We start from the raw sequence: 71,596 nt of genomic DNA, 5'->3' as shown, positions 1-71,596 counted from the left end.
CACTTGCAGAGACTGATTGAGGCACACCACTGCCTGGTTTTATAGTCCCTCCCCCTCCCTCCAGCAGGGGCAGCAGAGAGAATGGGGAATTTTGTAAAAAACATTAATATCTCTGCCAATTTCCATTGACGGGAAAAATCCTCGGCACACATGCGGCGGAGGGGGGCTCTGAGCGAGGTGGCCAAAAATGACGGCTGTAGGTGGCGGCGTTCTCTCAGAATTCGCAGCACAGAAAGCCAAAACAGGTCAAGAACAGACTTTTAGTAATATAGATAAGATTTCCCCCTCATCCTTCTAATCCATCCTGCTGAGATACTCCAACACTTTGTCTTTGTAAAGTGCTGGAGTAACCCAGTGGGTCAGGCAGCATCTCTGGAGGAGCATGGATGGGCAACGTTTCCAGTCGAGGCCCCTCCTCCCATCTTTTTGCAGCTGACTTCATTTGACAGCAGATCTGTATTTGGACAGTTCATGCATGAAAGCCACGGGACTGGAAGTAACACAGCTAGAGGTAACAGCTGAAGGTGCTAAGCAGCCAGTGGCTAAATGTGTATTTTAGATTATTCATCACTTTGCACTGCTCTTTAAATCTGGCGATAAAGCCCCTGCTTTCAGGAGAGTCTAGTGGGGAAGGTACTAAATATAGAACTCTATTGCCAGGCAGCACAGTAGCGCGGCTGGTACAGCTGATGCCTCACAGCACCAGAGACCTGGGTTCATAGAACATAGTACAGCACAAGAACAGGCCCTTCGGCCCACCAAGTCTGTGCCGAACATGATGCCCAGCCCAACTCTCAGCTCCCCGCACATAATCGATATCCCTCCATTCCCTGCATATCTATTTTCCTTTCCAAAGTGTCTGAAATGCCACTATCTTAATTCTATCCACATAGAGAGAACTTTACGTCAATTATTCTTCTTTGCTCTGCGCAGCATTTGTTTTTTGCAACATGAACCATTTGCTTTTGTGATGCTCTTGATGCAAGGCCCGAGCATTCACTGACTACATTTGTTAATGTAATATTACGATAATGCTATAGGAATACAGACGGTAGACAAAAATGCTGGAGAAACTCAGCGGTTGCAGCAGCATCTATGGAGCGTAGAAATAGGCAATAGGCATTTCCTATTACATAGAAATTAGGTGCAGGAGTAGGCCATTCGGCCCTTCGAGCCTGCACCGCCATTCAATATGATCATGGCTGATCATCCAAATCAATATCCCATACCTGCCTTCTCTCCATACCCCGTGATCCCTTTAGCCACAAGGGCCACATTTAATTCCCTCTTAAATCCAGCCAATGAACTGTGGCCTCAACTACCTTCTGTGGCAGAGAATTCCAGAGATTCGCCACTCTCTGTGTAAAAAAATGTTTTTCTCATCTCATCTGCCTGTACATGGTCCATATCCCTCCATTCCATGGGCCTATCTTAAAGTCTCATGAACACCACTACAGTAGCTGGCTCCTCCACCACCCCTGTGTGTAACATCTGCAAAAAGATTTCCCCCTTATCCTTAAGTTCTTTAGGAGCCTTGGAGACAACAACGAGGTGAGGTTGAAATGCTGATTTGAGTTTGATTATTTTGTTGAATCTTCTTTTACTCTTTGGTATTTTAAATACGTTCGTTTTACACAGATTCACCACTCTCTGTGTAAAAATATAGGCAAAAGGAACTAGGCAATGTTTCGGCAATAGGAAATAGGCAATGTTTCGGGACGAAACCCAAAGGGTTTCGGCCCGAAACATTGCCTATTTCCTCCGCTCCATAGATGCTGCTGCACCCGCTGAGTTTCTCCATCATTTTTGTCTACCTCCGATTTTCCAGCATCTGCAGTTTCTTCTTAAATGCTATAGGAATATGTGTTATCTGTTGATCGGAAGTTGCTTAGAAAACCAACTATTTTAATGTTACGGGCAATTTACGCAATTATTTGTAGGAATGAAAGGAAAGGCTCAGAATAGCCGCTGATTTTTATTTTTTTATTTATCTGGAGTGTAACGTCATTAAGTCTTTTTTTTAATTTGGTGCTATAAATAGTTTTGGATGACTTTCAGTTTCTTGCAGTTGTTTCTCATGACAGTTGGGACTCTTTTGGGATTGCTAACACCAAGGCAGATGTTACATTGTTAGAAGCCAGACGTTTGAATCATTGCAGATGTTACACACAGGGGTGGTGGTGGAGCCAGCTACAGTAGTGGTGTTCATGAGACTTTAAAGATCGGCCCATGGAATGGAGGGATATGGACCATGTACAGGCAGATGAGACCAGTTTAACTTGCCAACATGTTCTGTGCTGTACTTATTCTACGGATCAAAGAATTGATTTAGTTCTGCGTTAACTGATCTCATCTGCCTGGACCCGATCCATATGCCCCTATTCCATGTGACACACGGTGGCACAGCGGTAGAGCTCCTGCCTTAAGGCGCCAGAGACCTGGGTTTGATCCTGACCACGGGTGCAGTCTGTACGGAGTTTGTACCTTCTCCCCGTGACCTGCATTTCATGGTGGATCAGGATTGAATGGCAGAGTAGACTTGATGAGCCGAATGGCCTAATTCGACACCTATTCCTTATGACCTATGACCTTAACTGTGTGTGTGTGTGTTTGCGTTTTCTCTTGTGTTAGTTATATTGGTCTGTTGTAGAGGGAACTTCTATATTTGTATTCATTATATATTATTATATATATTTATATATATATATATACACACACACACACATATATGGCGGAGTAGACTTGATGGGCTGAATGGCCTTATTCTGCTCCTATGGCTTATCAATAGACAATAGGTGCACGAGTAGGCCATTCCGCCCTTCGAGCCAGCACCGCCATTCAATGTGATCATGGCTGATCATCCCCAATCAGTACGCCGTTCCTGCCTTCTCCCCATATCCCCTGACTCCGCTATCTTTAAGAGCCCTATCGAGCTCTCTCTTGAAAGCATCCAGAGAACCGGCCTCCACCGCCCTCTGAGGCAGAGAATTCCACAGACTCGCCACTCTCTGTGAGAAAACGTGTTTCCTAGTCTCCGTTCTAAATGGCTTACTCCTTATACTTAAATTGTGGCCCCTGGTTCTGGACTCCCCCAACATCGGTAACATGTTTCCTGCTTCTAGCGTGTCCAAACCCTTAACAATCTTATATGTTTCATTGAGATACCCTCTCATCCTTCTAAACTCCAGAGTGTACAAGCCCAGCTGCTCCATTCTCTCAGCATATGACAGTCCTGCCATCCTGGGAATTAACCTTGTAAATCTACGCAGCACTCCCCCAATAGCAAGAATGTCCTTCCTCAAATTAGGGGACTAAAACTGCACACTATATTCCAGGTGTGGTCTCACTAGGGCTCTGTACAACTGCCGAAGGACCTCTTTGCTCCTATATTCGATTCCTTGCGTTGTTATAAAGGCCAACATGCCATTCGCTTTCTTCACTGCCTGCTGTACCTGTATGCTTACTTTCATAGACTGATGTACAAGGACCCCCAGTTTCCGTTGTACTTCCTCTTTTCCCAACTTGACGCCATTTAGATAGTAATCTGCCTTCCTGTTTTTGCTACCAAAGTGGATAACCTCACATTTATCCGCATTAAACTTAATCTGCCATGCATCTCCCCCAACCTGTCCAAGTCACTCTGCATTGTCATAGCATCCTCCTCACAGTTCACACTGCCACCCAGCTTTGTGTCATCTGCGTTATCAACTTATACGACAGTTACACCATTTTTACTCTCATGAAGGACGTTTATTCTCTTGTCGCCAGTTCAGCGATTTTTGCCGGCTTACTAAGTTGTGTTCTTCTCTCCTAGGACAACCCTCCATATGACAAAGGGGCGTTCAGGATCGAAATAAGCTTTCCATCAGAATATCCTTTCAAACCACCTAAAATTACATTCAAGACAAAGATCTATCATCCCAACATTGATGAAAAAGGACAAGTTTGTCTCCCAGTCATTAGTGCTGAAAACTGGAAACCAGCAACCAAAGCTGACCAAGGTGAGTGAGATCAAAGTGAAGAGTGAAATGTTCAAGAAAGAACTGTGAAGTTGCTGGAAAAATTGAAGGTAGACAAAAATGCTGGAGAAACTCAGCGGGTGAGGCAGCGTCTATGGAGCGAAGGAAATAGGTGACGTTTCGGGTCTCGACCCGAAACGTCACCTATTCCTTCGCTCCATAGATGCTGCCTCACCCTTAAGGTGTCTCGACCCGAAACGTCCTTCGCTCCATAGATGCTGCCTCACCCGCTGAGTTTCTCCAGCATTTTTGTGTACCTAAAGCCCCCTGTCCCACTTAGGAGACCTAAACAGCAACCTCTGGTGACCTTGCCCGCCCCCCAAAAAAAAAAATCAAGGTCGAGGTGACCTGCAACCTCCTACCACCTCCCACGCATATGTTGAAAACCTTCTTCGACTATGAAGAAAACCGGCTTCGACTAGACCTGCGACTAAAAAATGATCGATTTTAAAAACGGCAACCTATTTTTAGTCGAGGCCGGTTTTAATCATGATGAAAAAATAGCAGCAACCTAGATGAGGCCTCGACCACTGCGGAAACCAGTTTCGACCATTAGGGAGAGTGACCAAAACCTCCGGTGACCTCGTGGAAACCTTGGGTGGCGGGCAAGGTCACCAGAGGTTGCCGTTTAGGTCTCCTAAGTGGGACAGGGTCTTAAGACTCCTGAAATGGCGTGATAACCTAATCCAGTTAGAGAGAGACCAGATCTATTTAGGTAGAGGGGATGCGGACATTACCCCCAGCTTACGGAAGGGCTGTTCAGAAGCCCTTCCCCTAACAGAGGGGAAGAAGCTGTTCTTGAGCCCCAAGTACCCAAGGCCAGTGAGCACAAGCCAAAGATGGCCGATGGTCGACATTGTTAATGCGAGGAAAAAATTGGGGCATATGGTAAACTGGGATTGGGATTAGTGCTGAGATCCCCAAAAATCTGCGGGATGTCACGGTGGCGCAGCGGTTGAGTCGCTGCCTTACAGCAAAATGCAGCACCAGTGACCCGGGTTCGATCCTGACAACGGGTGCTGTCTGTACGGAGTTTGTACGTTCTCCCCGTGACCTGCGTGGGTTTTCTCCGAGATCTTCGGTTTCCTCCCACACTTCAAAGACGTACAGGTTTGCAGTTTAATTGGCTTGTAAACATTGTAAACATTGTCCAGTATAAAATTGTCCACTGCTGAGTGATGCTCTAGAGTTTGTCAACGTACTACATCCAGATCCAGATCAAAGTGATCTGCCGATAAGAAATTTTAAAAGTATGCCATTGACCATGGATGAATGGACACATGGATAGGATATGGATTTAGATGGATATCAGCCAAACGTGGGCAGGTGGGACTAGTGTAGCTGGGACATGTTGTCTGGTGTGGGCAAGTTGGGCCGAAGGGCCTGTTTCCACGCTGTATCACTCTATGACTCGATGACCGAGGTCAAATCGGTTTGTGGTTGGACTTGGCTTGGCCTCGTTTCCTTGCTGAAACCTTTACAACAAGTACCACGTTTTTAACAACTAAAAGTTACATTTGTGATTTGGAAGTGAAACTCCTGAACCCCCTGCAAGGCAATGACGTGCCATAGATTTGGAGGCTAGATTTGTTAGCTTGGATCTTGATCTCCATAGAATTTTTATCTCAGGATTTCACCGGACAGAATTTGATTAGTGCGGGTGTCAGGGGTTATGGGGAGAGAGAGGTCGAGGCCTCATCTAGGTTGCTGCTATTTTTTCATCATGATTAAAACTGGCCTCGACTAAAAATAGGTTGCCGTTTTAAAAATCGATAATTTTTTAGTGGCAGGTCTAGTGGAAGCCGGTTTTCTTCATAGTCGAGGAAGGTTTTCAACATATGCGTGGGAGGTGGTAGGAGGTTGCAGGAGAGGTAGATCAGTCATGATTGAATGGCGAAGTAGACGATGGGCTGAATGGCCTAATTCTGCTCCTATAACTTATGAACTTAAGACGAATAAAGCCAGATAATACTGTCCTGAAACATCTATTGTCTGCCAACTAGAACATAACTACTTATGGCCATTACAGTTCGTTTTAGTGATGTTATTCTATCTTTGTGCCAGAGCTCAGTTGTATGGACGGAAGTTTAGGGTGAGACAGGGGTGGGGAGCCTGCGGCCTTCTAGGCCATTAAGTGCGGCCTTTCGATTGAATCCAAATTTTGTAGATCAAATCCTTTTATTTTTATTTAAATGTTTTTGTTCCTCTTTTATTATTTTTAGTTTAATCTTAAAATGAACGTATTTAAAATACCAAAGAGTAAAAGAAGATTCATCAAAATACGTGCTTTTCAACCACTTATTGCTGCAAATCTACATTCTCCTACCTAACCCAAAACAAGACGCCCTTAAGGTCACAAATGACGGACACCCATCTAGAGGATCAGCTGAAACTGCGTACCTCCATGTGGCAACCAAATATTCAAATGCTTTCCCACAAAAAGCAGTCACAACAAAGTCATTAAAAGATTAGTTAACTTTAGAATTAACAACATGTTTTCATTTTCTTGAAGTTAGTAGATAGTAGTTAGATTTTGACAAAATAATGTACATTTTGAAGCATATTTAATTGAGGTGCGCAGGCGGCTTGTTAGATTACAGCTAACTTAATGCGGCATGCCAACATGAAAAGCTTCCCCACCCCTGGGGTAAGATATCAGTGGTGGGGTGAGTCCCATAACAGTGGCCATGCTTTGGGGCAAGGTATAAACACAAAACCAACCAGGGACTTGCCTGAGAGATACAATAGTCATGTACAGAGGAACAGTGAAAAGCTTTTTGTCGAGTGCTAACCAGTCAGCAGAAAAACAATACATGTTTAACAATCAATCAATTTACAGTGTATAGTGAATAACGTTTACTGCAAGGCAAAGCCAGCAAAGTCCGGTCAAGGATAGTCCAAGGGTCACCAAAGAGGTAGATAGTAGTTCAGGATTGCTCTCTGGTTGTGGTAGGATAATAATAATAATAATAATAATAACTTTATTTATAAAGCGCTTTTAGACAACATCAGTTACCACAAAGTGCTGTACACAGGAAGTCAACAAAAAGTTATTACAAACTACTAAAACCATTAAGACGACAGGACTATAAAAACAGTAAAAATTAAAAGACATTAAAAGCACTAAAACAGGAACAAAGTCTCAGCCAGTGTCGAAAGCCAGTGAATAAAAGTGAGTTTTTAGGGAGGATTTAAAGATGGACAGTGAAGGGGCCTGTCTGATCTGCAGCGGCAAGGTGTTCCAGAGTGCCGGGGCAGCAACAGAAAACGCTCTATCCCCTCTGAGCTTCCGCTTAGACCTTGGTACCTCAAGGAGCAGCTGATCCGCTGACCTGAGGATGATTCATTTCAGTGTAATGAAAATTATCTACAAGCCTGTACGTCTTTGCAGTGTGACACGACACAGTGGTAGAGATGCTGCCTCATAGCACCAGAGACCTGATCACGGGTGCTGTCTGTACAGAGTTTGCACGTTCTCCCCATGACCCGCGTGGGTTTTCTCCGGGTGCTCTGGTTTCCTCCCAAAGACGTACAGGCTTGTAGATTAATTGGCTTTGTTAAAATCTGTATATAGTCCTTTGTGTGTGTGTGTGTGTAAGATAGTGCTAGTGTACGGGGTGATCGCTGGTCGGCACAGTCTCGTCGGGCCGAAGGGCCTGTTTCCGCGCTGTATCTCTAACGTAAAGTCTAAAAGACAAAATGGCAGATCAGCAGTGGGAATTGAGGAGATATTTCATACATCCCAGCAAAAGTATACTCCAGTTAGAAAGATGCTGTACAAGTGAGACACCAACTGCTCTTAAGTAAGAAGGTAGAATTCAAGAGAGTTTTATTGTCATGTGTCCCAGATGGGACAATGAAATTCTTGCTTGATTAATAAAATAATTCTTAATTATTAATACATGATCCTGATATACGATTGCCATCCACTATTTATTTGTCATTTGACTGTTTTTCACATTGCTGCTCTTTTAACGCTGCCTGCTTTTGTTTTGTTTGCAGTTATCCAGTCACTCATTGCACTTGTGAATGACCCGCAGCCCGAGCACCCTCTAAGAGCCGACCTAGCTGAAGAATACTCTAAGGACCGTAAAAAATTCTTTAAGAACGCTGAAGAATTTACTAAGAAATATGGAGAAAAGCGACCAATGGACTAAGACTTGTGTCACGCGCTGCCTCTCTGACAGCAGATTGTGGGCAGTACATTTCAAACACCATCCAGCAGGACTCTGATGAACACATACAAGCGTCACCCCTTGGTGCTCACTTGTGGCTGTTACTAACTTTCTACAGTTTTCATATAATCAGAAACGGTTTAGATAATGACTGTTCAGATGGGATTAAAACTTTAAATAAGACAGTCTAGTTCTGCTTTCTAGTTTAAAAAAAACACAAAATCACTGCTTAGTAAACAGCTCTTCTCCCTCACAATTCCACACGTTCCTTATAACAGATGGTATTCTATTCTTCAGCTTCAGGTTCGTTTTTTTTTGTTCTTGTTCTTGTTTTGTTCCTCTCAGCTCCACGCCTCCGTTTATCCCCCCCCTCCTGCTATATTCCTCCATTAAATAACTCTTCCCACCCCCCCCCCCCCCGAACCAATATCTTTAGCGGGAACAAAAAAAAAGTGACACACAAAAAAGCCCTGAAGGAGATGAGTGAATGTTAAAAGCAAAACTGTTTACTTCACGTTGCTTTTGTGCGAAACTCAGTTGCAAGTGGACCTGCCCTGCAATGTGCTCAGAACATGGGGCAGGGCGGGATGCTAATGTAGTTCCAGAGAATAAATTCAACTTGTTTCCATATAATTTAACTCGTGTTACAATATGATTCATAAAATAGGATGCCCACGGATTTGCTTGCGATTAAACGTAAAAGCATTTTACGGATTCATTTCTCTCTTTTTTTGTTTTAAAGTGGTTTTCTTATTCCCCTTTCCACGCTTACGCCCTGAGTTAACCGACCAATGGAGGAGGTGCAGGCGTTAAAAACACCTTGAGGGCCACACGTCACCCGGCACATTGGCATCGCTGCACCGTTGCTCACACACTTCCTTGCACACTCGCCATCTGTGCAAAAACACTTTGTGTGTGTCAATGCACCAGCGCATCGTAAACCAGTAGCAAGTTTGTTTGGAGCCGCTCGTGGTCAGTATTAATAACACCAAGAGCTGAAGCCTAGCGATAGGAATGTAAGATCAGTGCAGTGGCTGCACGAGCCAATCGACCCAGCCTCTACCTTCCTTCCCGCCACCTCTTCCCACCTCTGTGCCGTCGAACTCGCCCCCATTTCTGTTTTGTTTTGCTCGGTGAACAAGATTCGACAGCCTCTCTGTACTCCTGTGGATTAGATCCTGCTCAAAACTGCTTCACTAGTTTACGTACAGTGTTGCCTAACCAGAAAAGAAAAAAATAATAATATTAGCATTCGTAGAGATGGTCGAAATCTCTCTCTCTTTTTTTTTTCTCTCTCTCTTTCTCCTTCTTTTAAAAGCCTCGCGATCCAACTTGGCTCAGTTTGGGGGAGAGGCGGGGAGATTTGCGAAAAACTGGGGAATTGTGAGGCCAAATCGCCACCCTCCCTTTTACGCTCAATCCAATCGGCTAAAGAAGATGTTCCGAGTTTAGTTCATTCAGTTGAGGGGTTAAAAAAAAAAAAGTATTTGACATCATAGCATTGTTATACGAGTAAAGATTTGGGATGTCTAATTGCAGGGCCTTGTCACACTTAAAACATGAAGTATTCCAATCATTTAAGAAAGAAGATGAGAATTGTCTATTTCAGTCCAGCCTTAGACAATATACTGACTCCTGGCAAAACTATAGCTGCTCAAGTTAATCCCCGTTACGCCAGTGTTTGGCAAGGCAAGGCAAGCCTTCTGCTCATTCATTATCCTTGTATCTTAAACAAATCTCCATCTTTTACTCTAGGAAGGAATAGAAAATAGAATGGAATTTGAGCGTTACGGTAAAAGGTATTTTGGAAGCATGTTCACGAGGCTGAAATATCGGTTGATGAAGGTTAGCCAAAAATACATCATCTGGGCTTTATTTGAACCATTTGTGGATAACTAGCTCTGAAATTGTATCCTATTTTGACTCGTGTACATTTTAACACTGTTAACCTGCAGGTACTGTCTGTAAAATGGGAACAGCAACCCTTTAAACTTAAGTACCCCAAATCATTTTTTAAGCAGCCAACATTAAAATTAGTCTGGATAAAGCGTAATTGTCTCAACTGGGTTTGTATAGAAAATTGTGAATGAACCTGGATTTGAGAAACTTCTGGGCACTTTGGGATTCAAATAAAACCATGCAGTGCATTACTGGATATCTGAGCTCTCTCTTTCTCTCCAGCCCAATCCCCTGCTCCCCGCCTCTCCCTCTGCCTCACCCACATTCTCCATTTCTTTGTTTCCATCCACTCTCACCTCATTCTCTGTCTCTGTCTGTCTGTCTGTCTGTCTGCCTCTATTTCTCTCTCTATCTATCTCTCTTTCTCTCTCTCCCTCTGTCTCTATCTCTCTCTCTGTCTCTCTCTGTCTCTCTCTCTCTGTCTCTCCCTCTCTGTCTCTCTCTCTCTCTCTCTTTGTCTCTCTCTCTCTCTCTCTCTCTCTCTGTGTCTCTCTGTCTCTCTCTCTCTGTCTCTCTTTGTCTCTCTCTCTCTCTCTCTCTCTCTCTCTCTCTCTCTCTCTGTCTCTCTCTCTCTCTCTCTCTCTCTCTCTCTCTCTCTCTCTCTCTCTCTCTCTCTCTCTGTCTCTCTCTCTCTCTCTCTCTCTCTCTCTCACTGTGTCTGTGTCTCCCTCTGTCTCCGTCCCTCTGTCTGCCTCACTGTGTGTATGTATCTCTGTGTCTGTGTGTACCTGTCTGTCTGTCTCTCCCTCTGTCTGTCTGTCTGTCCCTCTCCCTCTCCCTCTCATTACCTTTTCCCTTCCTCAGTCCTGCAGTTTATTCATCCACCAAACTTGTAAGACATTGGTCCGTCATTTTCTGCGAATGAATTGAAGTCATTGCAGCAATCTCATTTGCATGGGGCATCTAGAACATATTTTCGGTAGCGATGTTGGACTCAAAACAGGAATCCGTCTACTCTGCGAAGTGAGAGACACCGTATTTGGGACTATTTGAAGTGTCAACGTGTGCATCTTAAACTGAAAGGGGCGCAGAGGAGATTTACGAGGATGTTGCCAGGACTTGAGAGCCTGAGCTACAGGGAGAGGCTGAACAGGCTGGGTCTCTATTCCTTGGAGCGCAGGAGGATGAGGGGTGATCTTATAGAGGTGTACAAAATCACCAGAGGAATAGATCGGGTAGATGCACAGAGTCTCTTGCCCAGAGTAGTGGAATCGAGAAGCAAAGGTTTATGGTGAGGGGGGAAAAGATTTAATAAGAACCTGAGGGGCAACTTTTATTTTACACAAAGGGTGGTGGGTGTACGGAATGTGCTGCTGGAGGAGGTAGTTGAGGCAGGTGCTATCTCAATGTTTAAGAAACATTTTGACAGGTACATGGATAAGACCGGAGGGATAAGGGCCAAATGCAGGCAGGTGGGACTAGTGTAGATGGGACATGTTGGTTGATGTGGGCAAATTAGGCCGGATGGTCTGTTTCCAAGCTGTGTGACTAATTATATAATCTGTCCCTGAACCAGTTTAGTTTAGAGATACAGCGCGGAAACAGGCCCTTCGGCCCCACCGGGTCCATATCGATCTGCGATTTCCACACACTAACACTATCCTACACACACACTAGAGACAGTTTACAATTTTATCAAAGCCAATTAACCTACAAATCTGTACGTCTTTGGAGCGTGGGAGGAAACCGGAGCACCCGGAGAAAACCCACGCATGTCACGGGGAGAACGTGCAAACTCCGTACACAGACGGAACCCGTAGTCAGGATCTCTGGCGCTGTGACTCTACCGCTGCGCCAATATGCACTAAACAACTATTCAGCCCCAGTGCGGGAATAATACTTAAATAATCGAGTCTTAAAGTTGTAACAACGCAGGTGAAAGACAAGATAGACGCACAAAGCTGGAGTAACTCAGCGGGACAGGCAGCAGCATCTCTGGAGAGAGGGAATGGGTGATGTTTCGGGGTCGAGACCAGGTGAGAGCCATTTGACCCATCGATTCTGTGAGAATTTCTGAAGAAGGGTCTCGACCTGTTTTTACAAAATGTTAAATGGTCAGCTCGACATAATAATAATAATAATACATTTTATTTGCGGGCGCCTTTCAAAGTCTCAAGGACACCTTACAGAGACTACAAGACCTACACCAAATCCAAACCAATTAGGAGCAGACGAGGGCATTTGATCCAATTTGTGATCCCAGCTACAAAGACAGATGTGTACAGCAATTCGTTCTTCCCCCGCACAATGGAATAATCTCCACCCAACTATAGTTACCCAACCAGATGCAACTACATTTAAAGTAGCTCTTTCTTCCCAATAACCCTTTCTGGCTTAAGTCCTCCCTTCACCATCCATTTGGAGTATTTTGGAGGACCAAGAAACCAAGAACCAAGACCCGAAACGTCACCTATTCCTTCTCTCCGGAGATGCTGCCTGCCCTGCTGAGTTACTCCAGCTTTCTGTGTCTATCTTCGGTTTAAACCAGCATCTGCAGTTCCTTCTTCCACACCCCGTACTCTTATTTCTTCCCAATCTTCTTCTACACATCAGCTCCACTTTGATCTTTTTTGCTATTAACGCGCGCTGGTAATTAATCAACAGCTATTTTTTTTCTGGGATGCGTGAGAGACTTCTACTTCCCAACTCCTGCACATGTGCCGTAGGAAGCATTTTAATCGGGATCCATCACAGCCCGCTTTGGGAACAGCTCCGTCCAAGACCGCAAGAAACTCGCAGGAAGTTGTGGACGCAGCCCAGACCATCACGCAAACCAACCTCCCTTCCATTGACTCCATCTAAACCTCACGCTGCCTCGGCAAGGCCAGCAGCATCATCAAGGACCAGTCTCGCCCTCGGCCACTCCCCTCTCCCATCAGGCAAGCGGTACAGAAGTGTGAAAACGCACACACCTCCAGTTTCAGGGGCATAGAAACATAGAAAATTGGTGCAGGAGGAGGCCATTCGGCCCTTCGAGCCAGCACCGCCATTCATTATGATCATGGCTGATTGTCCCCTATCAAAAACCCGTGCCTGCCTTCTCCCCATATCCCTTGACTCCACCAGCCCCCAGAGCTCTATCTAACTCTCTGTTAAATCCATCCAGTGATTTGGCCTCCTCTGCCCTCTGGCAGGGAATTCCATAAACTCACAACTCTCTGGGTGAAAAAGTTTTTTTCTTACCTCAGTCTTAAATGGCCTCCCCTTTATTCTAAGACTGTGGCCCCTGGTTCTGGACTCGCCCAACATTGAGAACATTTTTCCTGCATTGGACAGTTTCTTCCCAGCTGTGATCAGGCAACTGAACCATCCTACCACTAACTAGAGAGCAGCGCTGAACCACTTTCAGACTATCTTAGATCGGACATTACTGCACTAAACGTTATTCCCTTATCATGTATCTGTACACTGTGCATGGATCGATTGTAATCATGTGTTGTCTTTCCACTGACTGGTTAGCACGCAACAAAAGCTTTTCACTGTACCTCGGTACACGTGACAATAAACTAAACTAACTTGTGATGAATGGGGGGAATGGAAACTCCAGAGGTCAGGATCGAACCTGGGACCATGAGGCAGCGGAACCAACCACTTCAACATCCTGTTTGAAAGCTGCAGATGCTGATATTCTGAAACCAAAACCATGCAGGTATCAACTGATGAACTATTGTTGACCTGATATGTTGACTACGGTGGCGCAGCGGTAGAGTTGCTGCCTCACAGCGCCAGAGACCCGGGTTCGATCCTGACAATGGGTGCTGTCTGTACGGAGTTTGCACGTTCTCCCCGGGACCTGCGTGGGTTTTCTCCAAGACCTTCGGTTTCCTCCCACACTCCAAAGACGTGCAAGTTTGTAGGTTAATTGGCTTGGCGTAAATGTAAATTGTCCCTAGTGTGTGTAGGATAGTGTTAGTGTACAGGGATCGCTGGTCAGTGCAGACTTGCTTGACCGAAGGGCCTGTTTCTGCGCTGTATCTCTAAACTAAAAACTAAAAACATCTCTCTCCCCTCCAATGCCTGACATGCTGAACACAGCCAGGCTGTGGAGGTCAAGTCAGTGGATATTTTTAAGGCAGAGATAAGAGTCTTGATTAGTACGGGTGTCAAGGGTTATGGGGAGAAGGCAGGAGAATGGGGTTTGCAGGGAAAGATAGATCAGCCATGATTGATTTGCGGAGCATACTTGATGGGGCCGAATGGCCTAATTCTGCTCTTATCACTTATAGAAACATAGAAAATAGGTGCAGGAGGAGGCCATTCGGCCCTTCGAGCCAGCACCGCCATTCATGGTGATCGTGCCTGCCTTCTCCCCATATCCCTTGACTCCACTAGCCCCTGGATCTCTATCTAACTCTCTCTTAAATCCATCCATTGACTTGGCCTCCACTGCCCTCAGTGGCAGGGAATTCCATAAATTCACAACTCTCTGGGTGAAAACGTTTTTTCTCACCTCTGTCTTAAATGACCTCCCCTTTATTCTATGTGTGTACATGATCCATATCCCTCTAATCCCTGCATTTTCATGTACCCGTCTAGAAGCCTGTTTGAATGCCACATTTGTATCTGCCTCCACCACCACCCCTGGCAGCGTTTTCCATGCAACCGGGGTACCACACTATGTTAAAAAAACCTGCCCCACACACGTCTCCTTTAAACCCCCCCCCCCCCCCCCCCCCCACTTTAACTCCCCCCCCTCTCATTTTATGTTGTTTAGTTTGCATGCACACAATACAAAGTGCTGGAGGAACGCAGCGGGTCAGGCAGCATCTGGGAAGAGAGATAGAAACATAGAAACATAGAAATTAGGTGCAGGATTAGAGGCCATTCGGCCCTTCGAGCCTGCACCGCCATTCAATATGATCATGGCTGATCATCCAACTCAGTATCCCGTACCTGCCTTCTCTCCATACCCCCTGATCCCCTTAGCCACAAGGGCCACATCTAACTCCCTCTTAAATATAGCCAATGAACTGGCCTCAACTACCCTCTGTGGCAGAGAGTTCCAGAGATTCACCACTCTCTGTGTGAAAAAAGTTCTTCTCATCTCGGTTTTAAAGGATTTCCCCCTTATCCTTAAGCTGTGACCCCTTGTCCTGGACTTCCCCAACATCGGGAACAATCTTCCTGCATCTAGCCTGTCCAACCCCTTAAGAATTTTGTTGTAAGTGTAAGTTTAGTTTAGAGATACAGCATGGGAACAGGCCCTTCGGCCCACCGAGCCCATGCCATCAATCACTAGCTCAATGTTATCCCACTTTCTCATCCACTCCCCACACACTTGGGACCATTTACAGAGGGCCAATTAACCTGTTATAGACACCGGAGCAGTAACATTTCACACACACACACAGATAGTACCCGAGGTCAGGATTGAACCCGGGTCTCTGGCGCTGTGAGGCAGCAGGTCTACCCGCTGCACCGCTCTGCTGCCCAAGTAGGCAGACCCGACCTGGAATGTTGTCCGTCCATTTCCCGTCCCCAGCTGCTGCCTGACCCGCTGAGTTCCTCCAGCACCTCGTGTGTTGTTTCATCATTTTTGCTTGTGCGGTTCTTGTGTGTGAGCGCAGTATCTGGCAGCACCACCAGATGGCAGGTTACACAAAAAAGCTGGAGAAACTCAGCGGGTGCAGCAGCATCTATGGAGCGAAGGAAATAGGCAACGTTTCGGGCCGAAACCACCAGATGGCAGTTCATTTACAATTTTACGTGGAATCACGTTTTCCAAGGGGACTGTTTCCTCCTTGTCATGTTTTACGAAGGAACTGCAGATGCTGGAAAAATCAAAGGTGGACAAAAATGCTGGAGAAACTCAGCAGGTGAGGCAGCATCTATGGTGCGAAGGAATATGCGACGTTTCGACCCAAATCATCGCCCACTCCATCGCTCCATAGATGCTGCCTCACCCACCGAGTTTCTCCAGCATTTTTGGCTTCCTTTATCATCACCTTACTGCACACCTTTCATTTTTTGTTCCCCTCCTCTTTACATCGCTACGTTTACACCTCTCGTGTTATCTCCCCCCCCCCCCCCCCCCCACACTCTCAGTCTGAAGAAGGGTCTCATCCCGAAATGTCACCCATTCCTTCTCTCCAGAGATGTTGCCTGACAATAGACAATAGGTGCAGGAGTAGGCCATTTGGCCCTTCAAGCCAGCACCGTCATTCAATATGATCATTGGCTGATTATCCCCAATCAGTACCCCGTTCCTGCCTTCTCCCCATATCCCCTGACTCCGCTATCTTTAAGAGCCCTATCTAGCTCTCCCTTGAAAGTATCCAGAGAACCGGCCTCCACCGCCCTCTGAGGCAGAGAATTCCACAGACTCATCACTCTCTGCGAGAAAAAATGTTTCCTCGTCTCCGTTCTAAATGAACTGTGGCCTCAACTACCCTCTGTGGCAGAGAGTTCCAGAGATTCACCACTCTCTGTGTGAAAAAAGTTCTTCTCATCTCGGTTTTAAAGGATTTCCCCCTTATCCTTAAACTGTGACCCCTAGTCCTGGACTTCCCCAACATCGGGAACAATCTTCCTGCATCTAGCCTGTCCAACTCCTTAAGAATTTTGTAAGTGTAAGTGTAAGTTTAGTTTAGAGATACAGCATGAGAACAGGCCCTTCGGCCCAGCGAGCCCATGCCATCAATCACTAGTTGACACGCGGCTCAATGTTATCCCACTTTCACATCCACTCCCCACACAATTGGGACCATTTACAGAGGGCCAATTAACCTGTTATAGACACCGGAGCAGTAACAGTAACTCCTTATTCTTAAACTGTGGCCCCGGGTTCTGGACTCCCCCAACATCGGGAACATGTTTCCTGCCTCTAGCGCGTAACAATCTGACCCCGCTGAGTTACTCCGGCATTTTTGTGTCTATCTTTCCAAGGGAAAGGCTGGAGTAGAACAGAAATCAAACCTGGTTAACGCTGGCAGGACAAGGGAGATTATGTGGAGTGTGTGAGGGAGTGGATGCGGGAGTGGGATACGGTAGATCTAAGTGCTAATCGGTGGTTGAGGGCAAACTTGCCAGAACTGCAACATTCGCCATTCAATATGATCATGGCTGATCATCCAACTCAGTATCCTGTACCTCTCATCCTTCTGAATTCCAGAGTGTACACGCCCAGCCGCTCCATTCTCTCAGCATATGACAGTCCCGCCATCCCAGGAAATATAGCCAATGAACCTGGCTTCAACTACCCTCTGTGGCAGAGAGTTCCAGAGATTCACCGCTCTCTGTGTGAAAAATGTTTTTTTCATCAAGGTTCAGCATTAAAGACAACAAACAAATTTGAGTTTTTAATGGCCAATTTTAATGAGACGATTGCATGTTGGCCCCAAACTTCATGTTACATTTAATCTTTAAGAAAGAACTGCAGATGCTGGAAAAATCGAAGGTAGACCGGAAGGGTCTTGACACGAAATGTCGCCTATTCCTTCGCTCCATAGATGCTGTCTCACCCGCTGAGTTTCTCCAGCATTTTTGTCTACCGTATATTTAATCTTCCTCTGTTTCGCAGCTAAACATTATGCAAATCAGTATTTACATATATTTCCAGAATTAATTTAAGAAAATTAACACCCTCGTCAGCCCATGGTACAACACTGTTCAATTTGGTTATGAAGTGACCTTGGGCTTAGAAGAAATATAGTGTCTCAGGAACTTATTTATGGTTATCAGTCATAATTTGATCCTAGTGAGACCACACCTGGAGTATTGTGTGCAGTTTTGGTCCCCTAATTTGAGGAAGGACATTCTTGCTATTGAGGGAGTGCAACGTAGGTTCACCAGGTTAATTCCCGGGATGGCGGGACTGTCATATGCTGAGAGAATGGAGCGGCTGGGCGTGTACACTCTGGAATTCAGAAGGATGAGAGGTCATCTTATTGAAAAATATAAGATTATTAAGGGTTTGGACACGCTAGAGGCAGGAAAAATGTCCCCGGTGTTGGGGGAGTCCAGAACCAGGGGCCACAGTTTAAGAATAAGGGGTAAACCATTTAGAACGGAGACGAGGAAACACTTTCACGGAGGCCGGGTCTCTGGATACTTTCAAGGGAGAGCTAGATAGAGCTCTTAAAAATAGCGGAGTCAGGGGATATGGGGAGAAGGTAGGAACGGGGTACTGATTGGGAATGATCAGCCGTGGACGGTGGTGCTTGCTCGAAGGGCCGAATGGCCTACTCCTGCACCTATTGTCTATTGTCACACATTTGTCTCCATCATAAGTCTAGGAGGTTTAGGTTGAGATTGGCCAGGGCAATATTAAGGGACACACACACACACACCACAAGAGGCGTGACATTAACTCGAGTCAATTCTCTGCTGTTTTGACCGTTCAGAACACGGAAGCCATCCTTAACACTGCCCAATACTTTCCCCCTCGATCAACGTCACAATATAACGGGCATTTGGAATATTGTGAGCAGTTTTGGGCCCCATTTCTGAGGAAAGATGCGCTGACGCTGGAGAGAGTCCAGAGGAGGTTCACGAGAATGATCCCCGGGGGACGAGTGGGTTAACATACGATGAGCGTATGATTGCACTGGGCCTGCACTCGCTGGAGTTTAGAAGGATGAGTGGGGACCTCATTGAAACTTACCAAATAGTGAAAAGGCCTGGATACAGTGGATGTGGAGAGGATGTTTCCCACTAGTGGGACAGTCCAGGACGGAGGCCATAGTCTCAGAATAAAAGGCACCTTTAGAAAGGAGACGAGGAGGAATTTCTTTAGTCTTTAGAGGGTGGTGAATCTGTGGAATTCATGGGATGTAATGTTAAAATTGTACAAGGCATTGGTGAGACCAAATCTGGAGTATGGTGTACAATTTTGGTCGCCCAATTATAGGAAACATGTCAACAAAATAGAGAGTGTACAGAGGAGATTTACTAGAATGTTGCCTGGGTTTCAGCAACTAAGTTACAGAGAAAGGTTGAATAAGTTAGGTCTTTATTCTCTGGAGCGCAGAAGGTTAAGGGGGGACTTGATAGAGGTCTTTAAAATGATGAGAGGGATAGACAGAGTTGATGTGGACAAGCTTTTCCTTTGAGAATAGGGAAGATTCAAACAAGAGGACATGACTTCAGAATTAAGGGACAGAAGTTTAGGGGTAACATGAGGGGGAATTTCTTTACTCAGAGAGTGGTAGCGGTGTGGAATGAGCTTCCAGTGGAAGTGGTGGAGGCAGGTTCGTTGGTATCATTTAAAAATAAATTGGATAGGCATATGGATGAGAAGGGAATGGAGGGTTATGGTATGAGTGCCGGCAGGTGGGACTAAGGGAAAAAAAGTTGTTCGGCACGGACTTGTAGGGCCGAGATGGCCTGTTTCCGTGCGGTAATTGTTATATGGTTATATGGTTAATTCATTGCCTGTGGAGGCTGTGCCAATGGATATTTTTAAAGTAGAGATTGATAAGACTCTTGATTAGAACGGGTATCAGGGGTTATGGTGAGAAGAGGGGAAGATAGATCAGCCGTGATTGAATGGCGGAGCAGGCTTGATGGGTCTGTTTTGACTACATTTGGAGCATTATGTCCTGGTCACCACATTACAGGATGGGTGTAGGAGGTTCACCAGAGCGCTGCCTGGGTTAGTGCATATTAGCTACAAGGAGTGTTTGGACAAACTTGGATAGTGTTCTCTGGACTGTCAGAGGTTGACGGGTGACCTGATAGAAGCATATTGTGTTAAATTAAGATAGGCCACAAACAGTAGACTGTCAGAACCTTATTCCCAGGATGGAAATAGCAAAAACTAGATAGTGTAGCCTTGAGATGAAAGATGCTAAGTTGAAAGGAGATGTTATTTTTACACGTTGGGTAGTGGGTGCGTGGGGTGGTGGTGGAGGTGGAGCTGGATGCAGAGTGGCGTTTGAGGGGCTTCTAGATGGGCACAGAGAGATGGAGAGATATGGGTTATATGCCAGAGGGCGGGGGGGGGGCAATTTAACGGCATCATGTACAGCCTGGATGGTATGGGCCGAATGGCCTGTCCTTTGTGCTGTAACTGTTCTTTGTGCTTGTTGGAATGTTCTGATGCAAATAGGAAATTTGCATATTTCACCACAGTGTTTTGCATCAAGAAAGTTCAAAAGAGAGTTAAACGCCCCACTGTACGAGTTCATTCAAGAGTTTGCCCCGATTCGAACTCGGGGAATTATGGCAATGGCTGCTCTCGTGGACATTTTCCAACACATTCAAAAATCTTCACCAGTCTTCCCGAGCTTACCTGCCGTTAGCGGATCTTCCCGAGTACCTGCCGTTAGCGTTACGAGCCGCTAAGAGACGTCCCCGAGCTCCGACGTACCCGCTACGTTCATTCTCCGTCCTTGATTTTTGAGTTTGATTTTTTTTTTAAACTCGGGAGAGCTCTTGGAATGAACTCGTACAGTGGGACAGGGCCATTAGATAGAGCTCTTGGGGCGAGTAGAATCAAGGGATATGGGGAGAAGGCAGGGACGGGGTACTGATTGGGGATGATCAGCCATGATCACATTGAATGGCGGTCGGTGCTGGCTCGAAGGGCCGAATGGCCTCTACTTCTGCACCTAGTGTCTACGTATCTATGTAAACCAGAAAGATATTGCACATTACACAAGTGTAAACAGTCATCATCTGATTAATAGCACCAAAGTGATAAGTGATAACCAAGAATTAATATTTTAAAAATCATAAATCAAAACATTTCTCTTGCCTTCATTCTGAATTTGAAAACATGTTATTGCACAATGTTGTCATAATTTAATCTGCAGAATTATTAAATTTTTAATAACTAGTCGAGCTGCTGCCTCACAGGCCCGGGTTCGATCCTGACTAGGGGGGGGTGCTGTCTGTGGAGTTTGCACACTCCCCCTGCGACTGTGTGGGTTCCCTTCAGGTGTACGGGTTCCCTCCCACATTCCAAATGCGTACGGGTTTCTGGGTCAACGGCCACTGTAACATTGTCCCCAGTGTGTGTAGGATAGTGTTAGTGTATGATCGCTGGTTGGTGCAGCGCAGTGAGCTGCAGGGCCTGGTTCCACACTGTGTCTCTAAAGCACAGTAAACTAATGTGGGAATAACATAGAACGGGTGATCGATAGTTGGCAAGAGACACACTGGGCCGAAGGGCCAGTTTCCATCTTGTATCTCTCAGTCAAATACAAATAATTCACCTTCCTCTGTACCAGTTAAGTTTTACCTAACTTGTTACTTGATTTGCTTGTAGATAGCATGTATGAAGGTGGGAGGCACGGTGGTGCAGCGTTAGAGTTGCTGCCTTACAGCGCCAGAGACCCGGGTTCAATCCTGACTACACCCGTTTCTACCCATGTCCCGGGTGCTCTGGTTTCCTCCCACACTCCAAAGACGTGCAGGTTTGCAGGTTGATTGGTTTGGTGTCAATGTAAATGGTCCCTGTTGTGTGTAGGATGGTGTTAGTGCGCCCCCGAATGGGCCCACTAAACTAAAACCCACACAGTATTGCAAATTTAATTTCTTGTTGCCTGCAAAGTGAACAATTCAAAGTGAACACTCTGTCGGTGACAAGTAACCGTTAACTCTGGGCAACCTCAGCTGCTCTCGAGGAACGAGAGATAAGCCAGCAGTGTGAGAAGTCCAGTTGAACTCGTTAAGATAAACCCTGCACTTTGCTGCCGTTCCTGAGGAACTAGGTGGGTTGCTTACAGTTCCACTGGTCGGAGGATCGACGTGCAATTTCTGCATGGAACGGGGATTGGTTTGCAGGGTTTGTGGCAATCATCGTGCCTTGTCTCCCCGTCTGGAAGCTCAGCTCCCCAACCTCTGCCAGGCTGGAAGAGGGTTGGGGGAAACGGGGCTTGTGTTTTTCACTCATAGGTCACTGAAAGCACACAGTTGGATGTTCCTCTGCTCGTAGTACTTGAGCAGCTTGGGTGCCTGGAGGGTCTCGAGTTCGTGGAAGCGATCGGCGGAGAGCGAGAAGCCGTCAGGCCCTTGCCCACATCCGCCTTCCTCCGGGAAGCTGGAGTATCCGGGATGGACCATCAGCTCCATGGTCAATATCGTGTCCTCTGGCCTGTGAGCAGCGGCCGCGGGGAAGATGTCCAACAGGCGATGCTGCTTCGCGTGCCTCGTGGCGATGGCGTTCTCGATGGTGGCCTGGATGGTTGACACCGACATGTTTCTCCCCATGGTGGTCAGGCCAATGTAGACATCAGGCCACCTGTTAGATGTGAGTGAAACACAGCTCTCAATATGGTCAAATGGAAGGCAGAACTAAGATGTGTAGGTCTAAGATGATGGTGCCTTTAACATGGAAACATCTATTGGGCGGCACGGTGGCGCAGCGGTAGAGTTGCTGCCTCACAGCGCCAGAGACCCGTGTTCGATCCTGACTACGGGCGCTGTCTGTGTGGAGTTTGCACGTTCTACCCGCTTTCTCCGGGTGCTCTGGTTTCCTCCCACACTCCAAAGACGTACAGGTTTGTAGGTTAATGGGCTCGGTGTGAATGTAGATTGTCTCTGGATACGAAAAGCTGGAGTAACTCAGCGGGTGAGGCAGCGTCTCTGGAGAGAAGGAACGGGTGACGTTTCGGGTGGAGACCCTTCTTCAGACACATGTTGGGAAGGGGTGGGAAAAAGGTAGAATGTCGGCAGAGACAGTAAGACTAGTGGGAGAACTGGGAAGGGGAAAGGGATGGAGAGAGAGGGAAAGCAAGGGCTATCAGAGCTTAGAGAAGTCAATGTTCCTACCGCTGGGGTAGAAACTACCCAAGTGAAATATGAGGTGCTGCTCCTCCAATTTGCGCTGGGCCCCACTCTGCCAATGGAGGAGGCCCAGGACAGAGAGGTCAGATTGAGAATGGGAGGGGGAGTTGAAGTGCTGAGCCACCGAGAGATCAGCTTGGTTAAGACGCCATTGAGGGAGTGCAGCGTAGGTTTACAAGGTTAATTCCCGGGATGGCGGGACTGTCATATGCTGAGAGAATGAAGCAGCTGGGCTTGTACACTCTGGAGTTTAGAAGGATGAGAGGGGATCTTATTGAAACATATAAGATTGTTAAGGACTTGGGACACACTAGAGGCAGGAAACATGTTCCCGATGTTGGGGGAGTCCAGAACCAGGGGCCACAGTTTAAGAATAAGGAGTAATGCCACTTAGGAAACCTGAACGGAAACCTCTGGAGACTTTGCGCCCCACCCAAGGTTTCCGTGCGATTCCCGGAGGTTGCAGGTGGTTGCCGGAGGTTGCAGGTAGCGGAAGCAGGTAGGGAGACTGACAAAAACCTCCGGGAACCGCACGGAAACCTTGGGTGGGGCACAAAGTCTCCAGAGGTTTCCGTTCAGGTTCCCTAAGTGGGACAGGGGCATTTAGAACGGAGACGAGGAAACACTTTTTCTCACAGAGAGTGGCGAGTCTGTGGAATTCTCTGCCTCAGAGGGCAGTGGAGGCCGGTTCTCTGGATGCTTTCAAGAGAGAGCTAGATAGGGCTCTTGCAAATAGCGGAGTCAGGGGATATGGGGAGAAGGCAGGAACGGGGTACTGATTGGGGATGATCAGCCATGATCACATTGAATGGCGGTGCTGGCTCGAAGGGCCAAATGGCCTCCTCCTGCACCTATAGGGTGATTTCACCAAAGGTCAAATGAGCGTAGATCCTCCCTCACGTGACCGAAAATTTTAACTGGAGGACATATGTCACTTCGGTACATGTTAGTGAATGGGGAAACACGCACTTTCACACCCGTTAAAAACATGGAAAACGGACGATTTTCTGTGCTAGTCGGGGTGACCGTGAAGCACAGCGACCTAAATTTTCAGGCAAAAAAAAAGATAGAAAGTAAGGTAATTTTTTCTTTCTTTTCTAGGGTCTACTTTCTCACTTTACTTCCTTCTCTAACTTCTTTTCTAAGGGGCTTTCTTTTCCCAACACTCTTGCACTTCACGACTCTCGCGCACTTTCTTTACTTAATTTACTTCTATCTTTTTCTTAAAGCTCAAAAAAAATGAAGCGGTACAAAAAATGTATTAAGATATATGTGTTGTGTAGTATTGTAATTTACCGTACTTCTAATAAAAATAAAAATAAAAAAAAATAAGGTAATTACAAGAGGGAACTGAAGGTGGAAAACAGCGGAAGTGAACAGCCGACATTTGCCGTGGAGATTTAAAGGTCCAAAATATCGGGAATTATCGCGTTTGCTCGCTGAATTTCATCAAAAGTAAGGCATTATTAACTCAGCTCAAAAATCGGCCGTTTTCCATGTTTTTAACGGGTGGGAAAGTGCGTGTTTCCCCATTCACTAACATGTACCGAAGTGACATATGTCCTCCAGTTAAAATTTTTGGTCACGTGAGGGGGGATCTACACTCATTTGACATTTGGTGAAATCACCCTATTGCCTATTGTCTATTGACATGTTGGCCGGTGTGTGTGGACAAGTTGGGCCGCAGGGCCTATTTCCACGCTGTATCACGCCATGACTCGTTGCGTTCTTGTTGCTTACCTAATCCCATGCCGCTGAAAGACATCGATGGAATTGAACGCATCTTTTTCGACCTGCAGGTAGAAGTCCATCAGCTGCTGAGTGATGCGGTTGCAGCGGTGCAGGCCAGGCTCGACGGGGATGCGGGTGTACACGATGCAGTAATCTGACAGCACTTGGGCAAAGACGTCTCGGATACCTGCAGCCCACACACAGCACAACACTTGATCTAACACTATCCTCCGGGTTTCTGTGGCTTTCCTCCGCTTTCCTCCCACATCCTAAAGACGTGCGGGGCTGACAGGCTGACGAGCCCAAACTCAAAACGCAACGTGTAATATTGGATCCTTCCTCAAACCGAGTTTAGTGGTGGGAAGAAGGCTGGTACACAGGTCACTCTCTCTGGAAGTGGGGGCAGGACAAAGCCTGGCAAGTTGAGTGTCCAGATAAAGGCCCTTCGGCCCACCGTGTCCACACTAGTGCTATCCTACACACTGGGGACAATTTGCCGAAGCCAATTAACCTACAAACCCGCACGTCTTTGGAAAGCGTGGGAGGAAACCGGATCACCCGGAGAAAACCCACGCGGTCATGGGGAGACCGTACAGACAGCACCCGTAGACGATAGGTGCAGGAGTAGGCCATTCGGCCCTTCGAGCCAGCACTGCCATTCAATGTGATCATGGCTGATCATCCACGATCAGTACCCCGTACCTGCCCCCACTACCAGAGCGTTTGACCTGTCTACCAGCCTTCTCCCCAACACTACACTCAGCTTGAGGAAATATCCAAGCTTGTACTCGCTAGAATTTAGAAGATTGAGGGGGGATCTTATAGAAACTTACAGAATTCTTAAGGGGTTGGACAGGCTAGATGCAGGAAGATTGTTCCCGATGTTGGGGAAGTCCAGAACAAGGGGTCACACAGTTTAAGGATAAGGGGAAAATATTTTAGGACCGAGATGAGGAAAACATAAATTTAAAAATAAATTGGATAGGCATATGGATGAGAAGGGAATGGAGGGTTATGGTACGAGTGCAGGCAGGTGGGACTAAGGGGAAAAAAATTTGTTCGGCATGGACTTGTAGGGCCGAGATGGCCTGTTTCCATGCTGTAATTGTTACATGGTTAACATTTTTTACACAGAGAGTGGTGAACCTGTGGAATTATCTGCCACAGAAGGTAGTTGAGGCCACAGTTCATTGGCTATATTTAAGAGGGAGTTAGATGTGGCCCTTGTGGCTAAAGGGATCAGGGGGTATGGAGAGAAGGCAGGTACAGGATACAGAGTTGGATGATCAGCCATGATCATATTGAATGGCGGTGCAGGCTCGAAGGGCCGAATGGCCTACTCCTCTGCACCTATTTTCTATGTTCCTGCTCATATCCCCTGACTCCGCTATTTTTTGAGCCGTGGTCAGGATTGAACCTGGGTCTCTGGCGCTGTGAGGCAGCAACTTCTGCAGATGGGATACAGTAAGGTGTGTCGTGAGCAGCTCGTTAATGATTCTAATTACCACTGTGGTGGAATGTTAATCGACCGCAGATCTATTTGTGGGTTTGATCGATTGATAAGATCTGACAGCAGTGCTGGGGAACGGGGAGTTTAACTTGGAAATACATGTGCTGTACAGCATGTCCTGGTTTGCACCTCACTGAACAGCAAATGTCTCTAAAGCTGACCATTGTTTGGTTTCTGAGGAAACAAACACACCTTAGTTAGTTGTTAATGGCCACAGTTTCTCATTTCTAGACTGAAGGAACTGCAGATGCTGGAATCTTGTGTAGAACACAAAGTGCTGGAGTAACTCAGCGGGTCAGGCAGCACCTATGCAGAATCCGGACAGGTGACAATAGACAATAGACAATAGGTGCAGGAGTAGGCCCTTTGGCCCTTCGAGCCAGCACCGCCATTCAATGTGATCATCGGGAACATGTTTCCTGCCTGTAAGCAAACAATCTTATATGTGACGTTTTAGGTGCAGGAGTAGGGTTCGGCCCTTCGAAAAAATATGATTGGCTGACTCAAAAGTATCCCGTACCTGCCTTCTCTCCATACCCTCTGATCACCTTGGTCACATGGGCCACATTAACTCTGACCGGGAGGTTTGAAAAAAGGTTCTGACAAAAAACGCCACTGAGTTCTCCCGGGATCCAGCCTGACTTACTCCAGCACTGTGTCTTTTTAAAAAAAACTGGTATCTGCAATTCCTCGTGCCTTAGATGATTCCTGATCTTTTTTTCTCCTTCGGCAAATAAGAAATTGTGAAGTGAAAATACCTGTAAGATTAGTTTACTGTCACGAAGAGCTTTTTTTGTTGCGTGCTATCCAGTCCGGGGAAAGACTAAACACAATTACCCTTGCCGTCCACAGTGTACAGATACAGGACAAAGGGGTGACGTTTAGTGCAAGCTTTCAAGCTGGAAAGATTGCAGGGAAAATTTACGAGGATGTTGTCAGGACTCGAGGGCCTGAGCTATAGGAAGAGGCTTTATTCCTTCAAGCAAAGGAGGACGAGAGGTGATAGCTAATAGACAATAGGTGCAGGAGTAGGCCATTCGGCCCTTCGAGCCAGCACCACCATTCAATGTGATCATGGCTGATCATTCCCAATCAGTACCCCGTTCCTGCCTTCTCCCCATATCCCCTGACTCCACTATTTTTAAGAGCCCTATCTAGCTCTCTCTTGAAAGCATCCAGAGAACCGGCCTCCACCGCCCTCTGAGTCCGAGAATTCCACAGACTCACCACTCTCTGTGAGAAAAAGTGTTTCCTCGTCTCCGTTCTAAATGGCTTACTCCTTATTCTTAAACTGTGGCCCCTGGTTCTGGAACCTTGAAACAGGCCCTTCGGCCCACCGGGTCCGTGCCGACCAGCGATCCCCGCACACTAACGCTATTCTATACACCCTAGAGACAATTTACATTTATGCCAAGCCAATTAACCTACAAACCTGTACGTCTTTGGAGTGTGAGAGGTAAACTGAGATCCTGGGAAAAACCCACGCAGGTCACGGGGAGAGAACGTGCAAACTCCGTACAGACAGCGCCCGTGGTTAGGATCGAACCCGGATCGCTGTCGCTGTGAGGCAGCAATTCTACCGCTGCGTCGCCTTGCCGCTCGTGATCTGTACTTTGGTAAGCGGGAGGGGCCGGGCAAGTTCTCTTACCTGGTAACACGTGGATGTGTTGATGTCCATCCATATGATGGGGCAGATGACCAGTCAATTCACAGAACAGGTCGACTTGGTGCCTCAGCTCCTTATCTATCTAGCAAGCAGAGACAAAGAACAGACTGCGTGAGACTGCTTGTCCCAGCTCGATCGAGGAGCTGTCCACAAGGACGAGAGAGGAAAGAACCGCAGATGCTGGTTTGCATCGAAGATAGACACAAAAAGCTGGAGAGGTGGGTGCGTACAGGCAGCGTCTCTGGAGAAAAGAAATAGGCGACGTTCTGGGTCGAGACCCAAGTTGGGTGAATGATCAAGAGGGTGACGCAGTGATAGAGCGCCGGACACCCATGTCCGATACTGACTATGGTGCTGTCTTTGTGGAGTTTACAGGTTCTCCATGTGACCAGGTGCTCCAGTGTCCTCCCACATTTCAGGGCAGGCCAGGACAATGGGCCTTTCTGACCAAGTTAAGAACTTGGCCACAACTCGGACTTGAATCATGAGAATTGGCACCAAAACATGGCGACCATTGTATACACAAGCACACTATTCCTATACACGTGTACTTCACTGTGGTTGCGTTTATGTTCACTCATATTTTTTACTGAACTGTGTGCGGAAAAGGAATTTCACTGTACTTCAGTCACTGTGCAGTTTCTGTTCCGCTGGCTATTTTCAATAAGGTCAGAACTTGGTGGACTGAGCTACAGGGAGAGGTTGGGCGGGCTAGGACTGTTGGAGGCTGAGGGGTGATCTTCGGGAGGTGTATGAAATCATGGGGGGAATGGAGAGGTTGAAGGCAGAGTCTTTTCCTCAGGGTAGTGGAATCAAAAGCAACAGAACACAGGGTTTAGGTGAGAGGAACAAGATAATAAGGTGGTGGGTGCATGGGGCGAGCTGCCGGAGGAGGTAGTGGAGGCAGGTTCTACCGCAACATTTAAAAAACATATCGGACTAGTTTGTGGATAAGACAGTTTAGAGGGAGTCCTTCCAGTCTGAAGAGTCCTGACCCGAAACGTCACCCATCCTGTTTAGAGTCATAGAATGATACAGTGTGGAAACAGGCCCTTCGGCCCAACTCGCCCACATGTCCCTGCTACACTAGTCCCACCTGCCTGTGCTTGATCCTTATCCCTCCAAACCTGTCCTATCCATGTACCAGCCTAACTGTTTCTTAAATGATGGGATAGTCCCAGCCTCAACTACCTCCTCTGCAAGCTTGTTCCATACACCCACCTCCCTTTGTGTGAAAAAGTTACCCCTCGGATTCCTATTAAATCTTTTCCCCTTCACCTTGAACCTATGTCCTCTGGTCCTCGATTCCACTACTCTGGGCAAGAGACTCTGTGCATCTACCCGATCTATTCCTCTCATGATTTTATACACCTCTATAAGATCACCCCTCATCCTCCTGCGCTCCAAGGAATAGAGACCCAGCCTGCTCAACCTCTCCCTGTAGCTCACACCCTCTAGTCCTGGCAACATCCTTGTAAATCTTTTCTGAACCCTTTCAAGCTTGGCAATATCTTTCCTATAACATGGTGGCCAGAACTGAACACAATATTCTAAATGCGATCTCGCCAATATCTTACACAACTGCAACATGACCTCCCAACTTCTATACTCAATACTCTGACTGATGAAGGCCAAAGTGCCAAAAGCCTTTTTGACCACCTTATCTACCTGTGACTCCACCTTCAAGGAACCATGCACCTGTACTCCTAGATCCCTCTGCTCTACAACACTCCCCAGAGGCCTAGCATTTACTGTGTAGGTCCTGCCCTTGTTCGACATCACAAAATGCAACACCTCACACTTCTCTATATTAAATTCCATCAACCATTCCTCCGCCCACCCGGCCAATCGATCCAGATCCTGCTGCAATCGTTCACAACCACCTTCACTATCTACAAAACCACTACCTTTTATTTTCTCCAGAGATGCTGCCTGACCCGTTGAGTTACTCCAGCACTTTGTGTCTACCTTAGGTTTCGAGGGATAGGGGCCAAACGCAGGCAGGTGGGACGAGTGCAGATGGGCAAGTTGGGCCAAAGTGTGTGACTACGATTTTAAGCCAATATTTTTAATCTCCAACTATGCACTTCCCCTATCAGCAAGCTAAATGTGTTATCAGTGTTAACGTTACTCTTGTGTTCCATTAACTTTATCAACCACGAGAGTTCAACATTCTCCACGTGCATGATTATCTCTGGTGGAATATTTACGTTTCCAGTTGCCGATAGCTATTTTTTTCAACTCTGCCCTCTTCACTTTCTCCTTGAAAGGAAAATATAGAAGGCAGATATCCTAATGCAACACCTCTTAAGCATGTAGTGAGGGCAAACCAATAATAAATGCTATCAATATTATTCACATATAAACTTTGGATAAGGAATCATACAAGAGGCTATTTGGACCACATGCCTGTTCTTTGAAAGACCATTTCACTAATTCCCCGCAGCTCGGTGGCACAGCGGTAGAGTTGCTGCCTTAGTCCTGGAGGTTCAATCCCGACTACGGGCGCTGTCTGTACGGAGTTTGCACGTTCTCCCCGTGACCTGCGCGGGTTTCCTCCAGGATCTTCGCTTTCCTCCCGCACTCCAAAGACGTACGGGTATGTAGGTTAGTTGGCTTGGTTTAAATGTAAAATTGTCCCTAGTGTGGGTAGGATAGTGTTAATGTCGACGCGGAATCAGTGGGCCGAAGGGCCTGTTTCAGCGCAGTTTCTCTACATTAAACTAGAGAGTTTCCTGTGGAAAGTCACTGCTAAACTTGCTCCGTTATAAGAAATGTTCTATTTTCAACTTTGGTCAATGATCTTAAATCAGTGCCTGGAGCTTGGAAAGGTGAACAAGACACAATCAGCTATAATGTTTAGTGTGTGTGTGTGTGTGTGTGTGTGTGTGTGTGTGTGTTCCAGGACAAATTTCTTAGAGTAACATTAAAACAACCATTCTCTACCTTTTCAATTGCTTTTTAAAATACATATTGTACAATGTATTATTAGAATTGATCACGTTTTTTTTTTTTTAAGTCTACTTTAGTTTAGAGCAGTGGGGCCCCACAGGGGGGGGGCAATTTGATTTTTAAGGGGGTCAATTGAGCGCGACTGAGGAGGTCTGGGTCCAAATTTTCGATTTTTATTTTTTTGGATTTTCCATCAGGTAAACATATGTAGTTTATGTTTCAGATGTTATTTTGAGTAAATAATTTTTTTGGGGTAAAAAAGGTCTTTATTGTGTAGTTATTACACAATCACCGCGCCATCGCTCTTCATGCACGTCGCACGAAGCGCGCGGGGTCATGGGAAAACCTTATTTATTGAATTGGATTTAGAAATGCGATTCAAAGAGCTTTTGCTAAGTTACCCTTATAATATCTATTTCCTCCGTTTTCTCTCAAGGGAAAGCAAGGGGGGGGGGGCACCAGGATTTTAGAGGTGATTAGGTGGGGCAAGGTTGGGAACCACTGGTTTAGAGATACAGCGCGGAAACAGGCCCTTTGGTTCACCGAGTCAGCTCCGACCAGCGATCCCCGCACACTAACACTATCCTACACACACTAGGGTCAATCTACAGATGCCAATTCACCTACAAGCCTGGACGTCTTTGGAATGTGGGAGGAAACCGGAACACCCGGAGAAAACCCACGCAGGTCACAGGGAGAACGTGCAAACTCCACACAGAGAGCATCCGCCACGCCGTCTATTGGACCGGCAAAATGGATAAGCTGGAAAGGTGTAGGAAGGAACTGCAGATGCTGGTTTAAACCGAAGATGGACACAAAATAATGGAGTAACTCAGCGGGACGGTCAGACTGAAGAAAGGTCTCGACACGAAATGTCACCCATTCCTTCTCTCCAGAGATGCTGCCCGTCCCGCTGAGTTACTCCAGCATTTTGTGTCTATCTTCAGTGTAAACCAGCATCTGCAGTTCCTTCCAACACAACGCTATTTTGCTCTCATTTGTTAAGCCTGCGGTGTTGTTAGTCATTCACACCACCTATTCTGCTAGGAGTAAACACGTCATGTTGATAGAGTTATGCAAGATGAACAAGGGATAATGAATGACGTTGTTGTGTACAAAGGGATATGACGTCATGGCAACAAGCAGGCTGACAGCCTGACAGATTATAATGTTGGGTTAGTTCCAGTGGTGCAGGGTGCGGTGACAGTCGCAGGGTTGGGACATCATGTTGCAGCTCTCTATGACGTTGGTGAGACCGCACCATGAACACTGAATGCATTCGCCATAGCCCGAGGCTTTGGTTTGGAGATACAAACAAACAGAGGACATTTATTATCACATACACCAAATGGTGTAGTGAAATTTGACTTGCCATTGCAACACACATTAAAAAATTTAACAATAAACATAAAAACATAAATACAGCGATGAAACAGGCCCTTCGACCCACCGAGTCTGCACTGACCAGCGATCCCCGCACACTATCACTATCCTACACACACACACACACACACACACGGGACAGTTTACAATTAAACCAAGCCAATTAACCTACAAAACTGTACGTCTCGAGTGTGGGAGGAGACTGGAGCTCCCGGAGAAAACCCACGCAGGTCACGGGGAGAACGTACAAACTCCGTACAGACAGCGCCCATAGTCAGGATGGAACCCGGGTCTCTGGCGCTGAGAGGCAGCGACTCTACCCGATGCGCCACCGTGCCGCCACGTGGTTATTGTCACCGGCACCGAAATACAGCGAGAAGCTTTCGCTTGCGTGCGATCCTGGGCGGCACGGGGTGGCGCAGCGGTAGAGTTGCTGCCTCACAGCGCCAGAGACCCGGGTGCGATCCTGACTACGGGTGCTGTCTGTGCGGAGCTTGTAAGGTGAGAGGGGAAGTGTTTTTTTCTACCCAGCGTGTGATGGGTGCCTGGAACACATCGCCAGGGGTGGTGGTGGAGGCAGGGACGATAATAAATAGACAGATGGAAGGGAATAGAGGAATAAGGATTACGTTCAGGCAGACAAGATTGGCATCATGACCAGCACAGATATTGTGGGCTGAAGGGCCCGTTCTTGTGCTGTACTGTAAGTTTATCTAATACATAGAAAATAGGTGCAGGAGGAGGCCATTCGGCCCTTCGAGCCAGCACCACCATTCATTGTGATCATGGCTGATCGTCCCCTATCAATAACCCGTGCCTGCCTTCTCCCCATATGACTTGACTCCAGAACTCTATCTAACTCTCTCTTAAATCCATCCATTGACTTGGCCTCCACTGCCCTCGGAGGCAGGGATTTGCACAAATTCACAACTCTCTGGGTGAAAAATCAATTCGATTGTGAATTACTATCTGCAGTCATGTTTTACAGTGGCTATATTATAACATGTTGCAGAGTTGCTGTTAAACACTGCGGACACCACGGGCACCAAAACCACATACCTCAGCTAGGTTGATGTTCCCGCTCTCCAGCACTTCCCTAATTCCCATTTTTCCATGGAAGAACCCATCCTTGTTGACCAGGGTGGAGCCCACCCGGAGTTGCTCACAGACCGGTAAACCCTCGGACAGGTTGGCGTGGAGTCCAAGGGGAACCTTGTTTCTGTTCGAGAGAGAGAAATAACTATATATTACAGGGTCACACACAAATAAATGGTGGATCATACTCTCCATATACGCCATTCAAAGCCAAACCAGTTCAGAGATACAATCAATCAATCAACCTTTATTGTCATCTTGCAAGCAACAGTTGTACAGTGCAAAATGAAAAGACGTTTCCCAGTGAATAGCGGAGCATCGCACATGAAATTTAAAACATTACACACATAATAACACTAAAAAACAATCCAGTCCCTGATGGAACAGTATAAATAGTTAAAAGCAGGTAAAACACAATGTTAAAATACAATAAACCAATCATAAAAATGTCCGGGGCAGCTGATTTGAGTGGCCAGTGCCAGTTATTAAAGTGTCCGTGCCAAGCCGCAGAATCAAGTGACTGTGAGTACAGAGTGACTGTTTAGCAGCCTCACAGCCTGTGGTAGGAAGCTGTTTAGCAGCCTCGTAGTCCGGGCTTTGATGCTTCGATATCTCTTGCCTGATGGCAGGAGATCCAGGTGTGTGTGGAGGGGGTGCAGTTTGTCCTTAGCAATTCTCTGAGCTTTTTTCAGACAGCAGCTCTGGAACAGTTCTTGTACCGAGGGTAGGGAGACGCCAATGATCCTCTCTGCTCCCCTCACTACCCTCTGCAGAGCCTTCCTGTCCGAGCAGTTGCAGGTGGAGTACCACGTATTTATGCAGTACGTGAGTACAGACTCCACCGTGCCCCTGTAGAAAGTCCTGAGGATGTTGGTGGGGAGTGAGGCCTGTTTTAGTTTCCTCAGGTAGTCCAGTCGCTGATGGGCCCGTTTGACGGTCCCAGGTGTTCCTGGACCAGGTGAGGCTGTCTGTAATTTGCACACCGAGGAACTTTATGCTCTCCACTCTCTCCACTGCAGTGCCACTGATGTTGAGGGGTGTATGCTTTGGCTGCGCCCTCCTGAAGTCGACAACCATCTCCTTAGTTTTGTCGACATTCAATTCTAGGTTATTTTTGCCGCACCAGTTCACCAGTTGTTCTACTTCCTCCCTGTACATTGATTCGTCATCTCCACTGATGAGTCCACTGATACAGCCTGGAAACAGACCCTTCGGCCCACCCAGTCCATGCCAACCATCATCAGTCGGAGGACTGGCCAAATTTTGTGCCTTCCGCCACAGTGGTGAATGCCGTGGTGGATGTTTGTGGTAAATTCTTATTGTGTTTTTGTGTGTTGTATTGCAGGATGAGAAAGCCTGGTAAGTGATATATTGTATTCAAATTTATTTATTGTCATTGTCTCAATTTGAGACAACAAAATGAATTTCCCTTACAGGCAGTATCATTAAAAAAAAAATTTTTAAAAAATCATTTAAAAAAAATCATAAATAGATAATAAAACATATTAAAAATAAAATTGAAATTGAATTTAAAAAAAGCACAAACACAGAAAGTCCACGACACAACATAACATAAATGGCACCCAGGTGAGGATGGCACCATAGTCCAGCCAGGTGGATACAGGCAAGGAGGGTTTTTGATAGGGAGATGGTTGGGCAAAGGCCAGAGATGACAAAAGACAAAAGATGTGGGATGAGGAAAGACGGGTTCCTACACATTGGTGAGAACAAGCCGAGGTTGGTGCCTGTTTGGCCAAACACTTGCTCTTGGTCCACTGAGGCCTGCTGGATCTCCCACTTTGCCAAACCCCTCCCATTCCCACACGGACCTTTCAGTCCTGGGCCTCCTCCACTGCCAGAGTGAGATCACACACACACAACACACAAACTGGAGGAACAGCACCTCATATTCTGCTTGGGCAGCTCATAGCTCAACAGTTTTAACGTTGAAACGTGGCCTATCCATGTTCTCTTGAGATGCTGCCTGGCGCGCTGAGTTACTCCAGCAATCTGTTTAGCTTAGAGAGATGTAGTACAAACAGTCCCTCCACCCACCGAGTCCACACCGACCAGCGATCACTCCATAGTTATCCCAGTTTCATGTACAACACACGAGGGGCAATTTACAGAAGCAGTCTGAAGAAGGGTCTCCATCCGAAACGTCATTCATCATTTTTCTCCAGTGTTGCTGCCTGACCCGCTGAGTTACTCCAGCAATTTGGGTCTATCCTTGGTATAATGTGAGGTTATCCATTATAAATGTGAGGTTATCCATTTTGGTGGCAAAAACGGGAAAGCAGACTATCTAAATGGTGGCCGATTGGGAAAGGGGGAGATGCAGCGAGACCAGGGTGTCATGGTACACCAGTCATTGAAGGTAGGCATGCAGGTGCAGCAGGCAGTAAAGAAAGCGAATGGTATGTTGGCTTTCATAACAAAAGGATTTGAGTATAGGAGCAGGGAGGTTCTACTGCAGTTGTACAGGGTCTTGGTGAGACCACACCTGGAGTATTGCGTACAGTTTTGGTCTCCAAATCTGAGGAAGGACATTATTGCCATAGAGGGAGTGCAGAGAAGGTCACCAGACTGATTCCTGGGATGTCAGGACTGTCTTATGAAGAAAGACTGGATAGACTTGGTTTATACTCTCTAGAATTTAGGAGATTGAGAGGGGATCTTATAGAAACTTACAAAATTCTTAAGGGGTTGGACAGGCTAGATGCAGGAAGATTGTTCCCGATGTTGGGGAAGTCCAGGACAAGGGGTCACAGCTTAAGGATAAGGGGGAAATCCTTTAAAACCGAGATGAGGAGATCTTTTTTCACACAGAGAGTGGTGAATCTCTGGAACTCTCTGCCACAGGAGGTAGTTGAGGCCACAGTTCATTGGCTATATTTAAGAGGGAGTTAGATGTGGCCCTCGTGGCTAAGGGGATCAGGGGGTATGGAGAGAAGGCAGGTACGGGATACTGAGTTGGATGATCAGCCATGATCATATTGAATGGCGGTGCAGGCTCGAAGGGCCGAATGGCCTACTCCTGCACCTAATTTCTATGTTTCTATAAACCCAGCATCTACAGTTCTTCGCTTCCACTACTAATCCACAAACTCGCACATCTTTGGCGATGGGGGAGGAAGCCGGAACACCCGGAGAAAACCCGCGCGGGTCACGGGGAGAAGGTACAAACTCCGCAATGACAGCGCCCATAGTCGGGATCGAACCCTGGTCTCTGGCGCTGTGGTGGAGTAATTGTACCGCTGCGCCACCGTGCCGCCCAGCCAAGACAATATGCTCCTGCATTGCAGAAAGGTTGAACCAGGGATGGGGAACCTGCGGCCTTAAGGCTGCAATGGGGCCTTCGAGGCCATTAAGTGCGGCCTTTTGAATGAATCCAAATTTTGTAGAACAAATCCTTTTATTTTTATGAATATGTTTTTGTTCATCTTTTGTTATTTTTATTTTAATCTTAAAATTAATGTATTTAAAAAATACCAAAGGAGATTATTTCGAAATGATCCTCCCCGACTGACGGCCACAATTAAAATTGTGTAAAATCAGTCTAAAGAAGGGTTTCGGCCCGAAACGTCGCCTATTTCCTTCGCTCCATAGATGCTGCTGCACCCGCTGAGTTTCTCCAGCAATTTTGTGTGGCCACTATTAAAACATTAGTAAGTCATGAGGGCTATTTTTATCAAAATAATGCACATTTTGAAGTATGTCTAATTGAAGTTTGTTGGATGCGGCCTTATTAGATCACAGCTAACTTGATGCAGCATTCAAACATGAAAAGGTTCCCCACCCCTGGGTTAAACCCACCTGGTAGCCATTGCAGCAGCTTCCTTGGCAGAGCTCCCGTTCACCAGCAAGGATGCGTTGGAGATGGCCTTGGCTTTGAAGCATTCCATTATGCCGCGATTCCTCCTTCGGCAGTAACCAAAGTCGTCGCCGGTCACCACTAACCTCACTCTGGGCTGAGGCATCCTCACACATCAGGACTGCAGGTGGAACAGAAGAGAAGGCAAAGTCATGCTTGAAGTCAGTGACAAATGCAGATATAGGTTTAGGCTTATTGTTGCTGCGTCCCGTGCATCGAGGCGCAGTGAAAAGCTTTCGTTTTTGCATGCTACCCAAACAGGTCAAATACGCAGATACACAAAAACGCTGGAGAAACTCAGCGGGCGAGGCAGCGTCTATGGAGCGAAGGAAAAAGGCGACGTTTCGGGTCGAGATCCTTCGCTCCATAGACGCTGCCTCACCCGCTGAGTTTCTCCAGCATTTGTGTCTACCTTCAATTTTCCAGTCTCTCTGCAGTTCCTTCTTAAACAGACACACAGATACAATTAGTTCACACTCCAGTACAATGGAACGAGCAAAGGGGAAGATACAGAGTGCGGGGTATAATTCTCAGCATTGTAGCGCACCAGTTCCAGAGACAAAGTCCGATGTCCGCAATGGGGTAGAGGTGAATTGGACAGTGCCCTAGCTTATTCCTGGGATGTCAGGACTGTCTTATGAAGAAAGACTGGATAGACTTGGTTTATACTCTCTAGAATTTAGGAGATTGAGAGGGGGATCTATAGAAACTTACAAAATTCGCAGGAGAGGGGATCTTATAGAAAGGGTGGGTTTGGACAGGCTAGATGCAGGAAGATTTGTTCCCGATGTTGGGAAGTCCAGGACAGGACAAGGGGTCACAGCTTAAGGATAAGGGGGAAATCCTTTAAAACCGAGATGAGAAGAACTTTTTTTCACACAGAGAGTGGTGAATCTCTGGAACTCTCTGCCGCAGAGGGTAGTCGAGGCCAGTTCATTGGCTATATTTAAGAGGGAGTTAGATGTGGTCCTTGTGGCTAAGGGGATCAGAGGGTATGGAGAGAAGGCAGGTACGGGATACTGAGTTGGATGATCAGCCATGATCATATTGAATGGCGGTGCAGGCTCGAAGGGCCGAATGGCCTACTCCTGCACCTAATTTTTATGTTTCTATGTTTATGGAAGGGGTGTTCAGAAGCCTGATAACCGAGGGGAAGAAGCTGTACAGGGTCTTGGTGAGACCACACCTGGAGAATTGCGTACAGTTCAGGAGTAGAATTAAGCCATTCGGCCCATCAAGTCTACTTCGCCCATCAATCATGGCTGGTCTATCTTGCCCTCTCATTCACTGGAGTTTAGAAGGATGAGGGGGTATCTTATAGAAACATATAAAATCATAAAAGGACTGGACAAGTTAGATGCAGGAAAAAGTCCAGACGAGTCCAGAACCAGGGGCCACACACACAGTCTTAGCATAAAGGGGAGGTCATTTAAGACTGAGGTGAGAAAAAACTTTTTCACCCAGAGAGTTGTGAATTTATGGAATTCCCTGCCACAGAGGGCAGTGGAGGCCAAGTCATTGGATGGATTTAAGAGAGAGTTAGATTAGATAGAGCTCTAGGGGCTAGTGGAGTCAAGGGATATGGGGAGAAAGCAGGCATGGGTTATTGATAGGGGACAATCAGCCATGATCACAATGAATGGCGGTGCTGGCTCGAAGGGCCGAATGGCCTCCTCCTGCACCTATTTTCTATGTTTCATAACCCCATTCTTCTGCCTTCTCCCCATAACCCCCAACACCCGCATTAATCAAGAATCTATCTATCTCTGCCTTCAAAATATCCAATGACTTGGCCTCCACAACCTTCTATGGCAAATAATTCCACAGATTCACCACCCTCTGACTAGAGTCATGGAGCATGGCCCACATCCCTCTAAATCTGTCCGATCCATATACCTATCTAAATCTTTCTTAAAGGTTGGGATAGTCCCTGCCTCAACTACCTCCTCCGGCAGCTCGTTCCATACACCCACCACCCTTTGTGTGAAAAAGTCACCTCTCAGATTCCTATTAAATCGCTCCCCCTTTACCTTAAACCTCTGGTCCTCGAATCCTTGATGCCATGATCCTAGACTTAGAAATTTCCAAATTTGAAGCAACGTGCATTTAATTTTTAACCGGTATAAATATTTGAAGCAAGAGTTTGCATTGCATTTCTGTAGCACCTTACACGTCCCTCTATTATGTATTTCAACATGGTTACATCCAATAAAGTAACTTTTATGATGATGGAAATGTTGCAACTAGGTTGTATTTGGCTCAACTCCATGGTCTGATAACAGCCCGGTGATGTTTCATCAGTTCATAAGTGATAGGAGCAGAATTAGGCCATTCGGCCCACTCAGTCTACTCTGCCATTCAATCATGGCTGATCTATCTTTCCAACTTAACCCCATTCTCCTGCCTTCTCCCCATATCCCCTGACACCCGTCCTGATCAAGAATCTATCTATCCCTGCCTTAAATATATCCATTGACTTTGTCTCCACAGCCGTCTGTAGCAATGAATTCTACACTTTCACCTCCATCTGACTAAATAAAGTCCTCCTCATCTCCTTCCTAAAGGAACATCTTTTAATTCTGAGGCTGTGACCTCTGGTCCTAGACTCTCCCACTAGTGGAAACATCCTCTCCACATCCACTCTATCCAGACAATTTTTTCAGGCCTCTCCTCATCCACTCTCTACACACTAGGGACAATTTGCAGAGGGCCAATTAACCTACAAACCCCTCAGGTCTTTGGGATAGAGTCATAGTGATACAGCATGGAAACAGGCCCTTCAGCCCAACTAGCTCACACCGACCAGCATGTTCCACCTACACTAGTCCCACCTGCCTGCGTTTGGCCCATATCCCTCCAAACCCGGCCTATTCATGCACTATCTAATTGTTTCTTAAATGTTTTATGAAGAAAGACTGGATAGACTTGGTTTATACTCTCTAGAATTTAGGAGATTGAGAGGGGATCTTATAGAAACTTACAAAATTCTTAAGAGGTTGGACAGGCTAGATGCAGGAAGATTGCTCCCGATGTTGGGGAAGTCCAGGACAAGAGGTCACAGCTTAAGGATAAGGGGGAAATCCTTTAAAACCGAGATGAGAAGAACTTTTTTCACACAGAGAGTGGTGAATCTTTGGAACTCTCTGCCGTAGAGGGTAGTCGAGGCCAGTTCATTGGCTATATTTAAGAGGGAGTTAGATGTGGCCCTTGTGGCTAAGGGGATCAGGGGGTATGGAGAGAAGGCAGGTACGGGATACTGAGTTGGATGATCAGCCATGATCATATTGAATGGCGGTGCAGGCTCGAAGGGCCGAATGGCCTCTACTCCTGCACCTATTTTCTATGTTTCTATGTTGGGATAGTCCCAGCCTCAACTGCCTCCTCTGGCAGCTTGTTCCATACACCCACCACCCTTTGTGTGGATAGGTTACCTCCTCAGATTCCTATTAAATGCATCCACCCGATCTACTCTTCGATGTGGGATGTGGGGGGGAAACCCGGAGCACCCGGAGGAAGTCCACACGGTCACAGGGAGAACGTGCATAAGAGAGGGACATAAAAGATGCTACAGAAATGCAAACTTGCCAATATTATTTATTATTTATTATACTAGATAATTGAAGAATTACGGGTAATCAGGAACTGGAGGTTAAATTAGCTTAATAATATCCATGTAATCCTTCGAGCATGTTGGTTGACAGGAAATCCCATTAAAAGAACTATATTCTAATTTCTGCTTTATCTAACTGATGCGTTGTGAGTGGTTTTGGGACCCATATCTGAGGAAGGACGAGCTGATGTTGGAGAGGGTCCAGAGGAGATTTACAAGAATGATGAGTGGGGTTAACGTCCGATGAGTGTTGGATGGCGCTGGGCCTGCACTCGCTGGAGTTTAGAAGGATGAGCGGGGACCTCATTGAAACGTACCGAATAGTGAAAGGCCCGGATAGAGAGTGGATGTGGAGAGGATGTTTCCACTAGACAGTAGACAATAGGTGCAGGAGTAGGCCATTCGGCCCTTCGAGCCAGCACCGCCATTCAATGTGATCATGGCTTATCATCCACAATCAGTACCCCGTTTCTGCCTTCTCCCCATATCCCCTGACTCCGCTATCTTCAAGAGCCCTATCTAACTCTCTCTTGGAAGTATCCAGAGAACCGGCCTCCACCGCCCTCTGAGGCAGAGAATTCCACAGACCCATTATTTCATACTCCATTATTTATTCCCGTACGCCTTGCCCTATTGGGTTTTTTTTTAATATTAATTTTATTAGAAGCAATCGTACAAGGAGAAAGTAATCAACATAATAATTATACAACTTTGGTACTGCTTCAATTTTAACATTTTATAGACCAATCACTAAATCGGGAAAAAAGGAAAAAGGGGAAGAAGAAAGGAAATAGAAAAGAACTCATTTCTAAAAAGACACGAAAAAGAAAAGAGAAAAAACCCCAGAACTAACGAAGAAGTGAAGGAAGCGGAGATATATCCCACTGCCCTTCCCTATCCCCGCTCACCCGACCCTAGCGTCATTCGGTTTTGAGTTTGTGTTCAACCAACCATTCAATGAAAGGAGACCATATTTTGGAAAATTGATCTGGTTTGTCAGTCAAGACAAGCCTTGTTTTTTCTAGATGTAGATGTGCCTTGGTCATTTCTGTGATCCACATCTTCACTGTGGGGACTGTTGTCTTTTTCCAGAATTTAAGTATAAGATTTTAATCGCAGTTATTAAACCGTAGTCAAGGAAGCGTCTTTGAGATATCGTTACCTTGCCCTACCGTGACGTTACGGTTTTGCCTCACCACTCCCACAATTGTGACCTCTTGCTTCTATTATCTCCACCCAAGCCGGTTCTATATCCTGGTCTCTTGTGCACACGCCATCCCTTCCCTGTAGCTCTTTTAACGAGCTCATTAACTAACAGAGCCACTCCTCCCCCTATCTCTGATCGGTCTGACTCACCGTTCTACATTCAGGTCCCCACCTGTCCTCTCGGACAGCTGCCAAATCTACGTTGATTGGCATCATTCAGCGTGGAAACAGGCCCCCCTCAGCCCAACTTGCCCACACCGACCAACATGCCAACAGAACGGAGACGAGGAAACACTTTTTCTCACAGAGAGTTGCGAGTCTGTGGAGTTCTCTGCCTCAGAGGGCAGTGGAGGCTGGTTCTCTGGATGCTTTCAAGAGAGAGCTCTTAAAAATAGCGGAGTCAGGGCATATGGGGAGAAGGCAGGAACGGGGGTACTGATTGGGGATGACCAGCCATGATCACATTGAATGGCGGTGCTGGTTCGAAGGGCCGAATGGCCTACTCCTGCTCCTATTGTCTATTGAAGAAGAACGGGCCCGAGTCCTGGAGAAATTGCTTAATTCCCACATTAATGAACTACAAGCGGATTCAAAGCATACACTTCAGATATATGCAGGAACCAAAATGGATATACCAGGTTCCAGAGCTTCATGGTATCAGTGCACATGCCAAGGTATCTGAAATTGTGTTTTTCTCCTGGATTTATATATGCAGTACAAAGTAAATTAATTGAAGTGCAAAAAAAATGTCTATTGCCCCATCTACACTAGTCCCACCTGCCTGCGTATATGGCCTCGAACCCTAACCTATCCATGTACCCGTCTAAAAATGTCTCAAATGTTGTGATAGTCCCAGCCTCAACTACCTCCTCCGGCAGCTCGTTCCGTACACCCACCACCCTCAGTGCAAAGTAGCTGCCCCTCAGAATCTTATAGAATCGAAGAAGGTTCTCAGTTCCTTTTTGATTCTAATATTATATTCACTCGCTCGCTTGTAGGAAAGAGTAACCATGAAGGGAGAAATAATCTCATGGAACACAGAACAAAGCGTACAGCACACAAAAGGCTATTTTAAGAGCCACTAAATATATCGTTAAACATAGAAACATAGACAATAGGTGCAGGAGTAGGCCATTCGGCCCTTCGAGCCTGCCCTATTCAATATGATCATGGCTGATCATCCAACTCAGTATCCCGTACCTGCCTTCTCTCCATACCCCCTGATCCCCTTAGCCACAAGGGCCACATCTAACTCCCTCTTAAATATAGCCAATGAACTGGCCTCAACTACCCTCTGTGGCAGAGAGTTCCAGAGATTCACCACTCTCTGTGTGAAAAAAGTTCTTCTCATCTCGGTTTTAAAGGATTTCCCCCCCTTATCCTTAAGCTGTGACCCCCTTGTCCTGGACTTCCCTAACATCGGGAACAATCTTCCTGCATCTAGCCTGTCCAACCCCTTAAGAATTTTGTACGTTTCTATAAGATCCCCTCTCAATCTCCTAAATTCTAGAGAGTATAAACCAAGTCTATCCAGTCTTTCTTCATAAGACAGTCCTGACATCCCAGGAATCAGTCTGGTGAACCGTCTCTGCACTCCCTCTATGGCAATAATGTCCTTCCTCAAAGAGTTTTATCCTGGTGTAATATTTTCTTTGATTAGTTAAATCTCTAGTTTAGTTCATGAATGCAGCATAGAGGATGGGCCTTAGGTCCTACTGAGTCCACGTGGATCAGCGATCACACAAAGGTTCTGTGTTGTCCACTCTGTACACAGTTGGGGGTAATTTAAAGAGACCAATTAATTGGTGCAGGGACAGGCCCTTCAGCCCAAAGACCATACAGCGGAGCAAGATAGTTCACACCATAGATCATGGAGTGGACGACATGACCAAAGATCATAGATTGGAGCGGAGACGGAAGCCGGTTACGGAAATGGTGCTGAAGATCACCCATGACCTACTACGGCTTTTTCAACGAGTGGACTATCTTGCTCCCTCCGCTCTACGATCTTTGCTTCGGCCCACAATGTCCATGCCATTCACAATGCCAAGACCAACTCTTATCTGCCTACTCTGGGACCTTGCCTGTGGGTAGATAAGTTGCAAAGATCTTCGGCCAATCTCCTCTCTTGTCTCTCAATTTCTCACCTTGAGGATTCATCCACCTTAAAAGCCCTGTCCCACTGTACGAGTTCATTCAAGAGTTTGCCCTGATTCGAACTCGGAGATTTACGGTATTGGCCGCTCGTAGGTACTCGGGGCTCTCGTGGACATTATTCAACATGTTGAAAAAAACCTGCCGTTAGCGTTACGAGCCGCTAAGAGACGTCCCCGAGCTCCGACGTACATTCTATGTGCTTCCACGAGTTTGATTTTTTTTTAATTAAACTCAGGAGAGCTCTTGAATGAACTCGTACAGTGGGGCAGGGCTTTAATGCTCTTCAAGAGCCCAACACCCCCTCCCTTTTTGACCTCAAACTGCCCTTGCATATTAGGAAGCAGTGCCGAACTGCTATCTACCTCATTGGTGACCCTTGGGCTATCTTTGATCGGACATTATTAGCTTTACCTTGCACTAAAAATGTTATTCCCTTATCTCGTATCTGTACACTGTAAATAACTTGATTGTAATCACGTATTGTCTTTCCGCTGACTGGTTAGCACGCAACAAAAGCTTTTCACTGTACTTCAGTATACGTGGCAATAAACTGAAGTAACCTCCACGGCGATTTCACTGTCCTCCATGTCCACCTCATTGGTGAGAATGGATGGAAAGTATTCGGTTAGTATCTCACCTACATTCTCTGACTCCCCCCCCCCCCCGTGTGGTCATACCATCTCCCTGGTTACACGCTTGTTTTTAAATGTACGTATACAAAGCCTTGGCATTTTCTGCAATGTAACTCACCAAAGAGATTCATAAAATGCTGGAGTAACACATTGGCAGCATCTCTGGAGGGAAGGAATGGTCGTAAGGTGATAGGAGTAAAATTAGGCCATTCGGCCCATCAGGTCTACTCCGCCATTCAATCATGGCTGATCTATCTCTCCCTCCTAACCCCATTCTGCCTTCTCCCCATAACATCTGACACCTGTACTAATCAAGAATCTGTCTATCTCTGCCTTAAAAATATCCACTGACTTGTGGCCTCCACAGCCGTCTGTGGCAAAGAATTCCACAGATTCACCACCCTCTGACTAAAGAAATTTCCCCTCATCTCCTTCCTAAAAGAACGTCCTTTAATTCTGAGGCCTAGACTCTCCCACGGGTGGAAACATCTTCTCCACGTCCACTCTATCCGAGCCTTTCACTATTCTGTACGTTTCAATGAGGTCCCCCCCCCCTCAATCTTCTAAACTCCAGCGAGTACAGGCCCAGTGCCGACAAACACTCATCCATAGGTTAACCCACTCATTTCCTGGGATCGTTCTTGTAAACCTGCTCTGGACCCTCTCCAGAGCCGGCACATCCTTCCTCAGATATGGTGCTCAAAATTGCTCACGTTTGTTTGTTCTATATGTGGGGGACGTTTCGGGTCGAGACCCTTCTTCGGGGGGGAAAGGGGAACGAGAGATATGAGCGATGGTGTAGAGAGATGTATAGGAAGAGGAATAGAAACATAGAAATTAGGTGCAGGAGTAGGCCATTCGGCCCTTCGAGCCTGCACCACCATTCAATATGATCATGGCTGATCATCCAACTCAGTATCCCGTACCTGCCTTCTCTCCATACCCTCTGATCCCCTTAGCCACAAGGGCCACATCTAACTCCCTCTTAAATATAGCCAATGAACTGTGGCCTCAACTACCCTCTGTGGCAGAGAGTTCCAGAGATTCACCACTCTCTGTGTGAAAAAAGTTCTTCTCATCTCGGTTTTAAAGGATTTCCCCCTTATCCTTAAGCTGTGACCCCTTGTCCTGGACTTCCCCAACACCGGGAACAATCTTCCTGCATCTAGCTTGTCCAACCCCTTAAGAATTTTGTAAGTTTCTATAAGATCCCCTCTCAATCTCCTAAATTCTAGAGAGTATAAACCAAGTCTATCCAGTCTTTCTTCATAAGGCAGTCCTGACATCCCAGGAATCAGTCTGGTGAACCTTCTCTGCACTCCCTCTATGGCAATAATGTCCTTCCTCAGATTTGGAGACCAAAACTGTACGCAATACTCCAGGTGTGGTCTCACCAAGACCCTGCACAACTGCAGTAGAACCTCCCTGCTCCTATACTCAAATCCTTTTGCTATGAAAGCCAGCATACCATTCGCTTTCTTCACTGCCTGCTGCACCTGCATGCCTACTTTCAATGACTGAATGAAAGATATGCAAAAAAATGTAACAATGTTCAAGGAAGCTGTCCTTTATTGGCTGCGGGCTGGATGAGAAACGAATTGTATAGACAATGAGGCTTAGACAAAAAAAAGTTGGAGAAACTCAGCGGGTGAGGCAGCATCTATGGAGCGAAGGAATAGGCGACGTTTCGGGTCGAGACCCGGAAGGGTCTCGACCCGAAACGTCGCCTATTCCTTCGCTCCATAGATGCTGCCTCACCCGCTGTGTTTAACCTGTATTTTTGTCTACCTTTGATTTTTCCGGTGTCTGCAATTCTTTCTTAAGGGCCTGTCCCACTTGGGTGTAATTTACGCAACATCGTTTTCGTGATGCGCGCATGGTGAGGCGTGGTGGCGTCGGCAGTGATGCGCGGCGCCCCAGGATGTTTCGTGCGTCACCGGCGTGACACGCAAATGACGCCCGTGGGACAGGCCCTTTAAACGTACAATGAGACCTACCGGGATGCCAGTGAAACTAACACAATGACAGAGAGAAAGGAGGTGCATGGGTTACTTGAAGTTAGAGAAATCAAGATTCTTACCGCTGGGGTGGAAGCTGGTCAAGCGGGAATACGAGGTGCTGTTCCTCCAATTTGCGCTGGGCCTCACTCGTGACAGTGGAGGAGGCCCAGGACAGAAAGGTCAGCATCAAAGATATCTCATGGCCCCTTCTAATCGCCCACTCAAGTTCCTTCTTACTTGCTAGGGAAGGAACCGGGTGGCACCATCAGCAATGGCAGCCTCGCCAACAGTCTGTCTGTCTATTTGTCTTTTTTGTTATTTTTAACTTAGTTAAGTTTTTAAAAAGTTTGTATTAATGTTCTCTGGTTTGATTATGTGGGGGGTAGGGGGAGGGGGAAACTTTTTTCAATCTCTTACCCTTGCCGGAGAAGCGATTGTTTTCCGGATCGTATCGCCGGTTGCTCTGCAGCCTAACATCGTGGAGCTGGCGGCCTCGCTCGAGACTGACTCTGAGCCCCACCGTGGGGCCGTGGACTTACCATCGGAGCCTGCGACCCCTTGCCTGGGATCGAACCTCCAACCTCAATTCCAACATCCGAGGAGCTCGCAGTCTCGGGTAGAGATTGATGGCGGGAAGCTCCAAAGTCGCAAGAGGTTTGACCCGGGTCCGATCGCCCGGCGGTGGGGGGGGGGGGGGGGGGGGGGGGGGGGAGATTCCCCCGACACGGGAGCTTGATCGCCCCGTCAACGGAAGCCTCGAAGCCCCCGACCGCGGGAGAACAAAGAAGGGAAGAGATTGAAATGTTTCTCGCCTTCCATCACAGTGAGGAATGTGGAGGGGTCACTGTGGTGGATGTTTATGTTAAAATTATATTTTGTGTGTTTTGTTGCTTTTTATTGGTGTGACTGTACGGCAAATCAAATTCCTCGTGTATGTTGCAAAACACACTTGGCTATTAATGTATGAATCTGATTATGATATTCCTCAAAGGCTGTCCATTAATTTTATCTTCTTTACTTCCCTTTTTCCTTCTAACCAAGTTCACCACCACTTTGGTCAGTTGCCAGAAGTACCAATTCCTTCTCCACCCCAGCAAATTAAACATTGCAATACAGTGTAATGGTCCACGTCATTTAAGTTTTGCTCTAGGGGAAACTAACAATCAACCTGAGCAACAATGAGAATGCTAACTTGGGCTGCACCTTGTTAGAGTTGCTGCCTCACAGAGTCAGGGACTGACATTCAAAGATATCCTTCTGCAGTTGTACAGAGCCATAATGAGATCACACCTGGAGTATTGTGGGCAGTTTTGGTCCCCTAATTTGAGGAAGGATATTCTTGCTATTGAGGGAGTGCAGCGTAGGTTTACAAGGTTAATTCCCGGGATGGCGGGACTGTCATATGCTGAGAGAATGGAGCGGCTGGGCTTGTGCACTCTGGAGTTTAGAAGGATGATAAGGGTTCTCATTGAAACATATAAGATTGTTAAGGGCTTGGACACGCTCGAGGCAGGAAACAAGTTCCCGATATTGAGGGAGTCCAGAAACAGGGGCCACAGTTTAAGAATAAGGAGTAAGCCATTTAGAGGAAACACTTTTTCTCACAGAGAGTTGTGAGTCTGTGGAATTGTCTGCCTCAGAGGGCGGTGGAGGACGGTTCTCTGGATACTTTCAAGAGAGAGCTAGATAGGGCTCTTAAAGATAGCGGAGTCAGGGGATATGGGGAGAAGGCAGGAACGGGGTACTGATTGGGGATGATCAGCCATGATCACTGAATGGCTCGAAGGGCTGAATGGCCTACTCCTGCACCTATTGTCTATTAAAAGTGGAAGGGGGGGGGATTCAAAGTGGGGAGAGACCAGGAGACGGGAGAGAGGAGATGGGGAAGGGATCTGGAGTGGGGAGGGGGGTCAAGATTGGAAAGGGGGGGATATCCAGGGTGGGTGATTAACAGGAAGGGAACTGCTTGCCAAAGTAGTGGGGAAATAGCAGGGCACTCAAAATTCCAGACCCCTGCGTCTGTCTCCCTTCAACGCTGCTGTATCACATGGGGTCGTTTGGATACCAGAGGGGGGATGGGGAAACGAGACGAGTTGTAATCCTAGAGTTTGCTAAATAAACTTATCTGGGGATGCAAGGAACTGCAGATGTTCTAATCTTAAGGCAAAACACAAAGTGCTGGAGGAACTCAGCGGGTCAGGCAGCATCTGTGGATGGGAGGGGAGGGGAGGGTGAAACAGGGTTCATTTCGGGTCGGAACCCTCATTCAGGATCATTGAATCAGTGGCTGCAACGTCGCCTGCCCGACCCTCTGAGCCCCCAGCACTCTGCTCTAAATACACAATGTCCACCTTCCTGGAATCGAACAAGGAATGGAGGTGGAAGGGAAACCTCGAGATGGAACTTTTTTTTAAAAACAGCCACGTTGCCCTGCCGGACAATTTCACTTTCCTCACATCTGAAACTTGATGCATATTAAATTTCAGCATTAAACTGTATCCAATTTATTCTTTAAGAATGGAGAGACAGGATATGTATATGTCTGTGTGTGTCTGCCTGCCGCCATCCGTGTGTGTGTGTGGCTGTGCTTGCCTGCCTGTGTGTGTGTGTGTGTCTGCCTGCCTGTGTGTGTGTGTCTGTCTGTCTGCCTGTGTGTGTGTGTGCCTCTGTGTGTCTGCTTCTGTGTGTGTGTCTGTGTCTGCCTGTGTGTGTGTGTGTGTGTGCTTCTGTGTGTGCTTCTGTGTGTGTGTCTGTGTTTGCCTGCCTGTGTGTGTGTGTGTGTTTGTCTGCCTATGTGTGTGTGTCTGTGTGTGTGTGTGTCTGCCTCTGTGTGTGTGTGTGTCTGTGTGTGTGTGTGTGTCTGCCTGTGTGTGTGTGTGTGTGCCTCTGTGTGTGTGTGTGTGTCTGCTTCTGTGTGTGTGTGTCTGCTTCTGTGTGTGTGTGTGTGTGTGTGTGTGTGTGTGTCTGCCTCTGTGTGTGTGTGTGTGTGTTTGTGTGTGTGTGTCTGCCTCTGTGTGTGTGTGTGTCTGCCTGTGTGTGTGTGTCTGCCTGTGTGTGTGTGTGTGTCTGCCTGTGTCTGTGTGTGTGTCTGTGTGTCTGTGTGTGTGTGTGTGTGTGTGTGTGTGTGTGTGTGTGTGTCTCCAGAAAATGTGAGCATCGCCTCTAAAAGCGACGCTTTTTCAGCACAACCCTGTTCAAACACACAGCCGCGGCAACTTTCTACTTGAATGATATCTTGAACCGAATGTACCTGCTCGTTCAAGGCTCCCGATCCCCCAGTCCCGCGGTGAATAGTGCGGAGAGTTCACGTCCACACCGGCCCAAAGATTGCCCCGATCTTGGCTGCTCCTTTAAGCGCGTCCCTCTGGCGAGACGCGGCACCTCAGGAGGATCTTACGTCCTTGAGAGAGGCAGAGAGGAGAGAGACGCAGAATGAAAAGCGGTACAGCGCCGGTGGGAGATCACATCTCCTGCCAGTTGCATCTCGATGAATCACTTCACAACAGACCATTGAGGCGTTGCACTTCCGTACAACCAGCTCACCAGGAAGTGTCGATCCCCTCCCTCCCTCTCTCGCTCTTTCTCCCTCCCCCTTCCACCCTCCCTCTCCATCCCTCCCTCTCTCCCTGCCACTCTCTCTTCTCTCCCCCTCCTTTTATTTCTCCTCCTCCCCTCCCCTCTCTCCCCCTATATTTCTCCTCCCCTTCCTCTCTCCTTTTCTCTGTCTCCCTTCTCTCTCCCTTCCCCTCTCTCTCCCCTTCCCCTCCTCTCCCCCCCCCCTCTCTCCCCCCCCCCCCTCTCTTTCCTCCTCCCCTTTCTTTCTCCCCTCTTTATATTTCCCCCTTTCTTTCTCCCCCTTTATCTTTCATCTCCCTCCCCCCCCTCTCTCTCCCCCCCCCTCCTCCCCTTCTCTCCCCTCTCTCTCTTCCCTCCCTCTCCCCCTTTTTCCACTCCCCCTTTCTTTCTCTCTCCCCTTTATCTCTCCCCTCCTCCCCTCTCCCCCCTTCTCTCTCCCTCCCTCCCTTTCTCTCCCCCCCTCCCTTTCTCTCTCCCCCCTTCTCTCTCTCTCCCCCCCTCCCCCTCCTCTCTTCCCTCCCTCCCTCCCTCCCTCCTCTCTCCCTTTTCCCTCTCTCTCCCCTTTTCCCTCTCCCCCCCCCCTTCCCCTCCCCCCCCCCCCTCTCTCCCCCCTCTCCTCCCCCCTCTCTCTCTGCAACGCCCTCATACACACACACATTCTCTATGTTTTCCTCCCCTCTGCCTTATTGCAACCAAGGTCATCTGCCGGAGGGCCAGGGGGCGTTGAGTTCTGTGCACAGCAGACGACGAGGAGGAGGAGGAGGAGGAGGAGATGGTGGTGCAGCTGAGTTTAGAGGCACCGCAAGACCAGGCGCAAGTGGCAGAAGCTGGAATCTTGAGCAAAACACAAGCTGAGGGAGGAAACTCGGGCAGCTGAGATAATAAATATTGATTCAGTAAATATGAAAAATAAACGCTTCGAATCTCAACACGATGACAGCAAGAGATTGTATTTCTGCCTGCCCCCCCGCTGATCACACACAATTAAAAGGGCAGTGTGTGGTCCGAATGACACAGGAAATAAATGCCTTTGGATGTTTGTTAAGGAGTAGCAGATGCAGTGGATTCGGTAGCAGGGATGGTCCAACCCAAAGCAGTCGATGTGTGTGGGAGCTCAAGTACAGAACATAGAGCAGTACAGCACAGGAACAGGCCATTCGGCCCACAATGTCTGTGCTGAACATGATGCCAGGTTAGAGTCTGAAGTAGGCTCTCGACCGGAGAGGTCCCTGCATCTTGTGTCTATCTTCGGTGTAAACCAGCATCTGCAGTTCCTTCCTACACATGCAGTTTAGTTTAGAGATACAGCATGGAAACAGGCCCTTCGGCCCACCGAGTCCACGCCGACCAGCGATCCCCGCACAAATAAACAACGTTTCGGGACGAGTTTCTCCAGCAATTTTGTCTACCTTCGATTTTCCAGCATCTGCAGTTCCTTCTTGAACATGGCAGATAGTTACGTAGCTACTAACACACTGTTTCAGAAACATCCGAACAGGTACATGGATAGGGTAGGTTTACAAGTTCACAAGTTATAGGGGTAGAATTAGGCCATTCTGCCCATCGAGTCCACTCCACCATTCAATCATGGCTGATCTCTGTCTCCTAATCCCATTTTCCTGCCTTCTCCCTATAACCCTTGACATCGCTTCCAATTAAGAATTTGTCTATCCCTGCCTTAAAAATATGCACTGACAGCCTCCACAGCCCTCTGTGGCAATGAGTTCCACAGATCATCCACCCTCTGACTAAAGAAGTTCCACCTCACCTCCTTTCTAAAAGAGCGCCCTTTAATTCTGAGGCTACGACCTCTGGTCCTAGACTCTCCCACCAGTGGAAACATCCTCTCCACATCCACTCTATCCAGGCCTTTCATTATTCTGTGAGTTTCAATGAGGTTTAGAGGTATATAGGGGGGCAAAAGCAGGCAGGTGGGACTAGTGCAGTTGGGGCATGTTGGGCAAGCTGGGCCGAAGGGCCTGTTTCCACGCTGTCTGACTCACATCATGTGCCACGTCAGGTGTGCAAGGATGAATCACTCCAGGATGCACTGGGTCAAATGTCCAGACTGGAAGTGAAACCATTTGTACATAAAGGCACCTTTCACATTTGCATATAAAGGCACCTTTCACATTTGCATATAAAGGCACCTTTCACATTTGCATATAAAGGCACCTTCCAGCATCAAGAACCTGAAAGACAATTGTCCGAGCACATTTTGAGGTGTTAAAACACTGAAACCAAAATACCATTGATATATTTTCTGCCCATCCCCTTCCCGTCTTGTCCTTTTAGATTGAAATATTTACTAAAAAATGGAAAATCTTGATTATACAGTTTGCTTCAACAGGAACAGCTTCTTCCCCACAGCCATCAGGCTATTAAGCACGAAATCAAACAACCGCTGAACAATAACAGCCAATCGCACTTTATCTGTTTATTAATTGTGTTTATATATATATGGTCTATGGTATAATGTATCACCTTTTTCAGTCTCTCCCTTCAGGGAGGCGCCTCAGGTCACTTGCTACTAAAACCACCCACTTTAAAAACAGTTTCTTCCCCTCAGCAATAAGAACTCTCAATTCCGTCCAATAACCAGACAATAATATGACTTTTGATGTATACAGTGTCTTGTCTATGGTCTTTGTTTGTTCTTTTGCACTATGTATTGTTGGTGAGATTTGCGATTTGTGATGTGGTATGGATGCACTTTATTACGGTGATCTGTGTTATTAGTGGTATGTAACTAAAGCAGTGTACCATCATGTACTGAACCCATACACCACCAACCCTGGTTGCGTGGCAAATAAAGATTCTATCTATCTATCTATCTATCTATCTATCTATCTATCTATCTATCTATCTATCTATCTATCTATCTATCTATCTATCTACACACTGAACTATTACGCTTACATATTCTGTTGTGCTGCAGCAAGCAAGGATTTCATGGTTCTATCTGGGACACATGACAATAAAACTCTCTTGACTCTTCACTTGCTTTGCATTGCTAGTCAGGCTGCAAAAAGTTGTAAACTCTTTAGCCCCTGATTTATTGTTTCATTTTTACAGCAGATACAGCGCCCTCCGGCCCACCGAGTCCGCGCCGGCCAGCAATCCCCGTACACTTACACTATCCTACACACACACACACTAGGGACAATTTACAATTTAACCGAAGCCAATTAGTCTTTGGAGTGTGAGAGGAAACCGGGGACCCGGGAGAAAACCCGCGCAGGTCACGGGGAGAACGCAACAAACTCCGTAGAGACGGCACCCCTGGTCAGGATCGAACCCGGGTCTCTGCCGCTGTGGGGCAGCGACTCTACTGCTGCGCCACCGTGCTGCCCTGTTGTCTGTAACTGCTAAATATCTCCTCCTTAAAAAGCAACAAAGGGTGGATTAGTGAATCAATTTCCGCATTAATTGGGAATGTACAGGAGGTTTGTATGCAAGCTCTGATAAATAACGAGCCCCGGACATTACACTTAGTTCTGACTATTATCTCCCATGTTGCTGCAAAATAGACAAGATTGGCAGATTAGAGGTGATTAAAAAACGATCAGTACTAGGAATGTCTCTAGAATTAAAGTGTCTGTTAAGTATTTCCTTCTCAGATTCAGATTCAGATTCAATTTTAATTGTCATTGTCAGTGTACAGTACAGAGACAACGAAATGCATTTAGCATCTCCCTGGAAGAGCGACATAGCAAATGATTTGAATAAATAATAATAAGTGTCCGGGGGGGGGGTGGTGATTGGCAGTCACCGAGGTACGTTGTTGAGTAGAGTGACAGCCGCCGGGAAGAAGCTGTTCCTCGACCTGCTGGTTCGGCAACGGAGAGACCTGTAGCGCCTCCCGGATGGTAGGAGGGTAAACAGTCCATGGTTGGAGTGAGAGCAGTCCTTGGCGATGCTGAGCGCTCTCCGCAGACAGCGCTTGCTTTGGACAGACTCAATGGAGGGGAGCGAGGAACCAGTGATGCGTTGGGCAATTTTCACCACCCTCTGTAATGCCTTCCGGTCGGAGACTGAGCAGTTGCCATACCATACTGTGATGCACGGATGTTCTCACAGCCGTGCAGTGCATGCATCCTACACTCTATCTACCTGCACAAAATACCCAAGTGAATATCCAAGATGGTGGCTGCTCTTTCAAGTCTGTTTCATACCATCAATGTGCCGCAAGTCTCAAGGTCCTCCCTCATCTACCATCTATGGAGCAAAGGAAATAGGCGACGTTTCGGGTGGAGATCTCATAGAAACATAGAAAATAGGTGCAGGAGGAGGCCATTCGGCCCTTCGAGCCAGCACCGCCATTCATTGCGATCATGGCTGATCGTCCCCCCAAGCAATAACCCGTGCCTGCCTTCTCCCCATGACTCCACTAGCCCCTAGAGCTCCAATCTAACTCTCTCTTAAATCCATCCAGTGACTTGGCCTCCACTGCCCTCTGTGGCAGGGAATTCCACAAATTCACAACTCTCTGGGTGAAAAAGCTTTTTCTCACCTCAGTCTTAAATGGCCTCCCCATTATTCTAAGATATAAAGCATCTATGGAGCGAAGGAATAGGTGACGTTTCGGGTCGAGACCCGGAAGGGTCTCGACCCGAAACGTCGCCTAATCCTTCAAGGAGAAGGGTCTCGACCTGAAACATTGCCTATTCCACGACCTCTGTGGCAGGGAATTCCACAAATTCACAACTCTCTGGGTGAAAAAGTTTTTTCTCACCTCAGTCTTAAATGGCCTTCCCTTTATTCTAAGTGTGTGGCCCCTGGTTCTGGACTCGCCCAACATTGGGAACATTTTTCCTGCATCTAGCTTGTCCAGTCCTTTTTATAATTTTATATCTTTCTATAAGATATCCCCCCTCATCCTTCTAAATTCGACCCGAAACGTCGCCTATTTCCTTCTCTCCATAGATGCTGCCTCACCTGCTGAGTTTCTCCAGCATTTTTGTCTACCTTCGATTTTCCAGCATCTGCAGTTCCTTCTTAAACAACTCCTCATCTCCCATCATCCCCTCCCTCCCAGACCTCACCGCCAACTTCTTAAACATTGCAGAGAAACTAAAGACCAAACAGAAAAAAAACCCTTGCTCACAAATTCATAACTTCATAAGTTCTAGGAGCAGAATTAGGACATTCGGCCCATCAATTCTACTCCTCCATTCAATCACGGCTGATCTACCTTACCCTCTCAGCCCCATAACCCCCTGACGTTTTTACTAAAGGACCTCTCCCACTGTACGAGCTAATTCAAGAGTTCTCCCGAGTTTCCCCTGATTCGAACTCGGAGAATTACATTAATGGCCGCTCGTCGGCACTCAGGGCTCTCGTGGACATTTTTCAACATGTTGAAAAATCTTCAGGAGCTTTCCGCATTTCCCGAGTACCTGCCGTTAGCGTTACGAGCCGCTAAGAGACGCCCCGAGCTCCGACGTACCCGCTACGTACATTCTACGTGCTTACCACGAGTTTGATTTTTTTTTAAAACTCGGGAGAGCTCTCTCCTCGTAATTACCTCGTACAGTGGGACAGCCCCTTAATTGTTAATTGTCCAATTGTACAAGATTACACAATTATAGGACCACAATTATACAAAAATGTTGGCCCTTTCCTATATCACCTCAAATGGCACAGCATTAAAGTCTGATGAATGGTTGGGACCCAAACACAACGCATCACCTTGATAAATGCTGACTTCATTTGAAGCTGCTATATGTAAATGAAATATATATAGACATATGGTAAGTCAAGGATTAGGACCCATCTTCAGACGTTAATATTGAGCTGTGAGTTGATGGAGGAAATGGCCAACAATGGCCAAGGGTCAATACTTGTGATGGACCGGGCAATGTCCACCATCTTCGACGTCCATGGACATTGGAGTTACCAAACCAGGCTGTGATTCAACCAGTCAGTGTGCTCTCTACCTTACACCTGCAGAAGTTCAATCGAGTATTCTTTAAAGATACAGCAGGATACAAGCCCTTCATCCCACCCAGTCTATTCTAACCAGCGATCAACCCATACAGTGACCTACACACACTAGGGACAATTTTATACAACATATCGAAGCCAATTCACCTACAAATCTATACGTTTTTGGAGTGTGGGAAGAAACTGGAGCACCCAGAGGAAACCCACTGGGTCGCAAGGGGAAATGTACCAACTCCTTACAGACAGCACCCGTAGTCAGGGTGGGACCTGGGTCTGTGATGCTATAAGGCAGCTACTCTACCATTGTGCCACTGCGCCCGGCCTTTGCCAACGTGCCGACCTTATTCGGCGACATGCCGAATTTCCTCAACCTTCTGAGGAAGTAAGGGCCTGTCCCACTTACGCGACCTTGGATCGCAAATCACGCAACCTCGTGGTCGCTTGAGGCGTACGGGCACAGCGCGGGGCCGGTCCCACTTAGCAGCGCGGAGTTGTGCGGGGTTGGTCCTGACATCGTGCGCGGCTCTGAAATTCTTGCAGTGTCCGAAATCTTCCCGCGCCAATGGCCTGTCGGCACGCAGGTGCATTGCGGTCGTACGCAGCGTCTTGACAGCGTACACCTAGCGCGTGGTGTTGCGCGATGATGCCGCCGCCCGGCGTGGCGTTGCGTGATGACGCCCAAATCCAGTCGGCCCTCCTCCTGCCCAGCTGATTGGTAAGTATGACGCGAATGACATCACGCACGAAACTTAGCGCGAACTTCGCGTGAACTCCGCTTCCGTTTGGTCGCGCCAAACGCACGCAAGTGGGACAGGCCCTTAAAGTGTTAATGAGCTTTCTTTGTGATTGCATCAACATTGTGAGTCCAGGACAGGCCTTCAGGGACATGCAGGCCCAGGAATGTTGGGTGAGGCTGTTGACTCACTGCACCGCTCGCTGTCCCATTGATGAAGACAGGTTCGTGGGTCCTCAACTTTCCTTTCCTGAAGTCATCAATGCACTAACTCCTTGTTCAGATCATTCATCTGGATTCTTCTTCATTCAATCAGGATATTGATCGCACTCCTGCACCCTGACTCACCCTCACCCTTTATTGATCCGACAATGGTGGTGTCGTCAGCCAATTTAAAGATGTAATTAGAGCTGAGTAATGTGTATAGAGTGAGTAGAGCAGGGGGACTGACTGATGGTTCAATGTTTCATTATCACGTGTAGCTAGGTACAGTGAAATACTGGTAGGAAGGAACTGGTGTAACTCAGCGGGACAGGCAGCATCTCTGGAGAGAAGGAATGGGTGATATTTCGGGTCGAGACCCTTCTCCAGTCTATCACCACACTGAGCACACAACCTTGAGGTGTGCAGGAAGGAACTGCAGATGCTGGTTTACATCGGAGATATACACAAAACGCTGGAGTAACTCAGCAGGTCAGGCAGCATCTCTGGAGAACTTGGATAGGTATCTTTTCAGATCCATGCCTGTCGTCTGAAACAGGGTCTCGACCCAAAACGTCACCCATTTCTTCTCTCCAGCGTCGAGGTGCTCCCTTGCTGATGGTCATTGTGGAATTGAGCGCTGGTGCCAATACGTACTGAGTGGGGTCTGCCGGTGAGGAAATTGGGAATCCAATTGCACGGGGACGAGCAGGGACCCAGTTCCCCGAGTTTGATGCTAGTTTAGAGGGGACGATGGTGTTGAACGATGAGTCGATGTCTCCTTGTGCAAGGACTCCCGATAGCACGTTTCCGGCGCCATCTTGTGTCCTTCGTAGAAAATAGAAAATTGGTGCAGGAGCAGGCCATTCGGCCCTTCAAGTTCAAACCTTTTTTCAAATGTAGAGTCTCAACTTGGCCAGGTTCAGCTTTGTGTTGGAAGGGACACCCAGAGAAGCAGAGCAGGACGAAAAATGCCAAGCGGCCCACTCTTAAGATGTGAGAGGGAGAGAGCCAGCGAGAGAGAGAGCGAGAGAGAGAGACTAGGTTTAGAGGCAGGGGAGAACACTGTGCTTTGAAACAATTAACTGAGACAAGCGGGTTGCTGGAGGCACCAAAGCAACATTTCTTTGCTGATTTGAGTTCTAATTGTGATGTCATTTAGCAGGCGGTGATTTTACCACATGGGTCATAATGCTAGTGACATCAGCCGCTGTCTGGTTTGGATTTTGATTGGGTGATTATTGGCCCATGGTGTTTGATTAAGAATTAGCAATGTGAATCCAATGACTTGTGTCTGGTTTACGCCCATCACCTAATTCTTTCCTGTGTCCCGTGGTCTGAGTCGATTATGACATCATACGAAGGGTAGAAGGTAAGACTCGGATGGAGTTGCGAGGAGATTGGAACCTTCCGAAACACTTCACAACGTACCTTAGACACGCGAGCACCTCTGTCGAGTCGACAAGCCAGTGCAGCCAAACAAACCCCACACACACAAACTAGGATAGAAACATAGAAACATAGAAATTAGGTGCATGAGTAGGCCATTCGGCCCTTCGAGCCTGCACCGCCATTCAATATGATCATGACTCATCATCCAACTCAGTATCCCGTACCTGCCTTCTCTCCATACCCTCTGATCCCCTTAGCCACAAGGGCCACATCTAACTCCCTCTTAAATATAGCCAATGAACTGTAGCCTCAACTACCCTCTGTGGCAGAGAGTTCCATAGACTCACCACTCTCTGTGTGAAAAAGGTTTTTCTCATCTCGATTTTAAAGGATTTCCCCCTTATCCTTAAGCTGTGACCCCTTGTCCTGGACTTCCCCAACATCGGGAACAATCTTCCTGCATCTAGCCTGTCCAACCCCTTAAGAATTTTGTAAGTTTCTATAAGATCCCCTCTCAATCTCCTAAATTCTAGAGAGTATAAACCAAGTCTATCCAGTCTTTCTTCATAAGACAGTCCTGACATCCCAGGAATCAGTCTGGTGAACCTTCTCTGCACTCCCTCTATGGCAATAATGTCCTTCCTCAGATTTGGAGACCAAAACTGTATGCAATACTCCAGGTGTGGTCTCACCAAGACCCTGTACAACTGCAGTAGAACCTCCCTGCTCCTATACTCAAATCCTTTTGCAATAAAAGCTAACATACCATCTGCTTTCTTTACTGCCTGCTGCACCTGCATGCCTACCTTCAATGACTGGTGTACCATGACACCCAGGTCTCGCTGCATCTCCCCCTTTCCCAATCGGCCACCATTTAGATAATAGTCTGCTTTCCCGTTTTTGCCACCAAAATGGATAATTGTCACCAAAAAGGATGAATTGTATTTTTGCGGGGTTATGGGATGAGGTATACCCCTTTGATAGTCCAGCAGGAGGATTCTTCTGCTCTTCATCAAAAGGTGATTTGGGATCATGAACGATGGGGGACTTCAATGCTCAGGTTAGCGTCTCTTGCACCATCTCCGACCATGCAGCATGCTCTCTACACTGCACTAAGTGAGTACGTTTATTGGCCAAGTATTCACATGCAAGGAATTTGCCTTGGTGCTCCGCCCACGAGTAACAACATGACACATACAGCGACAGTTACGAATGACTCAAAAAACACTAAACATTAATAATAATAACACATTAATGATAAAACACCCCATTGCTAAGGTGTCAGCTTAGGCAGGTTAAATGATCGAGGTTGTGGAATGGGTTTTTCACACGGAGGTGAGTGCTGGAGCCTTGGTTGTCTCGATGTCCACTCTCTGAAGGTTTGGCCACTTAACTGTAAGCTAGCTGCGGCCCGTATTTGACCATGAACCTGCCTCCAACATCATAATCTTACCTCTTACCTTGGAGAGACACCCCTTGGTGCTCAAGAGCTCCCTGAAGGAAGGCAAGTGGCCAGTCCTTTGAGTGGTGTCTATGTCCCATATGATATAATTGGGTCATGTGGGCAGGCTGGAACAAGCTCCGCCCCAAAATCATCTTCTTGCCGCCTTTGACTGACGGGGCAGCTTACAACCCAACGGTATGTACATTGAAGATACACCCAAAAAGCCGGAGTAACTCAGCGGGACAGGCAGCATCTCTGGACAAAAGTAATAGGTGACGCTTCGGGTCGAGACCCTCCATCAGACTGAGAGTCAGGGGAACGAGATTGATCCCCTGGGATGGCGGGACTGTCATATGAGGAAAGATTGAAAAGACTAGGCTTGTATTCACTGGAGTTTAGAAGAATGAGGGGGAGATCTTATAGAGACATATAAAATTATAAAAGGACTGGACAAGCTAGATGCAGGAAAAATGTTCCCAATGTTGGGCGAGTCCAGAACCAGGGGCCACAGTCTTAGAATAAAGGGGAGGTCATTTAAGACTGAGGTGAGAAAAAACTTTTTCACCCAGAGAGTTGTGAATTTATGGAATTCCCTGCCACAGAGGGCAGTGGAGGCCAAATCACTGGGTGGATTTAAGAGAAAGTTAGATAGAGCTCTAGGGGCTGGTGGAATCGTAGAAACATAGAAAATAGGTGCAGGAGTAGGACATTCGGCCCTTCGAGCCTGCACCGCCATTCAATATGATCATGGCTGATCATCCAACTCAGTATCCCGTACCTGCCTTCTCTCCATACTTCCTGATCCCTTTAGCCACAAGGGCCACATCTAACTCCCTCTTAAATGTAGCCAATGAACTGGCGCCTCAACTACCTTCTGTGGCAGAGAATCAAGGGATATGGGGAGAAGGCAGGCACGGGTTATTGATAGGGGACGATCAGCCATGATCACAATGAATGGCGGTGCTGGCTCGAAGGGCCGAATGACCTCCTCCTGCGCCTATTTTCTATGTTTCTATGTTTCTATGAAAGGGAAACGAGAGATATAGACGGTGATGTGGAGAGATACAGAACAAATGAATGAAAGATATGCAAAAAAAGTAACGATGATAAAGGAGAGGCCATTGTTGGCTGTGGGCGAGGTGAAAACCAGTTACAGACAATGAGACTCAACAAGATGGCTTTGAAACGTACTATTGAAGGATGGAGAGTGAGGGGATACAAATATTCATACTCCCTTCCCACCCAAACCACCCCCCCTCCCCAGGTACATTCCCCTGCAACCGCAGGAGATGCAGCAACACCTGTCCCTTTACCTCCCCCCCTCAACTCCATCCAAGGACCCAAGCAGTCTTTCCAGGTGAGACAGAGGTTCACCTGCACCTCCTCCAACCTCATCTACTGTATCCGCTGCTCCAGGTGTCAACTTCTCTATATCGGCGAGACCAAGCGCAGGCTCGGCGATCGTTTCACTGAACACCTCCGCTCAGTCCGTCTTAACCTACCTGATCTCCCGGTGGCCCAGCACTTCAACCCCCTCCCATTCCCAATCTGACCTTTCTGTCCTGGGCCTCCTCCAATGTCAGAGTGAGGCCCAGCGCAAATTGGAGGAGCAGCACCTCATATTTTGCTTGGGCAGTTTACACCCCAGCGGTATGAACATTGACTTCTCTAACTTCAGATAGCCCTTGCTTTCTCTCTCCACCCCCTTCCCAGTTCTCCCACTAGTCTTATTGTCTCCGCCTGCATTCTATCTTTCTCCCGCCCCCCTCCCCTGACATTAGTCTGAAGAAGGTTCTCGACCCAAAACGTCACCTATTCCTTCTCCCCATAGATGCTACCTCACCCGCTGAGTTCCTCCAGCATTTTGTGTCTACCTAGGAAATGTAGAATGGTTCATTGGTGATTTGGGAATGTGGCAAGGAGACATATAATCAGTAAAATTAGTCAGTAAAAAAGTTCCTCCAGAATTTTTGAGTACCTTCGATTTTTCCAGCATCTGTCTTTGGTTTAAAGCAGCAACTGCAGTTCCTTCTTGCACATTGCACATTGTGGATGTCGACAAAATAGAGAGAGTACAGAGGAGATTTACTAGAATGTTGCCTGGGTTTCAGCAACTAAGTTACAGAGAAAGGTTGAACAAGTTAGGGCTTTATTCTTTGGAGCGCAGAAGGTTAAGGAGGGACTTGATAGAGGTTTTTAAAATGATGAGAGGGATAGACAGAGTTGACGTGGAAAAGCTTTTCCCAACTGAGAGTAGGGAAGATTCAAACAAGGGGACATGACTTGAGAATTAAGGGACTGAAGTTTGGGGGTAACATGAGGGGGAACTTCTTTACTCAGAGAGTGGTAGCGGTGTGGAATGAGCTTCCAGTGAAGGTGGTGGAGGCAGGTTCGTTTTTATCATTTAAAAATAAATTGGATAGTTATATGGATGGGAAGGGAATGGAGGGTTATGGTCTGAGCGCAGGTATATGGGACTAGGGGAGATTATGTGTTCGGCACGGACTAGAAGGGTCGAGATGGCCTGTTTCCGTGCTGTAATTGTTATATGGTTATATGATTTCGGTATCTGTTTTTCACTTTCTTTCTAGGTATACTGCAGTCAATGACAATAGATGGCCGTAATCCCTCATACTAATTCTGCACATTTACTCTGAAAATCGCTAAACATCAGTAAAAGAGTGGCTTCCATACACACGCAGCACCCCCCCGCAAACGCGCGTTGGGGGAACAGACCCAGCGGGTCTGCACTTGGTCTAGTTTATTTAAAAAAAGGCAAGGCTGAAGTCCATGTACTGTAATCTCTCCCTTAATTGATTATACCTATTTATTGTTTCATAGAGTCATGGAGCCTTACAGCATAGAAACAGGCCCTTCGGCCCAACTTGCCCATGCCGGCCAACATGTCCCATCTACAACAGTCCCACCGGGCCCATATCCCTCTAAATCTGTCCTATCCATGCACCTGTCTGAATGAATGAATGAATAAGTTTATTGGCCAAGTATTCACATACAAGGAATTTGCCTTGGTGCTCCGCCCGCAAATTACAGCGACATACAGTGACAGTTAGGAATGACACATAAAACATTAAACATTAATATGTTAAAATGCTTCTTAGATGTTTGTTTCACTACATTCCTTTATTATTTTTACAGAGAAAGCAAACTGAATCAGCCAGTCCTATTCAGTGTCCTATTGAGTTATTTCTGCGTGATGCTGGTTTCACTGTCTCCGTCTCACCAATATTTTCAAGTTAATGTCAACGGGTATCGAATGGCTCTATTGCATGCTTTCCGTTGCATTTTTTCTCTCCAAGGCCCATACTGTCTGTTTGCACCGCAGCTTGGTGTCGGCAGCAGCTCTACCCGCGTCCGGCAGAACTTACAGAGAGTTGTGGATGCAGCCGGGTCCCGTCACACGGACCAGACTCCCCGCCATTGACTTCTTGATGAGTACGGGTGTCCGGGGGGGGGTTATGGGGAGAAGGCAGGAGAATGGGGTTAGAAGTGAAAGATAGATCAGCCGTGATTGAATGGTGGCGGAGTAGACTGCACAAATCCACAAGTTTTTGGAGTAGAATTAGGCCATTCGGCCCATCGATCTACCGCCATTCACTGATCTGGTGCCTCCTAATCCCATTTTCCTGCCTTCTCCCCATAACCCTTGACACCCGCTCTAATCAAGAATTTGTCTATCTCTGCCTTGAAAACTATCCACTGACTTGGCCTCCACAGCCCTCTGTGGCAATGGGTTCCACAGATTCACCACCCTCTGACTAAAAAATTACTCCTGACCTCCTTTCTAAAAGAGCGGCAATTAATTCAGAGGCTACGACCTCTGGTCCTGTACTCTCCCACCAGTGGAAACATCCTTTCCACGTCCACTCTATCTATGCCACTCTATTGATGGGCCGCATGGCCTTATTCTGCTCCTATCACTTATGAACTTATGACTCCATCTACACTTCATGCTGCCTCTGGAAAGTATTCAACATAGTCAAGGACCTGGTCATTCTTTCTTCTGCTTCTCATCAGTCCTGTCGGGTAGAAGGTACTAAAGCTTAAAAGTTGAGCACCACCAGACTCAGGAACAAATTCTATGTTTTGTAGACTGCATAGACTTGGATTGTACTCTCTAGAATTTAGGAGATTGAGAGGGGATCTTATAGAAACTTACAAAATTCTTAAGGGGTTGGACAGGCTAGATGCAGGAAGATTGTTCCCGATGTTAAGGAAGTCCAGGACAAGGGGTCACAGCTTAAGGATAAGGGGGAATCCTTTAAAACCGAGATGAGAAGAACTTTTTTCACACAGAGAGTGGTGAATCTCTGGAACTCTCTGCCGCAGAGGGTAGTCGAGGCCACAGTTCATTGGCTATATTTAAGAAGGAGTTAGATGTGGCCCTTGTGGCTAAAGGCATCAGGGGGTATGGAGAGAAGGCAGGTACAGGATACTGAGTTGGATGATCAGCCATGATCATATTGAATGGCGGTGCAGGCTCGAAGGGCCGAATGGGACTCCTGCACCTAATTTCTATTTTCTATGTTTCTATCCTTTCCACGTCCACTCTATCTATCCCACTATTGATGGGCTGCATGACCTTATTCTGCTCCTATCACTTCTGAACTTATGACTCCATCTACACTTCATGCTGCCTCTGGAAAGTATCCAACATAGTCAAGGACCTGGTCATTCTTTCTTCTGCTTCTCATCAGTCCTGTCAGGCAGAAGGTACTAAAGCTTAAAAGTGGGCACCACCAGACTCAGGAACAACTTAAATGTTTTGTTTTGGGTCAATAGTCTCCAGATGACCTTGGCGTGTGGGATGTTAGTTCCAAAATACCATCTGGTGCAGCTGGTTTTAATCTCCGACAACATGTTTGACGGTTTCACCTTGTATGTGTTTCCATCTCTCTTCTTGCCAAAGAAAAACCTGGTTTACAGAGAAACTGCAAAATATTTTAGCCCTTGCCGTGGAAGAGCACATCTTCAGTTTAGTTTCATTGAGTGGTGCAGTGCAGAAACAGGCCCTTCTGCCCACCAAGCCAATGCCGGCCAGCGATCACCCCTTCTCACTAGGTCTATGTTGTCCCATATTCTCATCCACTCCCTACACACTAAGGATGATTTTACAAGAGGGCCAGTTAACCTATTAACCTGCACATCTTTGGGATGTGGGAGGAAACCGGAGCACCCAGAGGAAACCCAAGCAGTTACAGGGAGAACGTGCAAACTCCGTACAGACAGCACCCGTAGTCTCTGGCGCTGTGAGGCCATTGTAGGGAGGAACTGCAGATGTGGGTTTATGACAAAGATAGACACTGGAGTAACTCAGCAGGTCAAGCAGCATCCCTGGAGAAAAGGAATAGGTGATGTTTCGGGTTGGAACCCTTGTTCAGACTGAACCCTTCTTCAGACTCTTCTATCAACTGTGTCACTGTTCTGCCCCTGTTAATAATCTATGTACCTCAGATGAAGTAAATGCCTCTTTCATGATCCCCTGGGATGGCGGGACTGTCATATGAGGAAAGATTGAAAAGACTAGGCTTATATTCACTGGAGTTTAGAAGGATGAGGGGGGGGATCTTATAGAGATATATAAAATTATACCAGGGGCCACAGGGAACTGTGACCTTTTTTTAAAATAAACTAGACCAAGTGTCCACTGTGACCAGGGGTCACAGTCTTAGAATAAAGGGGAGGTCATTTAAGACTGAGGTGAGAAAAAAACTTTTTCACCCAGAGAGTTGTGAATTTATGAAATTCCCTGCCACAGAGGGCAGTGGAGGCCAAGTCACTGGATGGATTTAAGAGACTTGAGTTCGACCCGAAACGTTGCCTATTTCCCTCGCTCCATAGATGCTACCTCACCTGCTGAGTTTCTCCAGCATTTTTGTCTCCCATCATTCTGACTTTGTTCTTTTTCCCCCACTATAGGTAAACTGCTAGCTGGCTGTCAGCGACAACATTTGACAAGGGGACACGATGTCAGGATTTGCTGACGACGAGGGGTCGTCAGAAGATAAAGTAAGCGCGGGAACAGGTGGGGGTTGAATGTCCCCGAGGTGTGTCGGGATTAAACCTGGTGCCAGCACGCAAGAATCAACGAGCAATGTGCCAGACTAGCCACAGAATTTTAAAGTGTTGGAAGGAAATGCAGTCCTGGTTCCAGACACTAAAATGCTGGAGTAACTCAGTGGGACAGTCAGCGTCTCTGGAGAGGAGGAATGGGTGATGTTTCGGTTAGAGACCAAGCGGCAGGCTCGGCGATCGCTTCCCCCAACACCCCCACACAGCTCGCATTAACTTTTTTTTATTTTTTTATTTCAAAATAGACTTTATTCAATTGATAAATATATACAATTCCTGAACCATTCAAACAAACAAAATTCATCCGACATTTTCGGAAACTATACAAATTTTCAAGTTTTTTCCAGTACAATTTTTTTACATTTGTCAAATTTCACCAAACAGTCCCCCACCCGTGCCACTCTGTGGCCCCCTGGCGTGGGATACCTTCCCTTAATTTAATTTGAGGGGCGTCTCCACCATACCGTGCCCCCTATGTCCAGCAGCAGAAGGACCCTAGACTGTGGTCCTCCCCCACCGAGCCTTGGTGTTTGCTGCACCAAGCTTCAGCGAGTCCCTTAGCACGTACTCCTGCAGTCTGCAGTGGGCCAGTCGGCAACATTCCCTGACGGACATCTCGCTCTGCTGGGTGGTGAGCAACGCTCGGGCAGACCAAAGAGCGTCTTTGACCGAGTTGATGACCCTCCAGCAGCACTCGATGTCAGTCTCTGAATGTGTCCCTGGGGACAGTCCGTAAATCACAGAGTCCTCTGTGACGGAGCTGTTCGGGATAAATAGTTCCAGGGACCCTTGCATACCTCTCCAGACTCATTTTGCAAACCCACACTCTGCAAAGAGGTGGGCAACCGTCTCCTCTCCACCGCAACCGTCCCGGGGGCAGCGTGCGCTGGTGGTGAGGTTCCGATGGTGCAGGAAGGATCTAACTGAGATGGCAGTTCGCATTAACCAACCTGATCTCCAGGTGGCTCAGCACTTCAACTCCCCCTCCCATTCTAAATCCGTCCTTTCTGTCCTGGGCCTCCTCCATGGCCAGAGTGAGTCCCACCGCTAATTGGAGGAGCAGCACCTCATACTTCGCTTGGGTAGTTTACATCCCAGCGGGTATGAACATTGACTTCTCCAATTTCAGGTAGTCCTTGCTTTCTCCCTCCTTCCCCTCCCCTTCCCAGCTCCCCCCACAGCCCACTGTCTCCGCCTCTTCCTTCCTTCTTCCCGCCCCAACCCCCACCCCCACATCAGTCTGAAGAAGGTTCTCGAACCGAAACGTCACCTATTCTTTCACTCCATAGATTCTGCCTCACCCATTGAATTTCTCCAGCATTTTTGTCTACCTTTTGGCTGAAGTAATTTCTTGTCATCATAAAGCTGAATGGCCCCTTGTTCTGTGATTGTGAACCTTGTGGGTCTTCTACAGGTGCTCCGGATTCCTCCCACACTGCAAAGACGTGCAGGTTTGTAGGTTAATTGGCTTCTGTACATTGTCCCGAGTGTGTGTAGTAGGAACTAGTGTACGGGTGATTGCTGGTCGGCACGGACTGGATGGGCCGAAGGGCCTGCTTCCACACTGTATCTCTGAACTAAACTCTATAATTTCTTGGGTACACAAAAATGATGGAGAAACTCAGCGGGTGGAGCAGCATCTATGGAGCGAAGGGGGTGGGGGGGAAGAAGGAAGGAAAAAGGGAGGAGGAGGAGCCCGAGGGCTGGGGATGGGGGGAGACAGCTCGAGGGTTAAGGAAGGGGAGGAGACAGCAAGGGCTAGCAAAACTGGGAGAATTCAACGTTCATGCCATCCGGATGCAAGCAACCCAGGCGGAATATGAGGTGCTGGTCCTCCAATTTCCGGTGTTGCTCACTCTGGCAATGGAGGAGACCCAGGACAGAGAGGTCGGATTGGGAATGGGAGGGGTAGTTGAAGTGCTGAGCCACAGGGAGTTATTGGTAGGTTATTGCGGACTGAGCGGAGGTGTTCGGCGAAACGATCGCCCAACCTCCGCTTAGTCTCCCCGATGTAAATCAGCTGACATCTAGAGCAGCGGAGCAGTAGATGAGGTTGGAGGAGATACAGGTGAGCCTTTGTCGCACCTGGAACGACTGCTCGGGTCCTTGAATGGAATTTCTATAATTTAATCTATAATCTATAATTTCTTGGGTGGGGAGACCAGATCTGTACATAATGCTTCCAAGCATTGTCTGACCAGTACTATATATGCAAACGTAGTCTTCTTTATGAAGGTCCAATGAAATGCAGGTGCAAGTTCACAAGAAAAAAACACAAATGTCGGCATGGTTAAGCGGGAGCTTTCTTCAGACATTTCAGTGGGGGGGGGGACTGGAAGGACTGGACAAGCTAGATGCGGGAAAAATGTTCCCAATGTTGGGCGAGTCCAGAACCAGGGGCCACACAGTCTTAAAATAAAGGGGAGGTCATTTAAGACTGAGGTGAGAAAAACTTGTTCACCCAGAGAGTTGTGAATTTATGGAATTCCCTGCCACAGAGGGCAGTGGAGGCCAAGTTACTGAATGGATTTAAGAGAGAGTTAGATAGAGCTCTAGGGGCTAGTGGAGTCAAGGGATATGGGAAGAAGGCAGGCACGGGTTATTGATAGGGGACAATCAGCCATGATCGCAATTAATGGCGGTGCTGGCTTGAAGGGGCCGAATGGCCTCCTCCTGCACCTATTTTCTACATTTCTGTTTCAGGTCTTCTTCAGTCTGAAGAAGGGTCCTAATCCATGTCCCCCAGAGAAATTGCCTGGTCAGCTGCGTTATATAACGCCCCTGTCCCACTTAGGAAACCTGAACGGAAACCTCTGGAGACTTTGCGCCCCACCCATGGTTTCCGTGCGGTTCCCGGAGGTCGCAGGTGGTTGCCGGAGGTTGCAGGTAGTGGAAGCGGGTAGGGAGACTGATAAAAACCTCCGGGAACCGCACGGCATGGGTGGGGCGCAAAGTCTCCAGAGATTTCCGATCGGGCCGGCACGGTGGCACAGCGGGTAGAGCCGCTGCCTCGCAGTGCTGGAGACCCGGGTTCGATCCTGACCTCGGGCGCTGGCTGCCCGCGTGTGAAATTCGCACGTTCTCCCTGTGACCCGCGTGGGTTTCCTCCGGGTGCCCGGGTTTCCCCCCACGTCCCAAAGACGTGCAGGTCTGTAGGTAATGCATTTCGTTGTCTCTGTACTGTACACTGACAATGACAATTAAAATTGAATCTGAATCTAAGTGGGACAGGGGCATTACTCCAGCGCTTTGTGTGTGTGTGTGTGTGTTTTTTTATGGTCTTCTTTTACAGCTGCAGATGTTGCAGTTAATGTTTTTGTGAATACGTTTCAGATTTCGAGTTTGGAGGCAGTCGACATCGCTGAAACAGACCAAACGAGGACATCAGAGGCCACCGCAAGAGATGAATCAGTCGAAGACCAGGGAGAATCCAATGTCACCTCGGCACTTACGGAATCACAAGGCAGAAATGAAGACGGCGGATCCTTTGCCAGTACCTCGCTCACCGGCACCAAAGTCGTTGGGATCAAAAATAAAACGCCGGGGAAGAAGCCCAAAAAAACGCCCGTCGAATCCAAATTTTGCCCCGATTCGTCTGAAGTGTCGTGTGATGACCTGGTGATTGTGCTGGAGGAACGGAGGTTCTTAAAGGTTCTGGAGGACGTGGTGAGGGAGTTGGTCGAGAAGTTAGTGACGGAGAAGTTGTCGAGCAAGGGCTCGGCCAGCTCTCAACGCCAAAGTTTGCATGCCAAGCCGGCCGGCAAGAAAACGGACATCAAGAAAAGCTTCGACAAAAAGATTAAAGTCGCCGCCGATTCACAAAGGACTGGTGCGGAAAGGCAAGAGGTGGAGAGTGCACCGAGTGAACCGGCCAACGTGGAGGCTGGGAGCCCGGCCAACGTGGAGGCTGGGAGCCCGGCCAACGTGGAGGCTGGGAGCTCGGCCACGCAGCCAAGCCAACAGGCGGGCTCGCAGGAACCTTCAGAGCCAACTCCAGCGGCAGAAAGCCAACCAAAGACCGAATCGCGTAAGGGCAGCGCCTCGTCTGCCAAAAGCTCTTCGGCAAAGACAAAGGCAAAACACAAGGGCGGCCCTTCCACTGACAAGGGTGCTGCTGAGCAAGGGATAGCGGAAGGCCAGGAAGGCAAGGAGAGGCTCGAGCAAGTCTGCTACTTCAAGAGCAAATCTTCCAAAGCAAGAAAGGTGAGTTTACGTATAGGGCAGTGGTTCCCAACGTGGGGCGTACGCCCCACAGGGGGGCAATTTGATTTTTAAGGGGGGCAATTGAGCGCGACTGAGGTCTGGGTCCAAATTTTCGATTTTTATTTTTTAGGATTTTCCATCAGGTAAACATATGTAGCTAATGTTTCAGATGTTATTTTGAGTAAATATTTTTTTTTGGGGTAAAAAAGGTCTTTATTGTGTAGTTATTACAAGCAAGGTATTGGCGTTTTAAGCTTCTTCAGCTGAAACGGAGTTCACTTTTTAAATGATAAGAATTATATATCACCACATGGGGGGGGGGGGGGGGGGGCATCAGGATTTTAGAGGTGATTAGGTGGGGCATGGCCAAAAAAAGGTTGGGAACCACTGGTATAGGGTGATTTCACGAAAGGTCACTGGAGCGTAGATCCGCACCCACGTGACCGAAAATTTGAAGTGGAGTACATGCTATACATCCGGTACATGTTAGTGGATGGGAAAACACGCACTTTCACACCCGTTAAAAACATCGAAAACGCAGAGATAGTTTACGATTATTTCAAAACGCATTGATAGTTTACCATTATTTAAATGGTAAATGTAGCTTCAGAAGCATTTTCATTTTGCATGTTAAAACCCACCTGAGAACCATGGGCGATTTTGTAATTTTACTGGCGGATTTTTCACTTTTAAAACTTTTCATATAACAAATGAACAAAGATAAAAAAGTCAATAATGCCTTACTTTTGATGAAATGCAGCGAGCAAACGCGATAATTCCCGGTATTTTGGATCTTTAAATCTCCACGACAAATGTCCGATAAGCACTTCTGCTAGTTTTGCACCTTCAGCTCCCTCTTGAATTTACCTTAGTTTCTATCTTTTTTTTGGACTGTAAATTTAGGTAGCTGTGCCTCACGGTCACCCCGACTGGCACAGTAAATTGCAGCTCAAAAACTGGCCGTTTTCGATGTTTTTAACGGGTGTGAAAGTGCGTGTTTTCCCATTCACTAACATGTACCGGATGTATAGCATGTACTCCACTTCAAATTTTTGGTCACGTGGGTGCGGATCTATGCTCCAGTAATGTCATTCAGACCTTTCGGTCTGAACAAAATGTTGTTGCCTGCAGTCATACATATAATAACTTTTTAAGCCATATAAAGCCATTTACAGTGTATAGATACATGTTAAGGGAATAATGTCTAATGCTAGGTAAAGCCAGCTGGGTAGAGTTCGATCAAGGATAGTCAGAGGGCCACCAATCATAACCGTAATCATACTTTATTAGCCAAGTATGTTTTGCAACATGCG

At 47.2% G+C, this 71,596-nt stretch overlaps 3 protein-coding genes across 3 annotated transcripts in view; 2 read left to right on the top strand and 1 right to left on the bottom strand.

Moving 5' to 3' along the window:
* The window catches only part of ube2l3b (ubiquitin-conjugating enzyme E2L 3b), a 37,009-nt gene extending 26,660 nt beyond the window's left edge, over positions 1-10,349 (top strand). Inside the window, exons 3-4 of the mRNA XM_055655412.1 lie at positions 3,815-4,001; positions 8,022-10,349. Of these exons, the coding sequence (XP_055511387.1) occupies positions 3,815-4,001; positions 8,022-8,176 (342 nt within the window). The 3' untranslated portion in view covers positions 8,177-10,349. The remainder of the gene's footprint in view (positions 1-3,814; positions 4,002-8,021) is intronic.
* Positions 10,350-17,432: 7,083 nt separating this feature from the next.
* On the bottom strand, positions 17,433-50,118 carry ydjc (YdjC chitooligosaccharide deacetylase homolog). Its single transcript, XM_055655408.1, has 6 exons — positions 49,949-50,118; positions 37,036-37,214; positions 33,184-33,343; positions 27,772-27,871; positions 24,623-24,800; positions 17,433-22,337 (listed from the first exon to the last, which is right to left on the bottom strand). Exons 2-6 carry the CDS (start codon positions 37,197-37,199, stop codon positions 21,986-21,988), a joined length of 954 nt encoding a protein of 317 aa, XP_055511383.1. The 5' UTR covers positions 37,200-37,214; positions 49,949-50,118; the 3' UTR covers positions 17,433-21,985.
* Positions 50,119-65,689: 15,571 nt separating this feature from the next.
* LOC129709211 (nucleolar and coiled-body phosphoprotein 1-like) overlaps positions 65,690-71,596 on the top strand; it is a 13,117-nt gene continuing 7,210 nt past the window's right edge. Inside the window, exons 1-2 of the mRNA XM_055655407.1 lie at positions 65,690-66,017; positions 69,414-70,283. Of these exons, the coding sequence (XP_055511382.1) occupies positions 65,976-66,017; positions 69,414-70,283 (912 nt within the window). The 5' untranslated portion in view covers positions 65,690-65,975. The remainder of the gene's footprint in view (positions 66,018-69,413; positions 70,284-71,596) is intronic.

Source organism: Leucoraja erinacea, chromosome 25, assembly GCF_028641065.1.
Source record: "Leucoraja erinacea ecotype New England chromosome 25, Leri_hhj_1, whole genome shotgun sequence".
NCBI classification, from domain to species: Eukaryota; Metazoa; Chordata; class Chondrichthyes; order Rajiformes; family Rajidae; genus Leucoraja; species Leucoraja erinaceus.
Note: the sequence above shows the minus strand (reverse complement) of the source record. Positions and strands in the feature narration are given on the sequence as shown.

What these genes read in the sequence shown, in the direction of transcription:
- ydjc (XM_055655408.1), bottom strand. Translation starts at nt 37,199, where the DNA reads ATGCCTCAGCCCAGAGTGAGGTTAGTGGTGACCGGCGACGACTTTGGT. An exon ending in GGAACATCAACCTAGCTGAG is followed by an intron (nt 27,872 to 33,183) that starts GTATGTGGTTTT and finishes TCTGCTTGCTAG; the next exon opens with ATAGATAAGGAGCTGAGGCA. An exon ending in ACACATCCACGTGTTACCAG is followed by an intron (nt 24,801 to 27,771) that starts GTAAGAGAACTT and finishes TGTGGGCTGCAG; the next exon opens with GTATCCGAGACGTCTTTGCC.